The sequence below is a fragment of the Schistocerca serialis genome, chromosome 4 (genome assembly GCF_023864345.2).
Source record: "Schistocerca serialis cubense isolate TAMUIC-IGC-003099 chromosome 4, iqSchSeri2.2, whole genome shotgun sequence".
In the NCBI taxonomy this organism is placed as follows: domain Eukaryota; kingdom Metazoa; phylum Arthropoda; class Insecta; order Orthoptera; family Acrididae; genus Schistocerca; species Schistocerca serialis.
The window spans coordinates 516,631,645-516,703,733 of NC_064641.1; positions in this window are offsets into that span (position 1 = coordinate 516,631,645).

The window sequence follows — 72,089 nt, forward strand, 5'->3', positions numbered from 1 at the left end:
AGCGCATAAAGCTTCACTCAGAACTGCAGAAGTCTCATCTGTTACACCCCCTTTTTTTGCGTAATACTAGTGTCGATCGTCAATTAAAGCTCATGGTGATCACATTTGCCACTTGAAGTAAAAATCTGAAACGCAATGATTTTTCTGTCATATAGTTTTTGAGAAGCCACATCAGCCACTGTAATTTACGACAAGTTAGATAAGTCATTAATGATAATTGAGGGTCGCTGTAGACCATTTTCATAGTTTTCTCTTTTGTGAAACTTAATTGAAACCTAGATTATAGATGTGATATGGCATAGGTCATCCTTCGATCCATTGTAGAACTTGGAAACCCACTTAGGGAATATTCGTTCATATCTTTGTTGAACGCAGTTGGTTTTTATCATCCTGTATTAAAACATTTCCTTTCATCAATAATGCAATTTATAAATAATGTTTTGTGAGTAGAATAAAATTTCCAATGGTAAACTTAACTGCTTTTTCGACGTTATTTTACCAGCTAACTAAAAATAGGAAAGCCTTGAACCCCTTCCACTAAATTTAGTTAGTATTAAGATTCTTTTACAGGGAGTGCAGTGGAGCTGACGCTGAAATCATTAAGTATTTGGTTATATCATCGCTAGTCTCACTGAACTCTTCTGAACTCTACATGTCATGTGAGGTCTGGCGTCTCCTTACCAGCAACAGGTCCCAGGTTCAAACTAGTCAATTCCCTAAAAAACGCGCTCGGAGCGTTGTTGCGCGAAAGTGGTAGGGAGACGTGATATAGAAAAACAGACACCCCGTAGAATGTTAGAAAATGGTGACCCTGCCAGGATGTTAAAATACCATGATTGAAGGTCGACCATATGCCTAACTAGGTCAGAAAAATATCCTGTTAAAAATATTGGTAATAAAAAAAATTATTTTGAAAGGCATAAATAGTTGAAAACAGTAGCTGCAGCGATAGATAGTGAGACATTCTAGCAGAGACAATAGCATAATTAAGTTACGAATTTTAAAAATTGTTAGAATTAAGTTTTCTCCTCAATGCAACAGCAAAGGTGGCGGATACATCCTTGACAAGTTGGTTCTGACCCAACAAGTAAGTGAATGGATTGTCAGTCTTTGGTATAATAAGTGTCAAGTCGTGTGAACAAAAAGTTTATGAAGCGCGTGAGATCGTATGAGGGCATGTTGACTCGAAGCGTGGCGCGTGAATTGCTTTTAAAACAGAAAATAAGGGATTCGGAAAGATTAGCAATGGCAGATCGAGACCTTGACCGAGTTGAGGTAGGGACCCAGGATGAAGATGGACAGAGAATAGAGGACAGTACAACAGACGATGCGGTATCGCGAGAAATAGGACATATAACGCATCATAACGAGGATAATGTACGTCAAGGAGTAGAAAACGTAAGTCAGCATACGACAGAGGAGCAGGATAGTAGAGAGACAGCCGGTGAGGATTTTAACTTGTGTCTTGTATACGTAGAACCTATAGTACAAGTAATCAGAGCTCCCTCACCAGAGAGTACAAGGAATGCGAGCAGAAACGTGTCACAGTACAGTTCAATGCAATCCGTTGCGAACCAACACTTGGGCGAAAACACAGAGCGTAGGACGTCGGAAGAAAACGCAATAGGACCCACCAATCTGGCAGAATTACTACAACAAATTACGGAAACCATGGCAAGTCAAAATAAAGATATTGCGAACCAAATTCAAATTCAGAATGCAGAAACCACGAGACAAATGCGTGAGATTAAAGAACAAAACAAAAAAATTCAGTTACACGTAAGTAATATTGAAGACGAGGCAAAAGAATCTCGAGAAGTGATAGGAAATTTAATAACAGGTCACAATCAATTGAGAACAGACATTGACAAGGTACAAGTGGACGTACAAACATTGCGTAATGACACTCAGGACGAGATCAAAACATTACGCAACAACACCCAGGGAGAAGTCAAGAAACTAGAGAAACAGATAAACGAAATTACTAGACAAGCAGCAGGTACAGCGCGTGAAATTGTTGAAAACAGTGTGTTACACAAACGCATCACAAAAGCATCGCTGAAAAGATATGATCACCGCATATTCAAAATAGATGCGCTAACGAAGCGACAATTTCAGGAATTACGAACCGATTTGTTGCAAACCATTGAAGAGCGTAGTGAACAGGATCGAACAAGCACTGAGTCTGCAACCACATCCGTATCTGTAACAGCACCGGAAAAACAAGCAATTAACGAAGATATCATGCATTTGCGATTCCAATCACAGGCGGAAAGTAACATACGTGGAATCAGACAGCCTGCACAGCAACAAACACGTTTCGAAATTCTTGATGAACAAACGTCATCACAAACACATGCAGTACCACAAATCTATGTTTCAAGGCAGTCTGTATCTCGTAATGAAGCGGCAAGGTTAGCCAGACAAGATTCCGAACCAATACGTGGCAATGGAAAGACCGGTAGCGAAGAGTACACTGCAATGCATTCAGCTACACGTTCACAACCAATGGAAGAAAATTATTGCGTACCACTCCAACGATACTACGCAAGGGTAGGCGAAAGTTACAGTGGACAATATCCAATGGATCTACCACAACCGGAAAGAATGACGGGAGAAATGATCAGAAACGAAAGTGGCGAAGAATCGCTAATTTAGTATGGAACTATGACGAAGTACGACAACGATCATTTCCTCACAGTCAGAAAATTTCGACACTTTCGAGAAGGAAACTCATTACATCCACAAACTTTTATTGATCAATTCCGAGTAGGATTACCGGAACACTGGACGCTAGCACACAAATTAGACTTTATATGTGCACACATTCAGGAACGAGTCGCAGAAACCATGCAGAATGTTGCAGCGACATGCCGATCGTACGAAGATTTCAGAGAGAAGTTTCTCTCACGATATTGGTCCAGCGAAGCACAGAACAGAGTGAAGTACGAATTATTACAGAACCCATATTTTGAAAATTCAGGAAAGAAGAGTCCCGTGAAATTTTTCGAATTAATGGCAAAGAAAAATCATTGCTTAGATGTACCATACAGTGACGGAGAGGTGATAAAATTATGCGCGATGAACCTACCATTGAAATACCAGCAATCATTAGTAGGTCGCGGGGGCAATGACGTCGAAGCATTTAAAGGTATTCTAAGGGAACTAGAGTTCATATTTTCGGAAGATGACGCAAGAAAACGATCGAAGCGCACGTGAAAACGAAAGCAAAAAGCAGTGGAATCCACAAGACACAGTACGATGAAACAATAATTACGAACCATGTGATAACTTCGCACCAAGAAACGACAATAGATTTCAACAAAGAACCGGTTATGGATTTAGAAGAGGATATGGCAATAACTATCATTCACCCAGGAACGGCAACAACTATTACAGAGGGAATAACGACAACCGGAACGGGTACTGGAGAACCAATAGACCGACAAATTATCAACAAAGAAACCACTATCAACAAGCTGAACAAGAAAAGAGAATACAGATAGAAGAGGTGGAGGTAAGACCACCAAACCCCGATAAACGTTCTAATTGACAGCTAAGCGCCCATGCCAAAGAGAATGACGCCCCGACCCAGGACAATTGCAGCACCTTGAACAGAGAAGAAAAATCTTATCACGAGAAGAGAAGAAGGAAGAAACAAATACGCAGGGAACAGATGAAAACGAAGACAAGCAAATAACAATATCGTGTTGGGACGAAATTAATTGGGAGAATATTGACGAGGAAGATGAATTACCAGAGGCATGCACAACGAATGTAGGAGGAAAGGACGAAGTAATGAGTATTGCAGAGCTATTTGAGATGGAAACCAGGGAAAGCGAATTCAATGAGGATAATGCGCAGTCGACAGAAGTTGAAAATAAATTACGAGTGGGCACACAACCCAACGTATTTGATGAAGGAAGTTATGAAGCGATACTTAGAGCATTTAGATGCGATTATGTGGAAGTAGCGACGAAGAAGGAGAAGATAGACGAGGATGAGGAAAAAGTAGAGGATGTTGAAGAAAGCGTAAATGAAGGAAGAAATAGAGAAGAGGAAACAAGAGAGAGAGAAGTAGCAGTCGAAGCTTATCCTACAGAAAGTTCGAATTCACAAGGGTAATTCCTAAAAAGACTCATGTATGATTCAGTGGAGGATTCGTTGATGCAAAAAGAAGAAGAACAGAACCAACCCTTTCAAATTCAACCAATTGTGAAGGCCATGGTAAAGCATATCCCAGTCAATATTGCAATTGATAGCGGAAGTGAACTGACTGCGATCTCAGAAAATTTATTCATGCAGTGTAATGCCAATGAGGAATGGCCAGTTCTGAAAACACGTAAGATTGAAGTAAGAGGTCCTATTAGAAACAATGCTGCGGAAGTTACGAGACAAACAAGGTTAACTCATTCGTGTCAAGGTCAAAAGATGGAAGCCAACTTCATGATTATACCTAAACTAACTGTAGATATGATATGGGGAAAGGTAGCGTAACATTCGGGAATGTCACACTTCACTTTGAGCAAAAGCTAAAATTAGAAGAAATACCAGTTATAAACAAACAATTAAGAATGACGCGAGATAAAGAGGATGAAGAATTAGAATGGTATGCACAAAAGGGGGAATCGCCTCAACTCATGTTAGAAGTCCATAAAGAAATCGACGAAAAATTGCAAGAAGTTCAAGGTATTTCGGAACACAGTAAAAGAGAATTAGAGGGTATTTTACGAGATAAAGCAGAGGTATTTTTACCGAAGACTGGCAGTATTAAACACTTTCAGTACAAGTTTGAAGTAAAACAGCACAAACCATTTAGAGTGCCACCCTATACAATCCCATTAAGCTACAGGAATAAAGCATTCCAGGAGATATCTAAAATATTAGATGACGATATTATTGAACCAGCTACCTCCACATATAATAGCCCGCTCCATATTGTACAAAAACGAGATGGGAGCATCAGGTTAATGCTTGATTCCAGACAGATCAACACAATCATAATCACTGAGACAGATCGCCCAGAAAAATTAGAGGAATTGATACAAAACTTCCACGGTGCTAAGATATTTTCATCAATTGATTTATGGAGTAGTTTCTGGCAAATAGAATTGGCCCCGGAATGTAGAAAATTTACAGCATTTATCGTATTCGGTAGATGTTACCAGTTTAAACGATTGCCATTTGGTTTAAACATATCATCAGCAGCGTTTATTAGGGGATTTAATACTATACTCAGTCCTGAAATTTTACAAAAAATTACTTGTTATGTTGATGACGTGATTATAGCAGAACCCTCTTGGGAACATCACAACGACACTTAAATCAATTTTTACAGATCATGAAAGAGCATGGGGTCAAAGTAAATATAACAAAATCCAAATTTGGAAGGCGAGAGGTCAAATTTCTAGGGCACATAATTTCAGAGAAAGGGGTAATGCCCGACCCAGAAAATCTAACGGCAATCAAAGAATTCTGTACTCCCATAATAAGAAAAGTCTCAGAGGATTTCCAGGTCTCACCGGATTCTATAAAAAATTTATTTCGATCGACTCTCTCGCAACACCATTCCTATGTGCATTGACTGGGTATGGGATCAACAAGCCAATGAAGAATTTTCAAAAGTGAAAAACGCACTAACAACAGCACCGAATTTAGCACATCCTGATATAACACAAAATTTTTGTATGGCAACTGATAGCGCGAAAACAGGTTTAGGAGTTGTTTTATTCCAAGAATACGAACAGGCAGTGCTAAGATCATATAGAACAATTGCATTTGCCAGTCGGGTACTCACAAAAAGCGAAATAAACTATTCAGTCTCGGAACCGGAAGCATTGGCCATTGTATGGGGCTTCCAACGTTTTCGACACTTCCTATTCGGAAGAAAAACAAAAGTATACACTGACCACAAAGCATTAGAAATTCTGTTATCTGCCAAATTAACTCATGGGAGGTTAGCCAGATGGATGTTAATACTACAAGAATTTTACTTCACTATTACACATATACCAGTACCAGCGAATGTATTAGCAGATGCTTTATCGCGATGTCCACAGGGTGCATCCTATAACATAGGTTTGGAAGCAGCAGAAGACCAGTTTACAATGTACTATATGAAACAAGTACCTTTCGAAAATTACATTAAGACAGCATTGAAAAACCTAGGCAAAGAACAGGACAAGGATCCCGAAATACTAGGAATCAAACACAAGTGGAGAAGTAAGGATTTTCCAGACATTCGATAGCACTATCTCGTAAAAAACGATGTTGTATTTTTTAGACGAAATGCTGCAACGAATGAGTGGTTAATTTATATCCCAGATGAACTAATTAAGAAGTACATATGGTATACACATTTAAGTAATGGCCACTTTGGACCAAAGAAATCCTTTTTTATAAATAAAACAAACAAGCCATTTTCCTAATATGGAAAGACGAATTAGAACAGCATTAGTCAAATGCAAAAAAATTTTTAGAGCTAAACACGTCACTTTGCAAACCAAGCCACCTATGTTTCCAATAATCCCTAAAAGATTAAAACAAGTAGCTGCAGCAGATTTGATGGGGCCCCTCCCACGCACAAAAATGGATATATTTTCATATTTGTCGTTTTGGAACTTACTTCTAAATATGTTACCTTGACACCATTAAAACGGGCAACTGGTCTTACTATAAGTAAAGCATTTAGACAAGATTTTCTCAGACAAGTAGGTCGAGTGGAACGAATAATTTCGGATAATGGCCCACAATAAAATTCTGTGCAATGGCAGAACACGTTAAAACAACACAAAATAAAACCCATCTACATGTCTAAGTACAAACTTAGCATAAATCCAGCAGAACGATCTATGAAGGACATAGGCACTTTATGCCAATTACATGCAGGCAAAAGACACAACACTTGGAATATATACCTTAAAGATTTTCAAGAAGAAATAAATGAAATGCCACATAGCACTACACTACTACCTCCAGTTACTGTAATTAAAAATATTGAACCCCCAAACATAACCAGAGAAAATGTTAGATTTCCTATTGTACCACGTAGACAGCACAAATAAGTCACAGCAACAGCACTCTCCAACATCAGAAAGGCAGCCATTAAAAGAAAAGAAAGAGGAGATAGAACAGCAATTAAAAGAACATTCTCAGTAGGCCAGAAAGTATTTGTAAAAACACACCATATCTCCAGCAAACAGAAACACAAAATACATAAGTTTTACGCTGCATACAAAGGACCTGTCATAATTAGCCGAATTGCTCATGATAATGCTGTGGAACTAATGAACCCAAAAACAGGCAAAACCTTAGGACTTGACCATGTGAGCTATATCAAAAAGTTTGAAGATTAATTTTATTACTGGTAAATAATCAGCACAATATTTCAAGATTATGTTGCAGATAAGATCGTCAGCAGAAAGAAGAATGAAGAGAGAGGAAGGTGGGAAAAAGAAATTAGTTTCAATAAAAACAAAAGCCAAAATAACACCAATAGTACCATAGATTAAGGTGAAGGGATAAAGCATAGATAGTCTAACAGCATGAAATACTAAAATGCTATACACCACAACACTACACAGAAATAAAAAACGAATTTAAGGATTCTTGTACATGTTAAGACTCAAAATATCTTAGAATTTTATCATGGAAAGGGCGCCAAAATTTGTAAAGCTTTTAAGAAGGTGTAATACAATGTAGGTACTAGACATATGTTAGATGATTGTAAGTAAAACTTTTTGTAAGAATCATTGTAAAAACACCAGCAAGGATGACATGCAATGACCCACAAGTTGCAATGCCAGAAGTATCAAGAAAGGAAAGGACGTAATTAGCAAGACATGATTCCTACAAGGCAGGAGCGTCGAGAGTAGAGAAAGGACAGCGAGACCAACAGAAGGCCCTTGTAGCCGAAGTGGGCAGTAAATAAATCTGCTGCCGAGCTGATCCACAGGGTGGCGGAACCCTGCTGGGATAGAACAGGGAACCACACAGTGGCGGAACCCTATAGAGACACAACAGGACAGTTAATGCCAGAAAGGTCTCCGAATGCCCCGACTCAGCGGAGTGAGCAGAAAACGGCCCGACGTGAAGACTGCTTGGGCAAGCCACCACTAGCAAAAAAATATGTGTAAAAGTCACACTACTGCTATTAAACAGCACACTGATGCAAGAAACTGAAGAAAACTTCCACAAAGTAAAAATGGCATGCCCAAATTATTTATCAAACTGTTACTAAGAGGAGAACTTCAAAGCAACAAGTTATCAATAAATATTTCCATATCCTGCCCAGAGAAGAACCAAGAAGCAAGTAAGAAGCAGAGAAAAAGCAGGAAGAACTGAAGTTGAAGATTCGCAAGTTTGAGACCAAGAAAGAAGATGGGTGAAGAATAGACGACATACCTTCCCAAATCCCTATACTATTGTAAACTAGTCATCTGCAAAGTATTACAATGAAAAACGACCGCTTTCAGCGACACGTAATGATGTCTTTCACGCATACAAAGCCAGTAAACCACGAGATTCTGCACTCACAGCTCCATTCCATTATGGGACCTCCACAACAGCAACACACACTTGCAAAGCCAACAAGGAATGACGAACGAAGCTGTACATCAAATACTTGCCCACATCCATCACGCTCAAGTCCATCACCTTCGTGCAAAAAACATTTGCCAACCTTATGCTTAAGCATTCACAGCATTGTGTGAATGTGTGAAATCAAATTATGTGATTTAGGAATTTTGCAAAAGAAATGTGTAAAAAACTAAAGAAGTTAAGCACACCAGACAGCTAATAAACTACAAAATAACAGTCACTGACTATGGACTTAAGTAAAAAGTAGACTATCGGTAAAAATGAGTCATTAGTTCTTAAATGGACAGTATATAAAGAACAAAAGTAAGGTATAATAAACACCTCATAAAAAACAAAAGAATAACTATATTTTACTTATTTTCTCCTTATAAAAACAAAGAATAAAAAATTATCTTGTTTGATGTTTTCCCTTTTTTTTAACATTTGTGCCATTTTTTAGGATAATATCTCAATACTTTCTCTCTCAAAGTCAATTCTTGGAATTAATTCTTGTTTGTTAGTGTAGCAATGTTGAAATGAGTGTCTAGAAACAAAAATATTTTACTTGTACATGCTATTTAGAAAATGTGTTAGGAATAGATTTTACTTAATTACTACATTTATAAAAACAATATTTCTAAGAAAATCGATGTGAAAGACTCCTCACTTTCGATAACAAACTTCTTAAAAGACAAACTTCACAATTAAATAAAGAAAGAAAATAATTAAAAAACAATAAGTATAATAGACCAAAAATATTCTTCCCTGGTCAATATAAACATATTTTTGATAATAATGTGGATGAATATAAAAATATAAATTAGTAATACAAACTAGCATAGAACAGAATAACGTGGCTGAACAGTGGGCAACAAAATTTAGATAACTGACTTAGACAACGATTCAATCATTGTCTAACTTCGGTACAAAAGTTAAGTTCGAAGGGTGGTGATATGTAAGGTGTCAGGCAAATCCAACACCTTCCATGAAAACCCTGACATGATAAGCAAATCAAGTAGTATGTCACATAGCTCCGAATAAATCGTGACATTAAATTAACCAAAGTAATACGAGTAACGAGTGAGCAAATGGAATACCAAAGACTAACACAAGAATGCCTAAATGCTTGTCATACCTTCCCACCGTGAGACAGACGCAGTTCCGAGGGGAGAAACGAGAACAAAAGCCGAGAGCAGAACCGTGTTAAGCTAGAAGGCCCTACGATAAGGGACGGACACCCACGTTGCCAGCTAACCGCTAGGACCAACCCCAAGCCCATGTTCAAAGCTAGAGCCCTCCAGAAGAACAGTATAGATCTTACGATAACACTAAAAGGGTCACCCCAGCCGCAAGTTTTATCATGAGACTTTTTCGCGTCTCTGTTACGTCAGGACCACCCCCCAGCCCATGTTAAAAGATAGAGTCCTCCAGAAGAACAGTATAGATCTTACGATAACACTAAAAGGATCACACCAGCTGCAAGTTTTAGCGTGAGACTTTTTAGTATCTCTGTTACGTTGCAAACTTTAAAAACATTGCCTCACCACGAAAAGTATAACGTTTCTCATTGGATAGACAGAATTTTTGTAGGCGGAGCTTAAGGTTAACATTGAGACCCTGATTGGTCAGATGAAAACACAGCCAGATAGGTTTTTTAAACCAACTTCGGTAAATTGTAGGAAGAAGGAGTTAGGAGAGAGTTGCTTCCGAGACGACGAGGTGAGTGGAGCTGTGCTGCTCGCCGCCCCCCTGACGAACACCGACAATGTAATAAACTCACGCGATGCCGCATAACAGCGCATAAAGCTTCACTCAGAACTGCAGAAGTCTCATCTGTTACACCCCCTTTTTTTGCGTAATACTAGTGTCGATCGTCAATTAAAGCTCATGGTGTTCACATTTGCCACTTGAAGTAAAAATCTGAAACGCGATGATTTTTCTGTTAAATAGTTATTGAGAAGCCACATCAGCCACTGTAATTTACGACAAGTTAGATAAGTCATTAATGATAATTGAGGGTCGCTGTAGACCATTTTCATAGTTTTCTCTTTTGTGGAACTTAATTTAAACCTAGATTATAGATGTGATAAGGTATAGGTCATTCTTCGATCCATTGTAGAACTTGGAAACCCACTCAGGGAATATTCGTTCACATCTTTGTTGAACGCAGTTGGTTTTTATCATCCTGTATTAAAACATTTCCTTTCATCAATAATGCAATTTATAAATAATGTTTTGTGAGTAGAATAAAATTTCCAATGGTAAACTTAACTGCTTTTTCGACGTTATTTTACCAGCTAACTAAAAATAGTAAAGCCTTGAACCCCTTCCACTAAATTTAGTTAGCATTAAGATTCTTTTACAGGGAGTGCAGTGGAGCTGACGCTGAAATCATTAAGTATTTGGTTATATCATCGCTAGTCTCACTGAACTCTTCTGAACTCTACATGTCACGTGTGGTCTGGCGTCTCCTCACCAGCAACAGGTCTCAGGTTCAAACTAGTCAATTCCCTAAAAAACACGCTCAGAGCGTTGTTGCGCGAAATTGGTAGGGAGACACGATATAGAACAAACAGACACCACGCAGAATGTTAGACTCTTCACAAACCCTATCTAGTGAACGTATTCCACTTTTTAAGTCATCTTCATTATCCACCAGCAATTCAATATGTCTTTTGCAAAACTGGAGCTCACGCTGGTCAGTTTGACACTCCATTTGACCAGTTCGCACTCTCCATTGGGATATGAAAATCCCGAAAATTTACATTATGTAATTTATTCAGAATGTTGTTTGCATCTCGCTCAAACATTTAACCAAATGTTGAATATCCTTTTCGAGTAAGATGAATGTTATCTGAATATTATACTGAGTGTATGCTGAAAATTATTCTGATCATGCGAAGCCCTCCTGAAACGTCTTTCAAAACAATAAAAAGAAAGAAGTGTGGCTAACAAAGTGGGGAACAGATATGAACAATAGCTTGTGAGAGAAACACAACTAACAATTCAGCAAGTGTAAGAGTTTACCGTGTCTCTACGATTCGCACATATTAATAGACTGAAGAAAGTCACTAAGCTATTATGTAATTTGCAAATAGTTTGAGACCACAATATAGTCGTTGTGGAACACAGTACATACAAAATTAATAAACAAAAATATGTAAGAAACACAGTGTTCACAGATAACATTAAGAGATGCTAAACTCCAAATTAACTTACAAATAATTGTGTACTAACAGACACGAAGTGTTCTAACTAGGTGTCCATTAATAGCACAAAATGTTCTAAAGTAAAGTCCAGACTCGATCCACAACTTCCGAGTTCAAAACAAATCCACACGCAAAACTACAGATTCTACTGAACTGTCGGCAATTGTAAGACAGAGTCCTCATTATTGCAGAGAAATAATAAGTCCGAAACAAACTAGCATGATACATATTTAAGTGAAGCAACCGATAACGTGAAAAATATCTACCATTGAAGCTGTACACAGCTAGATCACTACTCACCCATAATTTGAAAACAAATAAATCACCAAGTCCGGGTTAATCCCAGTTCGTTTTTACAAAGAGTACTCTACGACGTTGTCCACTTACCTGTCTTGCATTTATGGTGAATATCTCGCGGATCACGAAGTCCAAAGCGACTGGGAAAAAGCGCAGAAGCCTCCAGTACCTAAGAAAGGCAAAAGAAATGAGGCGCAAAATTAGATACTAATATCCGTAACTTCTCTTTGCTGCAGAATCCTTGAACATTTTCTAAGTTTTAATATAATAAACTTTCATGAGACTGAGCAGCTTATGTCCATGAGTAATCATGGTTTTAGAAAGCATCGTTCGTGAGAAATTCAGCCTGCCCTTTTCTCACACGATATATTGAGAACTGTGGATGAAGGGTAACAGCCAGTTTCCATATTTCTAGATTTCCGGAAAGCGTTTGACACGGTGCCCCACTTTAGGTTGTTAGCAAAGTTAAGAGCATATGGAATGAATTCACAGACATGTGAGTGAGTTGAAGACTTTTTCGGATCCAGTCCTCTATGGCGAGTGTTCATGACAGATAATGGTATCGTCAAGATTCCCCCGGAGAAGTGCGACAGGACCGCTGTTGTTCTCTCTATGCAAAAGTGATTTGGCGAACGGGGTGGGCAGCCGTCTGCGGTTGTTTGCTGATGATGCCGTGGTGTACGATAAGTTGTCGAAGTTGAGCGACTGTAGGAAGATACAAGACGATATAGACAACATTTCCAGTTGGTGTGTTGAATGGCACCTAGCCCTAAATGAGGAAAAATATAAGTTAATGCTGATGAGTAGGAAGAACAAACCTGTAATGTTGGGATACAGTATTACTACTGGCCAGGTTGGCCCTATCAAGTCGTTTAAATATATGGGAGTAACGTCGCAAAGTGATATCAGGTGGAAAGAGCATGTGAAAACTGTGGTATGGGAGGCAAACGGTGGACTTAAGTTCATTGAGAGAATTTTAGAAAAGAGTGGCTCACCTGTAAAGGACACCGCATATAGAACACTGGTGCGACCCATTCTTCAGCCCTGCCATATTGTTGGGATCCGTGGGAGGTCGCATCAAAGGAAGACATTGAAGCAATTGAGGGGAGAGCTGTTAGATTTTTTTACCGGTAGGTTGGAATAAAAATTCATTGTTAAGGAGATGTCTTGGGGATTGAAATGGGAATCCCTGGAGGGAAGGCGGCTTTCTTTTCGGGAAACACTACTGAGGAAATTTAGAGAACCGGCATTTGAAGCTGACTCCCGAACGATTCTGCTCCCGGCAACGTAAGTTGCACCTAAGGACCACGAAAATGAGATACGAGAAATTAAGGCTCTTACGGCCGCGTAGATAGTCGTTTCTCCCTCTCTCTATTTGCAAGTGAAAGTGAATGGGAAAAGACAAGCGGTGTTACAGGGTACCCTCTGCCACGCACTTTACAGCGGCTTGCGGAGTATCTATGTAGAAGATCTTGTCGTTTCGATCACTCACTAAACTGTGAATCACTGCAATATAGCCGCCGACTCGAACATCGCATCCACGAAAACATCTTGCATGTACGTCGCTTAATAACACTGTACTCTCACCAGCCAGATTCACTACATTTTATACAAAAATGAGGTATATAAAAAAGTTTTCTTGCAGTGCTAAAACCCAATTGATGGTCTCTACGCCTTCAGTTATTGCAATGGATATATATATATATATATATATATATATATATATATATATATATATATATATATATATATATATATATATATGTCACAACTTTTTATTGAAGCAATCGGATTACTGATTGCTAACGTAGTTTCAAGTTTATAGGTTAAAATACGGATATTTATAAACGGTTAATTAAAAAATATAAGGAAAGTATAAATCTTAATAACTGAATGTTGACTGTGGTGTGTAATTACGTCTCTCCAAGCATATTGCCTTCCTAAATGTATATGTTTCACGTGCCAGAATTTACACTGACTTTTAGTTTAAATTCAGTTACAAGTGTCTCACATCCCAACTAATTATGCTCTAAAACATATTAGTAGTACAATCAATAGGCTTTAGTGAGAGCTAAAATCTGAGTGGTTGATCTGTTTTGAACCATAAATAATGTAAAATTATTGAGGAATTAATGAACATCGTTTACAAGAATCGTCTTGGTAATGTATCTTGTCACGTACTTTAATTACAAATTATATCTGCTTACGGGCAGAATTGTGTTGCTCTTCCCTTTACTTTGACGTATCGTCCCACTGTATCTGTTACGGTTTGCGCTGTAGGTGCGCTGATGTGAACAACATAACGCCTTTCTGTGTCCTAGCGGCGGAACTGACGTCACGTCCACTAGGTTGAATCTGACAGACCCACAACATCCGGCTGCACGTCACCCGCGGCACCACCGCCTGCCGCCGACAAGCCCACCGCAGTCCGTCCTGAGCCACACGCGCCCATCGTGAATGGTGCTGGAGCGTGCGCAAGCTGAGCGCTGCTCACGCCAAAAACACATCACCCATGCACAGTACTTCTGATTACCTTATCTTTAATGCAGTGACCAAGATAAGGGAAGCAGCAGCAAGAATCAAACCAGTTTATCAAATATGCAAAATCATGTTTGTGCCATCGGCTGTAAAATTTTTATGTTTATTGTCTGTCAGTTTCGGTTGTTGCAGTCATGTTCGAGGAGGAAAACATTGTACAACAAGGGATTTACCATACACCTCCGTCGTATATGAACGAAACAAGTACAGAACATATATTAGTGTTATAATAGCCTCTGTTAACAAATTGCATATGAAACCGCTGTGCCTTATCTATATGCTTAGCTTGATAATAACTCCACACTAAATCGTGTTTAAATCAACCGTCGAAATCAACTAAGCAGAGAAGGGCGTAATAAATGTATGCAAGGCGGCAGTAGGCAGAAGTGGGAAAATAGATTTTCTCCCGACTGTGGTGTGCGAAGGCAGGACGTGCTATGAACAGAATAGAACCGGAAGAGAATTTATGCGTTGGTATAATGATATCGTGATAATATCAGAGTTAGAGTGTTCAACGTGGGGCCAGCACTGGGAAGCGAAGAATTGTGTAGAGGGTGGAGGTTGCATGAAAGCAAATTCAGAAAAACACAGAAGCAGATAAATATATCTGCAGATGTTGATTTAAATTTTTCTCTTGATTTTGAATTATGTGGGGAAGATAAGCATGTCGGGTTGAGAGCACTAGGGCTGAACAGACTGTATAAACAATCGGTATCGGCAGCATATGGCGAAGGAAATGTAAATTTTTATGTGTGGACAAGGCTGAAGAGGTGCAGGTGTTTGATGTTTTCGTTACTAGCAAGTTGGAAGGGGAACCTGTCACGACAGAAGTGGTGGTCAGATACGCGAAGAGTGTTGTGTGTATTGACGATTTGTTTGGTGAACAATAGCGTACTGCAGTAAATACTGTTACGGACAACGTAAGAGGCACACTGGGGTCTGACGAGTGTGATCCTAGTAATACTTCAGGCGTTATTGATACCAGGTATGATATTATAATGTTAATCATTGTTGATGATAAAGAGTGGTAGTCTGATTAGCTCAGTGAATTCCGGCTGAAACATTACGTTGTGCAGGTAAGACAGGAAAGTTGGTGGTTACCACAGAGATGGGCAGCTGAAAACTTTAAGGAAGCCAGTAAGCTGAGTAGTAGAAGCGAAAGTCGAGATACTGAGATGCCTACTGGAGGTTAGCGTAGGTCGATCAAATGTGAAGTCCTCTTTGAAGTGAATACCTATCTAGTCAACTATGAACACGGATTTTTTTGTGGTGCGAAGTCTGAGTACGAATATTTTGTTATTTCTGGCCAAAAATGCTGGTGTTACGCCCTCTTCTGCTCGGTTCATTTCCACGGTTGTGGGCATTTGGCTAACTAGTATTGACATCTCGCGGGAAGCCCTCCCGATCAGCATTCTGTACTTCATGCCTATTCTTATATCGTCTGTTGTTTCCACTGTTTCTCGTGTTATTGGTTAATCTGTTTCGGTATAGCATCATCCTTTTCCCCACAAAAGCAAGAGAACTAAATATTGTTTCCGTGGGACTGTGGACCAAATAGCACTACGAATAGTCCGGCAGGCGCCTCAGTCGAAATCTCTGTCAGTGTGATCAATGGTTTATCTAAATACACTAATTTCTGCAGTCTAGACTAGCAAAAAAGCGGCCTAATGCCACCACATTTCGATTCGCCCACTTCCGTGCGCTTCCGTCAAGCTACCGATTAACAAACTTAAGTTTTCCCTCATCGGACATGCCTTCACAGGACTTGCGGGATCCTAATAAACCTACCTAGTGCTGCCTTCTATCGCCACTAAATACTTCCCCATAAGGCTCACCATTAACTGCATAGCCACTGCCCCTCCTTCTTTCACATCAAAGTTATTGAGCATGACCGTGATAGATGCAACCTCCGTTTCTCTCATCTCTGACATTTTAACTATGACAGGGTGCAGACTGCTCGCCTCTGATTTCAGCAAGTGTAGCTATGCTTTAACAGCAGTCTGGCAATGAACTACGGGGTCTTCACCATCAGACATAGATTATAGTGCAGAAACTGTTTTTTTTAATCCTGTTATCGCATATGTCTGTACAGTATGTTCCTTTGTCTGCCATCCTCTACGACGACAGTACTTAAGGTTCAGGCAACCAGTTTTTTCCCTATGTCATAAACTAATCCTCTCCAAAATATTTTGGGATTTTTGGTGTAATCATGGAAATCTATTCTAAGACCCTGATTTTGATTTTTAATTTAATATAATGCTCCCAGTTTCTTTAGATCGAGCAGAATTTGTGCCTGCCAACTTCCTGCACCCAGAAAATGACTTTCTTCTCTCACAGACCAACTTGAACTTCCCATATCGCTACTTAGTGAACTGCTTGATCCTATGAGCCATGGCTAACAAGCTACAGTGACAAAAATAGTTCGACAACAAGTAATGTTCATACTTTTGGCTGCGAACTGTCGTGCTGCTGCTGGTCTGGAGACAGTTGCACCAGCATGCATCGCGTGTCCGGTATGATGGTGCGACGGAAGCCAGACATTCGTTGTCGAGTCCTCTGGTGTGTTTCGATGCAGCACAGTGCGACATAATGGTGACAGACCCTCAGTGCGTGGACCGTGCTGCCCTGGACCGGCGTAGTGACGTGCCACGGCGGCTGCTGGCTGCTCATGTGGAACGGAGAAGCCTGGAGCCTCACAGTGCTGGGCGAGTGAGGGGGCAATGAACGGCGTGGCTGCCACTGCTGCTAGGGCGCTGGAGCAGGCATGGACTGCGTTGCTGTGCAAGGCGCAAGCGACATCCTTTGCGCTCAGTAATCAGTAGTATCTGCCCTATATATGTCCCTGCCCAATTACTGGAAACTAGGCTACACTGTCTCACAAGAGGACGTGTGATTTTCTGTGAGTGGGAATGTAGCGGCGTGCAGGAGAAAGCAGAATGGATGAGAGTTGCAGGCAGCTGTATGGAGAGTTGGTGGTCGTGTGAGTTTTCCATTGGGTTGAGGGTAGCTGGAAGCCAGCGGTCTAGTGTGGGAAGTGTTATTGGCGCCATCATGGTGACTGGAGTTTAAGTCACATTTTTGACCAATGCAAGAAGTGAACCTACTTGGGGAACCGTTGCGTTCCTATTTATGTGGCACTGTGATCAGTCCTCTTCCATATCAGTCAGTAATTTGATCTTAAGTGACATGTGACAGCCGGCCGCGGTGGTCCAGCTGTTCTTCGCTCTTCAGTCCGGAACCGCGCGACTGCTACGGTCACAGGTTCGAATCCAGCCTCGGGCACGGATGTGTGTGATGCCCTTAGTTTAGTTAGGTTTAAGTAGTTCTAAGTTCTAGGGGACTAATGACCTCAGATGCTAAGTCCCATAGTGCTCACAGCCATTTGAACCATTTTGTCATGTGACAGGGTAGTGTTATGGACGCCATCATGGTGATTGGAGATGTAATGGATATGTAATCGCGATTTGTGGTGAATTTGGATTGTAATTTGGATTTGGATTCCAACTTACCTCGTTATAGGGCAGCATGGTTTGGTTGACTGTGTACGAAAGTTCACGTTTACTGTCAAAAATCTTCAGTAAGCTACTCGTCTGGCGCATTACCTATCCAGTGATACCCAGCCGTGCTTTTATTTATTGACATTTTGTTTAATTGAATAATATTTCAATCTGCTTAGGATATATGTGTTACAGGACAGTTTGGCCCTTTTTTAAAACAATGTTTATTGAATTCAAGAACGAACAGAGAAAAGTGCTTCACTGTGTTATTTAGAAGAAGTTAGGGCTGTCATCAAATTATTTTTAGTAATGGAATTTCCTTGTACGTCTGAGGAAAAGATACGTATTTTGTAAGCGGGTCGACTGATACTAGTAATCCTCATTACTTGTTATTTGTTATTTGCCGAACCAGCAACATGTTTAATAATTATGTTTTGATTTCTTTGTTCGTCATTTTTCCCTGTGGGGTTTAGCTACTTCTTTCTCTATATGTTATTGACTACTGCCTTTGTTTGTTTTCCTAAAAACCCCTGAGATATTTTGCCTTGCCTGCGTGTGCTACACCTGAATTGTAGAAGATACTGGACAGGGGGACTTAATGTTTATAGCTGTTTGCCCTTATGATTTTCTACATTTGATTGCTTCTCAATTCCGCTTAAGTACATCTACACAACACCCTCTTGAAGAGGCTTCTATTTTAAGTTTGGTTCAGCCGCTCGTGGCATCCTGTATGTTCTAGGCAATTTTCCGTGAAGGTTTCACTAACGACACGCCTTGTACCTCGTGTTTTTGAGCTGCCAGTGCGCACGCGCAGAGATATTTGAACAGAAGTTGAAGTTCACATGAAATAATTTCTAATGCGCTTCTAGTATTCAGAACCAAATTTCGTGGAAACCTTAAAGCATCTTTGCCATTGTAAAACTATTTTTCATAGGCGCTGGCCGTTGCTTCTGTTATCTTGTAACGGTCATTAATGCTATTAAAGTCTTTTGAGCAGTGAAATTTTCCTCTTTTAAGATTGGTCAGTGTTGCCGTAAGCTGACCTTTAGGGGCAAGACTCCCTGTTCATTAATGAAATTTGTGTGTAACATTTATTAATTTGTAGGGGCTTCAATATGGTAGGCATTTAACATTGCGCCTTCAACCCTTTGTGCTGTCACTAAATGTAGTTATTTGTTTGATCAAAAGAAGTTCTTGGCCTGTAATTGTCTGGTAATGAGCAATACCGTATGGCAGTTAACATTTCTTGCTATAAGTGAATAGTTATTTAAATTACTTTGATAAGAAAAGAAATTCGAATTTATTTTGGGTCCACCAACATGTAGCAGTCTTTCTTGTCTTTAAATTATCACCTGATGGAAATTTCGATACTACCAAAACCACGTTAACGTGAATATTTTATGAAAAATTAGACACCATGGTAAATTCTGGTTGGACAACCAAATATTTAAGATAGATTTTTCTCTTGGAGACAAAGTGCTATTAAATTCTCGCACACGTTACAAGAAGGATAAGTACATATGTACAATATTTTCAGTATTTGCTGTGGAGCTCGTCCTGTTTGGAGAATTATACATTACAGTATCACGGAGATTGAGACAACCAGGAGCAGCAGATGAGGGGATCAGAAACACATCTCAAGAAATTTAAGAATAACGTTGTTGCCAATTTCCGGAGTAGTAACAACCTGCCCTACTTTCTGGTGAGACAAACGATATATTTTATGCCAATTTGTATACCTAATTTCTTATTTATTGATATACACGCTTTGATATTCTGTTTAACAAATATTCCATGGAGAAGACTATCGTTATGGTTAGATTTGATTTACTGATGCAGAATGGTCGATGCATGAAATGGTTAAGTGGCACAGTAGCCATTGTATGATGACACTGGGAGTAAATAAACGTGCCTACCGTGCTGCTGGATGTACGTTGTGAGGGTTAAGAGATTTTATGAAACGCAGGTGCCACGTTGAGCCGTGTGAAGAGAGGGTTGATCTGGCCACCTACTGGGGATGCGCTGTGCCCATCGCAAGACAGATTGATTTTATTAAGCAGAGGAGTAAATCTGCTTTATGTGAATTGGGAGCTTGACAATTTTTGAATTCAGGGCAAAGTGTTATTTTTTGTTGAAGGTGTTTTGATTATTTCGTTGATAGAAGTAGAAACAATTTGGCGAAGAAACTCTGGTCAGCAATGAATGATGAAAAGGTCATGCAAGAAGGAGTTATCGATGCTGATAAATGAGGACCAACATTATATACACAGGTTAAAGAAGGAATCACAGCCAGCACCACATAGAGGAACTACCTAGAAAGACATACGTGAAGGTTAGGAAAAATGCAATGATGAATAGTCTAACCTCCAGCTTCAGAGGTCGGTAAGAATACAATGCGCAGTAGGAAGTCTTATTTGTTAATTTTGGAAAACAATCTTGTGGTAAAGTTACGTCGACTGACGTTATGTGATCTTTATTATCTTGGTGATAGACACTGAGCCTGATTTATAGATTTGATGGTGATGTTATTAGGATGGAGATTTTGCTGATGAGATGTATACGAGCCCCTTAGAAGTTTCTCAAAGAAAGATGTCAGTGAGTTGCGACGACAATGACAAGACAGATTATATTTGTTTTTGGTGTAGGACTTTTTTGCTCATCAGAGACAGAAGGAGTCTCACATTAACAGAAATGGGATTCCTGGGTCTGTGACGGTGGGCATCTTATAAAGGGTAATTACATGCATAATTCTGATAGTAGAACTAAAGGAGTAGCTGGTAGCAGACTTTGAAATCTTCTCTCTCTTCATAATACTCACCTGTTCCTCAATGAATAAAGTGTATACAGCCACATTTTGGTTTGTTTTTCGTTGAACTGTACCCACATTACATTTCTGTAATGGTGTTCTCTGTGGGGGAACTAGGTATAAGTAGATGTCATTGTATACGATGCAGACTACTTGTAAATAATTTGGTGTCCATACCAAATAACTATCGAAGCCATGCGCTAAATTTTGTAAAATCAGTCACATATATCTTGTACTTAACTTTGATACCTTTCTGCTGGGCGAATTAGTTGTAAAAATCACCCATAATTCTGGTAAAACCATAATCAAGCGTCAGAACTGGAGATACAGTGGTACATGTAGTTTGTTTCCTTGTCAAATCAGATTATATCTGTTTTGTAACACCTCTTTGAGGAAACCCATAAGAGAGACAATGCATGTCTGAGGGCTGCACATCCATTGAATTCTCTCCTCAGACCACCACTGTCATCTCCAGGGACCTGTAGTAGCGATAGGCTGCCACCGAGGACGGGGAGACAATGGGGCGACCACTTTGACTCCTCGTGTTCCAGCCAGTTGCTTTCACGTACTACATATCAGTCTATAAAACCACAAAGGTATTGTGGCTGATTGAATTGTCCTTAAGGGTCATGATAATGAAAACCCTGTCAAGCGATATTCTTGCTTATGGACTCATTCATAATAACTGTTAGTACTGTTTCAATTAAATGCTTGGGTAATTGTGGTAACTACATTGAATAAAATAAAAATTCTATTTTTCGCAGTACTTACGGGAATGCAAAGTCTTCCGAAAATTAACATCTGCTAACCCGTTATTTGACACTAATCCTTGTTCTACGAATTTTCTGTATGAATAAACGGTATTAGATTGTTTCCTTAGTTCTTTTCTGGCAGTGGCATCATGCGGATGTAAATTTCTTCTCTGTGTCATTTGGCTTATAATAATCGGATCGTTAAGTTTTAAATTAGGCCTTATTTTTTAAGACAACCAACCTCTCAGTTCTTATGTTTCAATGTTTTTATTTGGTCATCAGTCTTCGGACTGGTTTGAAGCGCCCCGCCACGAATTCCTCTCCTATGCTAACCTCTTTATCTCAGAGTAGCACTTGCAACCTACGTCCTCAATTACTTGCTGGATGTATTCCAATCTCTGTCTTCCTTTACAGATTTTTCCACTAAAGCTCCCTCTAGTGCCATGGAGGTCATTCCATCACGTCTTAACAGATGTCCTGTCATCCAGTTCCTTCTCCTTATCAGTGTTGTCACGTATTCCTTTCCGATTCTGCACAGAACCTCCTCTTCCTTACCTTATTGGTACCTAATTCTCTACATTCGTCTTTAGCACCACATCTTAAATGCTTCTGTTCTCTTCAGATTCCTGATTTACAACAATCCATGTTTCACTACCATACAATACTGTACTCCAGACGTACAGTCTCAGAAATTTCTTCCTCAAATGAAGGTTCAAAAAAATGGTTCAAATGGCTCTGAGCACTATGGGACTCAACTGCTGAGGTCATTAGTCCCCTAGAACTTAGAACTAGTTAAACCTAACTAACCTAAGGACATCACAAACATCCATGCCCGAGGCAGGATTCGAACCTGCGACCGTAGCGGTCTTGCGGTTCCAGACTGCAGCGCCTTTAACTGCACGGCCACTTCGGCCGGCTCAAATTAAGGCCGATATTTGATATAAGTAGACTTCTCATGGTCAGGAATATCTTTTTTGCTATTAATAGTCTGCTTTTGATGTCCTCCTTGCTCCGTCCGTCGTTGGTTATTTTACTGCCTAGGTAGCAGAATTCCTTAACTTCATTTACTTACTTAAGTTTTTCGCTGTTCTCATTTCTAATACTTCTCATTACCTTCGTCTTCCTTCGATTTACTCTCAATCCATACTCTGTACTCATTAGACTGTTCATTCCATTAGGCAGATCATGTAATTCTTCTTCACTTTCATTCAGGATTGCGATGTCATCAGCGAATCGTATCATTGATATTCTTCCGCCTTGAGTTTCTTTCTTTAATATCCATCATTGCTTCCTCGATGTACGGATTGAACAGTACGGGTGAAGTGCTATATTCTTGTCTTGTGCCCTTTTTAATAAGAGCACTTCGTTCTTGGTCGTTCTCTCTTATTATTGCCTCTTGGCTGTTGTACATGTTGTATATGATCCGTCTCTCCCCATAGCTTACCCCTACTTTTTTCAAACATTCGTACATCTTGCAACCTTTTGCATTGTCGAACGCTTTTTCCAGTTCGACAAATCCTAAGAACGTTTCTTGATATTTCATTAGTCTTGCTTCCATTATTAACCACACCGTCAGAATTACCTCTACTGTGCGGTTCAAAAAGTGGTTCAAATGGTTCTGAGCACTATGGGACTTGATTTGTAAAGTCATCAGTACCCTGGAACTTAGAACTACTTAAATCTAACTAACCTAAGGACATCGCACACATCCATGCGCGGCGCAGGATTCGAACCTGCGACCGCAGGGGTCGCGCGGTTCCTGAATAGTGTAACTGAAGCGGAATAGGGGGAACCAGCCCGCATTCGCCGAGGCCGATCGAAAACCGCCTAAAAACCATCCACAGACTGGCCGGTTCACCGACTTCGATACAAATCCGCCGGGCGGGTTCGTGCCGGGGACCAGGCGCTCCTTCCCGCCCGGAGAGCCGTGCGTTAGACCGCACGGCCAACTGCTTCCCGTTTGTGCCCATCGGCACTTTTAACTGCCGTCTGGTTTCTGAACAAATTGTAAATAGCCTTTCGCTCCCTGTATTGTACCCCTGCTACCTTTAGAAGTTGAAGAAAGAGAGTGTTCCACTCACCATTGTCAATTCTTGCAATCATTAAATTGGTCATACCTCGTAAACGGCTAAAGATATCGAAACGAGGTTTTTGCAAATGATAGCACTCGCTGAGGTACATTTGCTGTATGATAAATGCTTGAAACCTTTTTATTCACCGATATATGGAAGTAATCATACGGAAGTAACTCGTCTATTGCAGTGAGAACTCGGCACCTCCAGAATGCATTTAGATGTCCATATCACTGTGGAAAAATCCAAGTGGGGCGCGTATAGGCGTCCACAGCATCTTGCGAACGGCGTCGCAGGGCTTGTATATGTGCCCACAGCTGTGAAGGGGTTAAGCAAGCAGGGCTACGGGGTCAGTGGCGGCATTGGCGTTGAGGAAGACTCTCAACTGCAACAGCATGCACGCCTGCTGGCGGCCAACCTCTTCCTTTCACTTTCTATCAAGAGCACCAGTGGTCTAACGCTTTTCGGTCAGAGGGCTGGCTGTCAACGAAAAACTTGAAAGAATGTTATGTCAGGTCTGCCCAGACGAAATGCCGAGAACAACGATAAACAAAATGAGAGAAAGGGGGTAGCGTCTACGACTAGTAATCAGAAACGTCCTCCATCAAAGGGTTCATACACCATCACTGCTTAAGTCTGGTGGTTCTAGGCGCGCAGTCCGGAACCGCGGGACTGCTACGGGCGCAGGCTCGAATCCTGCCTCGGGCGTGGATGTGTGTGATGTCTTTAGGTTAGTTAGGTTTAAGTAGTTCTAAGTTCTAGGGGACTGATGACCACAGAAGTTAAGTCCCATAGTTCTCAGAGCCCTTTGAACCATCACTGCTTAAGTTTCGAATAAAAAACATCATTAAAGACGGCCCAAGACGTTTGGCATAAGAACTCACCTTCATAACCCAACGACCTTTTCAAAGAGGGCGAAGGAGCGGATAAAGACTGAGAGCTCTCGTTTCCCCTTTGAGTGTCCCTAGAGAATGAAGAATCAGCAATGATCAACGACGTAAGGCCTATGTATCCACAGGACATGTGGCCTATAACTGAAAAAGTGACATGATGATCTCTCCATTAGCTAAGGACTCTATTCGGACTTCCAGGAGTGGACTGCTAAGGGTGAGGTGACCATGAGGAAAATATGGAATAACCAACGAAAGGATAACGTTCTACGAGTCAGAGGTGGAATGTCAGGAGCCTGGAAGTGGAAGGGAAGCTAAGGCTCAGTCTAAATGTAGCGAGGTTCAGCGAAGTGGCCGGGAGAGCGGTGTGCTGACCACGTGACCCTCCATATCCGAATCCAGTGACGTCTATGAGCTGAGTATGACACGGCGGCCGGTCATTACCGTAGGGCCTTCGTGGCCTGTTGTGTAGAAGTCTACTTTTAGTTCTTTTAATTCATTACGTAAATGGGAAAGGAAATCTAACACTCATGAGGGAGTAGTATGCGGTCGTATGGGAAGGAGTAAAGAAAGGTGTACGGGAGGCTGTGGGCTTTGTAGTAGAAAAGAGATAGGAGAAATACAATTTGAATTCTGCAATAGACGTCAGCTATCATTAGCGAATACCCTGTTCAACAAGAGGAAGAGGTATACTTGGGAAAAGCCGGGACATACAGAAAATTGATTACATTATAGTCAAGGAGCGAATTCGGAATCATATATTTTATTGTAAGATGTATCTAGGAGCAGATTTAGACTGATGACAATTTAGTACTGATAAAGAGTACGCTGAAGTTTGAGAGACTAGTAAAGAAGAAACAATGCTCACAGAAGTGCGATACGAAATACTCAATAATGGAGAGATGAGCCTGAAGTTCTCTTTTGCTGTAGATCCTGCATTACTGAATATCTCAGGAGGCATTTCAGTTGAAGAGGAAGGGACAGCTATGTAAAGGTCCCCTGGAAATAAAAAGATAGCTATAAGGAGGGTAACTACTAAGAAACCATGTGTAACAGAAGAAATACTTCAGTTGATCAACAAAAGAAGGAAGTATAAATATGCTCAGGGAAATTTCGAAAATACAAAAATTCAGTACACTTCGAAATGAATTAAATAGGAAGTGCATGGAAGCTAAGGCGTAATGGCTTCAAGAGAAATGTGGAGAAATCGAAAAAGAAATGATTTCTGAAGGACTGAGTCACCATGTAGAAAAACTTTCGGCGAAACCAAAAGCAAGGCTGGTTACATAAAGAGCGCAATGGTAATTCCACTCCTAAATACAGAGGAGAGAGCGAATAAATGAAAAGCGTCCACTTAGGGCCTCTTTGTGGGTGAGGACATGTCTAATGATGTGATAGAAGAAGAATTAAACATCGATAGGGAGAAGATTGGGGGTCTAGTATTAATATCAGAATTTGAAACAACTTTGGAAGTTGAAATAAGGTAGAAGAAATGGATAACATTCCATTGAAATTTTAGAATTATTATTGGAATCGTTACAAAATGACTACTAATGTTGGTGTACAAAATGTGTGAATACTGTCAGAGTTTCAAAAACGGCATCCGTACAGTTTCGAAGATTGCAAGACAGCCGACAAATGCGAGAATTATCACACGATCATTTTGACAGCCCATTCATCCGTACTGCTGACAAGGATAGTATGCAGAAGAAAAAGCACGCAAATTGAGCATATGTTCTAATACCAACAGTTTGGGTTAGGAAAGATAAAGGCACCAGAAAGCAGTTTTCACATTGCGGTTGAGAATAAAAGCAATACTGAAGAAAAAACATCATACGGTCATATGATTCTTTGACCTGGAGAAGGCATTCAACAATTGAAAATGGATTAAGACGCTAGAAATTCTGAGAAAACTTGGGGTAAGCTATAGATCAAGACGGGTAATATAAAATTTGTGCAAGAACCAAGAGGGAAGAGTAAGAGTGGAAAATGAAGAACGAAATTTGAAAAGGGTGCAAGACAGGGATGTAGTCTTTCGCACCTTCTTCAATCTATACATCGAGGAAGTACCGACGAAAATCAAAAAAGGGTTTAATATTGGAACAAATTTGAAGGTGAAAGGATATCAATGACAAAATTCGCAGATGGCATTGCTATCCTCAGTAAAACTGAGGAAGAATTACAAGGCCTGTTGAATGGAATGAACCGGCTAACGAGTACAGAATACGGATTGAGAGAAAATCGAAACGAGACATAAGTAATGAGAAACAGCAAGAAACTACAATACCGAGGAACGTAACGCCAGATTTGGTGGCCACGAAGTAGATGTAGTTAAGGAATTCTTCTACCTAGGCAGTAAAATAACCCATGATGGACGGAGTAAGCAGGACATAGAAAAGTAGAATAGCACTGGCGATAAGGACATTCCTGGGTGAGAGAAGCCTACGAATTTCAACATAGGTCAAAATTAGAGGAATAAACGTCTGAGAATGTATGTAAGGTTTACAGCATTGTATGGCAGCGAAACGTGCACCGTTGGAAGGTCGAAACACAAGAGAATCAAAGCGTCTGGGATGTGGAGCTACAGACGAATGTTGAAAATTAGGTGGACTGATGAAGTGAGGAATGAGGAAAAGAATATATGGGAAACACTGACAAACACAATGGACAGGATTACGGAACAGCTGCTGAGACTTCAGGGAATAACGTCCATGCTACTAGATGGAGCTGTGGTGGGTAAGAACTTTAGAGAAAGACAAAGATTGGAATGTATACAGCAAATAATTAAGGACATAGGTTGCAAATGCTACTCTGAGATGAAGGATGACTAAAAAAAATGAAAAGAAAAAAGATGTCTTGGACTGAGGAATAGGGCACAAGTTGGAATCGCCATCGCGATAGCCGGTATGTAGCCCATGAAATCTGACCAAGTGCTCGCCCCCCCCCCCCCCCCCTCCCTACATCCCCACCCCACCACTCGCTAATCGCCAGTCTTTTTGTAGCCGCCTCCGCCAGTATCAGCGGCAAACCGTCACCCAAGCCTCGGTGAACTTCCGCCCCTCCAGCGGAGACAGATGCATTATGTTGCCTCCTTCGTTGGTCGATCTACTGCTCGAGATTCTCTCACCCTCGCCAGTTTTGTGAGGGCGGTCGCAGCAGAAGGAAGGTCATTTTCGGCCCTACGTGAATTCTTCATGGAGGAAGGATTTATTATCCCTGTCAGTGGACAACGAAATGGATGCAGATGATCTGGTGCGGTTATCGAAGTGAAATAGTACAGAACCCTAACACGGAGAGTGCACGCAAAACATGGCCTGGGGAGAGCCACTGGCTCAGGTGTTTACCTGCTAACAGTGATAGGCCCGCTCCGGCAGTCTTTATGTTTATTTTAACTATTGCGGTCAAGTCCCTCGCCCCACGACGAGTTCTCTTTTCCGCCTCCTAGTGATAATTCGTCCCGTTGGTTGAGTATATCGTTATCTCCGTGCTTCGTTTCTACGGGTTGTTCGGATTCCCTGCTGCCCCTAGATTGCTTCACACGTCGGAGTTTCGTTTCCTTTTCCGGGGTCCAGCTCCAGTTTTGTTGTCGAGCCACCGTCGGCTTGTGTAGTTTACATTCGTACCGACAGTGATGATTTGCGGCCATATAACGCATAGTATGCATGTGAAAAAAATATTTTAATATGTTTCTATTATTTCCCTTACACTGATGGTTGAAAGTGATTGTCTACTGTAGGGCACCTTTCGAGGTGTGACTGATAAGTTATTCCTCTGATATTCTTGTAAAATTCAGATGATCTTCGTCTGATAACTGAAAATTTTCATCGAAACGAATGACTTTTCCTTAAAATATTTGCCATTCGTTATGAAAAGTGTGAAGCTATGTAAGGCACAGTGTGTAGAATTTGTATAACGATTCCTCCATACTGGCATTGTTTTGAACAGGGTGGATCCAGTAGTGGGGCTGCAATGCTGCTCGATCAGTGTGGCTGACAGTGACAAATTCTTAGTCACAGCTACTCATCAGCTCCACTGTAAGTATCTCGACCAACGAGATGAAAATCAAGGCATTTAGAACATCAGAGCGTGTCACATGTGAGATGAAAATAGAAAATAAACAAATAAAAATATAATTTCATTCGCGTATGTGGGTTATAAATTATCTTCGAACAATGAGCATTACGGATTAAATAAAATGATACATCATTCATTGAAGGCACACTTGAAAGAATGTTAAAGAAAAGTACTGTAAGACGAAAGAGTATGTTGACACATTGGTACGCTAACGAAAGGAGTCACATTCTGATTTCAACGAAATTACAGGTTACATATTTGAAGTTTCAACGACGTAGTGCAAAACACAAATAATTATACAAATAAGAAGAGACAACATACATACGTAAAAATAGATCAATTCCTTAGACACAACGGACGACACCTTTGTATCCAGAATGAGATATATACAACAGTTGAACTGAAAATGTTTAATTCACCAGCAACACTCAACCGCACGAAGAATATTCCATAGCCTCCAGTAAACACTGGACGCATTTCCTCGATAAATACCTATAGGAATACATTTGAAAGCTAGTAGTCTTGTAAGTTACAACAATATTCGCAGTATCGATAACCTCTGCCACCAGACAATAATATACTTTCTATTTTATCCGTCTTCACCAACTGCATTTAAGTTTGTTGAAATAATCAACAATCAGTAGAAAAATACAACTTTTATTCCATTACCGGTTTCAGGCAGCTAGTACTCTTCTCCATAACATTATAATTATCGCATCATCTGCGAGCGGCAAAAATAAGATGCAAAATTATGCAGAATACTTCTTATTTTACACGCTCGCAAAATAGTGTCATAGTTACAACCTACTGAAGAAGAGCTCTAGGTGCCTCAAACCGGTAAAGTAATTCTTTTCCTTTGCCACTGGCTGCTGAGTATTTCGACTACGAATTACGTACTCTTGGCCACTAAATCATGCATGATTATCTAAAGGAGTCATTTGCATTGAAAAGAGCTCGTGGGCATACTTAAACGCACCTAGAGAGTTTCAAAATATTCCTGAGCATGTTAACAGCAAGGGAAAATATAGGGCAGTCTTCAAAAAATTGGGGCACAGAGTGAGTGAGTGGGTGAGTGAGTGAGAGAGCCAGAGAGAGAGGAAGACCGAAGGAGGGAGAGAGAAAGATACTGAAACAATTATCCATATCTACTGACGGCGCATATAGAGACTTCACCCGTCCGTCTAATTGTGGGGGAAAATGGTGACTCGTTAGCAAGAGGAAGTGAGAGTAGGAGGCTACAGAGCTTTGCATGCACTCAGACTGAAAGTGGAGTCTAGTTTCTTTCATTAATGTATAGTATCTTTTAGGCCTTATCAGTCTTCTAGTCCATTCGGTCTAATCGGTCTTCACCTCTAATTAGTTCCATAGACACCTCGAGAGCACTTAAGTCAGGATATTAAACTCTGCTACTCAGAACTCAGATGCGAGACTTGCGTTAGGCAATGAAGACGGTTCATTGTCTTCAGTGGTTGTACATTGCCTAAAGTTTTCCGTGAGACACCACAGTCTCGTCCAAGCGCAGTCAAGAATTCCCGGCTCCTGTTATCTCACTGTCAAATGCACACCATAATGAGAATGTCTGTTAAATAAAAATAAAGAAAACTCGAAACCTATGAAAAGTATTTCTTGATTAAACTTCCATAGAAGTATGTATTAGTTTTAAATGATTCATTTGTAGCTTCTTGGTGAAACAGTGTCTATTGCATTAAATAAACGCAACAATTAATTAGCCTTGTATGACAAACGATCTAGGGTTTGGGTTATAAGCCCATAATGTAGTTCACAGCAGATCCCAAAGGTGGCAATCATGCAATGAGAAGCAAGTCAACTTCTTAATCTATCGATTCATGACTTAATTACATTTGTATCCTACAACATTCATTAGTACCGCATTTACAGTAGCTATAATACACACATTAGCGGAGCAGTGTGCACAGGAATTTATGTCACAAACATTTTATGAATGAAGGCAGCATATTCAACAAACGCAACAGAAGCGACCCTAACAACTATAGAGCAATTAGCCTCGTTAATGCGTTAACATAGCCTATAAAATCTACAGTTCTGTCTTAAATGATACACAGCTCCCCACCTATTTTATGTTATTAGAAGAACAAACGGGTTTAGGAAAAACTGATCGTGCACTGCTGGTATCTTTAGTATAAAAGAAGTGGTAAGGAACAGGAATGAATTTAACGTAAGAGACGCCCATAGCTTTTGTAGATTATGAAAAAGTGTTTGACGAAGTCAATAGATGGCTGCTGTGGCAGATTATGGGAGAAGGTGGCTTTGCAGGGCATCTACTATGGCAAGCTGAAATGTAATACCTCCGAATTTTTAATGCGTGAGCTCTTAAAGTTTTTAAAGAAAGCAAACATTATTAACATTCAACACCTCTATTCTTCATGACTGCATATTGTCAGCGCTCTGCCATTAGAACGGTATCGAGTAACATTTCAGTGTGTAACCTAACTATGCAGGAGCAGGAGAAACAGCCTGCTGTAATAGAGTTTCGAATTCGAAGCGCTCACCACACATGGAGCACCGTATCCTTCAGCATTCAATGCTAGACCACACACCAGAGCTGCGATATGTGCAACAATCCGACGCTTTGTGTTCGCTGTCATCGATTATCCTCCATACAGTCCCACTTCGCCCCATCCGATTTTCATGTTCGAGGTTTCTCTTTCATAGCGGTGACATTGTGGCTATATCCGAGGCGCTTGGATTATCGCTGTGTTAAGACCCGAACGAAGAGACTCTAAAGTGGTCTCTGGTAAGTGACGGCGAGAAGTGCTACTCGAGCAGTGAGAGAAGAGACGAGCAGAGGGTCAGCAGGTGAGGCGGAGATAATAGTATCTGGACTCATGGAGGGTGTCGAGAGTGGTTCCGTGGTTTGCCAAGAGAGATACATGAACTGAGCGTCGTCATCGTGGGTTAAGAAGAAGGGAAGTGATAGTCGACTGTGGTGGACAGATGAATGGTATGTCGACCTTAAAAACCCTGGAGGATCTATGGACGTTCGAACTGAATGTTCAAGGCTTAAGTCCAGTCAAAGGATGTAGCCATGTAGAAGATCACGACAGAACAGTCTTACGAACGCTTTTCCATTATAATCGTGGGAGCATATTCACAATACCATTGATCAAAGAACTTTGGAGAAAAGACGTTTCAAGGAACTTTTCCTTCTTCTTTTGTTTTGCGTCATCAGCTTTCTGAATTGTTTGATGCGGCCCGCCATGAATTTGTGTCCTGCGCCAACCTTTTCATCTCGAGCAGCACTTCCAACCTACAAATCAATTACTTGTTTGATGCATTCCAATCTAGGTATTCCTCTACAGTTTTCCCCCTCTACATCTCTTTGCAGTAGCATGGAAGTGATTCCCTAATATGTCGTAACTGAAGTCTCACCATACTGTCGCTTGTTCTTGTCAATGTTTCCCATTTATTCCTTTTCTCAACGATTCTGCGGAGAACCTCCCCATTCCTTACGTTGACAGTCTACCTAATTTTCAACATTCTTCTGTAGCATCACATATCAAATTGTTCGATTTTCTTCTATTCCAAATTTTCCACAGCCCATCTATCCCTCTCATACATTGCTGTGATCCGAACAAAGATTCTCAGAAATTTCTTCCTCAAATTAAGACCTTTGTTTGGTAATAGCAGACTGCTCTGTGCCTGGAATACCCTTGTTGCCAGTGCCAGTTTGCTTTTTATGTCCTCCCTGGTCTGTTCTTCATGGTTTATTGTGCTGCCTATGTACCCCAATTGCTTAACATCGTTTGCTTCGTGATCTCTACTTACGATGTTGTGTTCCTCGCTGTTATCGTTGTGGTGGTTGTTTACGTATTGAAATTTGTGTATTATGAAAAGTTGGAGTTAGTGTTATTCTCGCTGCTTCACAACTGGAAAAATATTTACGTCAGTGACTCAGTTGTGGGAAATTCTCGCAGTTAGTTTGCCCGAAGTGACATTTTTATCGAAAAGAAAAATAAAAAAAAACACAATTTGGACTCAAAATTCTGAGTATGTAACTGTATCTTACTCAATTAAATTATATTTATTTACTATTATGGAAATGCTATGTTAAGGAGATTTTCATGATATCGGTAAGTGGGGATCGTTAAAGGTAGCTGAATTCACGTTACTCAAATATGTTTCAACACTGGAAAAACTGATTACTTTTACTGTTTGAAAGGAAGAAACGCTAAGTACATTTAGTTTTACTTATCAAAATTAGTGAATCTTAAGATATTTATCACGACTCTGGGCCGTTATCATTTAGAACCATGGCGCTGACCTCTGCACCAATGTTCCCCTATAAAATTTGCGTAAGATTTTTAAAAGTGTCACTTCATGAATGAAGGAGCTGGTACAGAAAAACATTAGAAACACTTTTAAGTTATATTTGTTTATACTTAGGCTAAATATTACATGAAACCCACACGTTTTCGTGCCTCATCACAAAATGGCTTCTTACACTACGAAGAAACAAAAGGGAAGCGATCTTTTAGCAAAAGAACAGATATTGCAATTACATTCTCAAGCCTTATTAAGTGACTGCTGAGTCTTTGTTATTTTTCTGCGATAATATTTATTTCGTTACGACGTCAGTTTTGGTATTTTTGCGAAGTTATTCAATATCATTTTTATCACGTTATGTTGCGTACCGCCACATCGTTACTGTTACTTCCGTGTTTCTCGGATTTACTAAAATCCTTATTCTGTAGTCATTCCATTCAACAGATACTGTAATTTTTCCTCACTTTCACTGAGAATAGTAATGCAATCAACCAATCTTATCATTCGTATCATTTCACACGGAATTAGAATCCAACACTTGAACCTTTCTTTTACATCCGTTATTACTTCGTCATTGTTTACACTGAACAGTAGGGGTGAAAGAATATATCCGTGTTTTACTTCCTTTTTAATCCGCGAACACTGTTCTTGATTTTCAATTCTTATTGTTCCCTTTTGGTTCCGCACGTATTGTATACTGCCCGTCTTTCCTTATAACTTACCCCTGTCTTTCTCTGAATTCCAAATAACTGGCACCAGTTTACATTGTCGAACGCTTTTTCTAAGTAGGCACATCCAACGATCGTGTCCCGATTTTTCGTTAGTCTTGTTTCGTTTATAAACCGCAACGTCAGAACTGCCTCTCTTGTGACTTTACCTTCCCTAAAGCCAAACTATCATCTAACAGATCGTTAATTTTCTTTTCCATTCATATGTGTATTATTCTTATCAGCTACTAGGATTCAAGAGCAATTAAGCTGATTGTACGGTAATTCTCGCACTCGTCGGTTCTTGCCATCTTTGAAATTGTGTGGATGATGCTCCTGCGAAAGTCTGATGGTATATCGCCAGTCTGGTGCATTCTACAATGCCAGTGTGAATAGTCGTTTTGTTGCCACTCCCCACAAACGTTTTAAGAATTCCATTGGAACATTAACTATCCATTCTGGCCTTACTTTATCTTATGGCGTCCAAAACTATTTTAGTTCTGTTCTTAATGCTGGATCCCCTATCTTTTCCCCGTCCACTCCTGTTCCTTCTTCCGCCACGTGACTTGACAAATTCTCCCCTTCACAGAGGCCATGAATGTACTGTTTCCACTTACCCGCCTTGCACCTCAGGGACAAGTAGTTGGATTCGCATTGCACCCTTAATGTTACCACCCTTTCTTTTAATTTAGCCGAAGGTTGTGACTTTTCTGTACGCTAAGTCAATTGTTCGCACATCAACTCTATTCAGTTTCCTTACGTTTCTCATGCAGCCGTTTGGCCTTAGTTTTCCCGCATTTTATTTCGTCCACTCTGTCTTGTATTTCTGTATTCGCAAATTGCCTCGAACATTTTTAACGATGTCCATTCCTCTTCAGCTGAACTGCCCACTGAGCAGTTCATTATCGCAACAGAGAACTTCAAGCCCTGGATCTTCATTCTTCAGTGCTTCCGCATCTTATTTCTTTTCGCATTGATTCTTCCTAAGTAGTCTCTTAAACCTCAATCTACTGTTCAGCATTATTAAAATGTGGTCTGAGTCTATATCAGCTCCTGCGCACTCCTTATAATCCAGCATCCGATTTCGGAATCTCAGCCAAGACCAAATGTAATCTAACCGAAATCCTCCCGTATCTCCCGGCCTTTACCTGGTGAGCTACCGAGCTAGCATCAACCCAGGACAATGTAGCAGTTGCGCCCCATCCCCTCCCCTGACCTGCACCAACGAGTACCCACCGGCGTCACTGGCTGTTCTCTTGCTGAGAGGCCGCGAAGTACTTGTACACGTCTACGGCCAACTTGTGTAGGGTTGTTGGGTGCTTCATCCTCACGACTGCACTAAGCTCCATGCATTCACGGAAATTGTAGAGGCCACATCACTTGCACTCTATAATATCTTATTATACGCAAATGACCAAATAACAATTCAAGAAAATGAAGGCAATCTTCAAAGAGCTGTTTATCATTTTAATCTGTTGGCTTCCAAACGTAAAAAGAAAATCTACACCAATAAATCAAAGTGATGGCATTCGAGGGAAAATTACCTATAAGATCTAAAACTGTAACAAATAATGTAATTTTGCAAAAAGTAACCCACTTTCAGTATCTTGTCTGAGACGAAGTTTCGCCGATGAAATTGATAACTAGATTCTAAAGTTTAACATCATTTGTAGAATAATTACAAATACGCTACAAAAGGAAGTCATGAAAGAGACAATGATGAAGTTTTACAAATTCGTGGCACTGCCTACAACAGTCTATGGTTCTGAAAACTTGGATCCCACACAGGAGGATATTGGCTGGATCCATGCTGCAGAAATGAGGATTTTCGGTAGCGTAAAACGGTGCGCCAGAGAAGATCGCTTCAGAAATTAAGATATTAGGAAGGAATTACATATTGATTCAATGCACAAGAAGGAGATCTAAATACAAACAGGTGGTTTGAACATACAGATTGAATTTCTCAAAATAGTTTAAGCAGTAGTTTAAGCAATGTTCGGTAAAGAGTGAATCTGACTCCATTAATCTACAGCTTCTATGGTGTTGTTTGAGCTTAGTACAGTTTTATCTCCCAGTCTGTCCAATATAAATATCAAAAGGCCACAAATATACCTCAGGCGTGATACCGAAATTACAAGTGTTATACCCTGTAAGGGAATGTCTAGAATTAACCCTACAGAATGAAATAACTACGAAATTGCTGTGTGCAGAAGAAATTAAGCAGATTCAGCAACAACAACTACAACTTCAATATAGGAAGAGCAACGAGTTCTTAGTCATGAAAAATCTTAAAACAAGGACTGAAATTGGTAACGTGATTCTGACTGTAGCGCTGTTAAATAAAACACGTTCTACAAACGAAACGGAAAAATTGTAGGAAGATCCATCACTTAAATATAATGATCAAGCTAAGCGGTTAGTAAACAAGAGATCCAGTTTGGCTATGGCTCTGAGCACTATGGGACTTAACTGCTGTGGTCATCAGTCCCCTAGAACTTAGAACTACTTAAACGTAACTAACCTAAGGACATCACACACATCCATGCCCGAGGCAGGATTCGAACCTGCGACCGTAGCGGTCGCGTGGTTCCAGTCTGTAGCGCCTAGAACCGCTCGGCCAACTCGGCCGGCCAGATCCAGTATGGGTCAGAATACGTTGGTAATAGTATTCTTAAAGTAAATCATAGGGCTCCACAGCCGTATAGCTTACCCGAACTCCAAAAACGAAAACTGCCAATCCGACGGGTGTTATATGCAATAATGGCTTGAGTGCACAATATTGCTAGGAGAATCGACATCACCATGAAGAAAAAAACTGTTACCTTGTTTACTAAATCCAATTCTTCTTAATCCTACATTTCCCTTTGAAGTTTTTTTTTTTCGTAATAATGATGTATATCTTCCGGACAGTATTGTGAAGTGTTGCCCATTTTGCATATGCAGATAATCGGATTGTGTAGTGGGACGAAATTGAAGCGTCAACCATCCACCAGTGTCAGCCCTGTTTGCAGATGAATGTAAGTTTAATTTAGTTTTGTTTATGTATTTTTGTAATATTTGTAATGGTTGTGAAGTGTCAAAAGTTTTGTATTTTTTTTTTTAATGTTCCATGTACGGGGAGGGCGGCGCAAAGAACGGAGACAGCATCTTCGTTGCCGGGACCGGAGAGAAAATTGCTGGCCACTATACGTCGCGGGTCGACAGCCAAAGAGCGACAGAAGATTCTGAAACCGATTTGTTGCGTCGTGCTTCTAAAAATTGAAAATGAATTATTTGTGATGTTTTGTACAACAATGACGTCGTAGAGAGTTTAATCTTATTGATACTGTTAGTTTTGTCTTGTCAAGGCTCAGGTTCACGTCTGTATGTAGGAAGATAATAAACTAGTGGATGCTACTAAAGTTGGAATACGTGTTCCGAGGATTTATTTATGAAGAATTATGTGAATGAATTAATAATATATTTGACAAGATTATTGGATTCTGACAGCGTTCATCGCGACTTTGAATCTCAAGAAGTTTATTCAATGTGGTTCTATTATCGATTAAATCTGATAACGTGTATCAATATAAATTCAGAGGAGAAACAAACGACGTCTAAAAATTGAAAAAGTTTACGCAAACCAATTGGCTCGAGTGACGTAATTCTGTGCATACGACTCAAATGATGTTTTACAATTTCGTTCAAGAACCATTCTGAGACTATTTAAAAGGGATATAAATAATTTTGAAGTGGGTTGTAACTGACGTAGGTGACGAAGTCTGCACATGGTCATATGTCAAAAGAAAATCGTTTATAGGAAACTTACGTCGTTACACTACAATTGACACTTTTGGTCTGTCTCTCAAGAAATGCAAAATTAGCCTTTTTCGAGGTACACACCGTAATCTCAACCTTTCCTGTGAAAGATTGTATAAATATTATGTAGAGCCTAACAATCATTGTATTTCCGTACCGTTAGTCCAGAGAAACAGTGAAGCGTAAGTTAGTACAGTAGAATGTACCTTTGATCGAAATTATTTTACATCTGCATCATACTCTGAAGCCAGCTAACAGTGGTGTGGCGGAAGGTACTTTTGCTACCAGTAGTTGATCCCCTCTTCCCTTCTCGCCTCGTGAATGGGGCGTGGGATTAATGGTTGTCGGTAAGCCCCTCTACTAGCTCTAATTTCTGGAATTTTCTCGTCGATGTCGTTTCGTGAGTTTTATGTTCACCGACGTAAAATGTAGTCTATTTCTTCCTGAAAAGTGTTCTCGCGAAATTTCAATAGTAAACATTTATGTGACGTACAAGACATCTCTTGTAGCATCTTCCACTGGATTTTGTCGAGCATTTCTTTCACTCTCTCGCACCGATTAAATGATCCTGTGTCGAAATTTTGTCTATCAGCCCTACCAGCTAAGGATCCCATGTTTCTGAGCAGTACTCAAAAATCAGTCGAACAGGCGCCTTGTAAGTCACTTACTTCGTGTATGAGTTGCATTTCCTTGAGATTCTTCCTTTGAATCTCAGTCCAGCATCTGCTTATCGTACTAATTGTTTTATGTGGTCAGTCTACTTAAAGGCCGAGCGGTTCTAGGCGTTTCAGTCCGGAACCGCGCGACTGCTACGGTCGCAGGTTCGAATCCTGCCCCGGACATAGATGTGTGTGGTGTACTTAGGTTAGTTAGGTTTAAGTAGTTCTATGTTCTAGGGGACTGATGACGTATGTTAAGTCCCATTAGCGCTCAGAGCGATCTGAACCATCTATTTAAAGTCGCTCTGCATTTTTTCTCCTTGATATTTTACGGTAAGTACACTTTTCCAGCACTTTGTCGTCAACAGTATAGCGGTACAATAATGGATTTCGTATCCTATGTAGGGATAAATGTTACATTTATTCATGTTCAGGGTTAACTACCAGAGTCTGCAACGCTCATCAAACCTCAGCATGTCATTCTGCAAATCGATGCTGGTTTCTGGCGTTGCTACTTTCCTATAGACAGCCCCATAACAGTCTTAAAGAGCTTCAGACATTTTCTTATAGAAAATTTATTACACTGTAAACAGTATCGGTCCTGTCACACTTCCTTCGTGTACAATGGATATCTTCCTGTGACACGACAGTCATCTGTTGTTATTAGGAGAGAGAAATTTGATCGCGAGTCGCGCTTAAAGGGCAACCTCACGGCAACCGGCGAGCCGCCTCAGCCAGGCAGCGGGAGAGAGCGGGATGGAAGACGGCGGCGAGCGTGTGGTGAGCAGCAAGGCGCTCCACCTGGACCCGTCAGATTCAAACGGATGGCGGTTACGTGACGTCACGTGACATTATCCCGTTCCAGCGCATGGCTATAAGACAATGCTTTATGTTCCAGCGTAAAAGTCAAGCACCGGCCCGACGGTCACGAACGGTGGAGGAGAGGGGGCTGTGAAGATGACGTCAGCCAATAGTACACTGGCCGTCCCGTCTCTAGGACGACATGGAGACAGCAGCGGCCTCTACGCGAAGAGAAAAAATGCGCCACGCCGCCTGGCCACAGCCCAATTGAAGACTATTGAAGACTAGCCGTTCTGTGAGCTCTACAGCAGCAACTTAAGAACTATATTGTTTCAGTTGTATAAGGAGTTGTGTATACTGAAGAGATTTTATTATTTTGTCCGTCACCCATTGCTTGAGACACAACATTCTAAATTCTCAAAGTTAAGCAATGTTATTTATCTTAATGTAATAAAAATTCATTAATAGGATTTGCGTGAAGTGTTGTCTAGCGATCCGAGAAAGTAGGTTTCCTAGGCACCCATATTTGACGAGAAGCGGGACACAACACTTTATCCACGTTTGCGTTGATTACACGCAACCAAAAATTAGTATGACGAAGTAAGATACGGCAAACGTTGAGTTTGAGAGGAATCAACCAAGGTGCTGATACGATTTGTGCGGCTCTCATATCAAAAGATATTAAACAAGCAAACCTGCAAAATGTGCAATTTACTGAGTGATTTATAACTTTGAACAAATGTACGTGCAGAGTACAGAGAGTGCTTATTTTAAAGGTCACGTCGAAACACAACGACCGACATTCTTTTATCAATTACAGCACTAATATTTCACTCATAAAACACCAATTTTTTTAATTTCTTGCTAATAATGAAAAATAATACGAGACAGATACGCGAAGAGCAAGGCAGTATATGATTGTGGCTATCGCTACACACATTTGAACACCATTAGTTTGTGATATTTATGATTATTATGATACATAGTCTCTAATTATTAATAATTTTGCATAGTTTAGCCCATAATTGCTTATCCTTTGAATGTATGTAAATTCTGCACCGCAGCAGAAAGAGCTCTTGAAAACTGTATGGAAAGTGGTGCCTTACTAAGAGCTGCAATGTTATTTAGTGCTAAAAATGGACAAAAACTATTTTCGCACTCAGCAATGGTAATTGTGAAACGTTAAAACATTAATTGTAGGAAAACTATTGCAGCTACAAATTTATGTGATATATGTTTTTCGATGAGAATTTTAAACGTGCATATAACGGCGCAAACAGAATTAAGACTGCTCTTCTATGTAAAAAGTTATCCAAAAAAGTGGTGATCAATGGGAAGCAGTTACTTCACATAGCTTGGAGAATTTCGGATCGAGGGTATTTAAGCGGAGCTGACACAAATCTCCATGTCAGAGATCTGTGCGCCGACACCAGACCTGTGTTGTTCGACGCGACACTTTTGTGATAGATTTTGTGGTTCCAGAAGTGTTCAACTTAGCCTAATGTCGCGTGTGTGCACAAATGGAATTTTTCGTGATGAATCCCGACTCATATTTTCGGTGTAAAAAGCAGTAGAAACTTGTGGCTTTCACGTGATGTGTATTTTGGTGTTTTTGCAAGCAAAGGGGAAATTCGTGCAAAATCGTAGCTACGGGATTCTGTTTCCATTCGAGTTCGCCACACTTAGACGCTGTTCACTTTCGAGCATTCCGAACTGTGTTTTGGGATACCTACAGAACTTAGAATTTAACACGGTCACGTTGGACTCTAATTATTTTCAATTTTAAACGTGCGTATAACGGCGCAAACAGAATTAAGACTGCTCTTCTATGTAAAAAGTTATCCAAAAAAGTGGTGATCAATGGGAAGCAGTTACTTCACATAGCTTGGAGAATTTCGGATCGAGGGTATTTAAGCGGAGCTGACACAAATCTCCATGTCAGAGATCTGTGCGCCGACACCAGACCTGTGTTATTCGACGCGACACTTTTGTGATAGATTTTGTGGTTCCAGAAGTGTTCAACTTAGCCTAATGTCGCGTGTGTGCACAAATGGAATTTTTCGTGATGAATCCCGACTCATATTTTCGGTGTAAAAAACAGTAGAAACTTGTGGCTTTCACGTGATGTGTATTTTGGTGTTTTTGCAAGCAAAGGGGAAATTCGTGCAAAATCGTAGCTACGGGATTCTGTTTCCATTCGAGTTCGCCACACTTAGACGCTGTTCACTTTCGAGCATTCCGAACTGTGTTTTGGGATACCTACAGAACTTAGAATTTAACACGGTCACGTTGGACTCTAATTATTTTCAATACGTTTAGGTGATTGATTATAAAACAGTGCGTCTGGGCTTTAACTGTGTTTAATACAGTCGGGACTTTGAATACTTCGTGGCATCTGACACCTAGGAATTCGCGCCACTGCCGAGTTAACTGTAGATTGTCAGGATTAAGCCGTGTTTTAGCGAACTGATCGATTTACAATATATCAATCGACGTTCTTCAGCATTCAACGACTTTCATTAAAATTTACAGCGTGTTCAGCATCCTTATTGTGGGTGAACAATAATTAAAACGACACGTAAATGTTTGGAAGATACCACCAATGAACTGTTTTAATTATGATTAAAAACATCAGAATTTTAAGGAACTTAACACACGCTTTCGATTCGCCATTCGATATGAGCCTCCTACATCGTACCCTTGTTAACATTTGTACATGACAATCAGCAGCATCAAGAGTACTTTATTTACGCCCTTTAACAGGTGTTAAGCGTACGTCTGTTGCGGTGGAAAGTGTAGGAGTCCTGGACGACCAAAGCCAGCGAGAGGCGCGTTTGCAGCTCCATTCCATTCCGCCGACCGTCGCAACCTTTACATCTGAAGTTTTGTTCCTGTAAGTCCAACGTGTTGAGTTCCATCCCTAAAGAAATCCTGAATCCAGCCACACTTATGGTTCGATACTCGACAAAATCGTATCTTTTTCGCTAACGGGCAGTGCAGAACAGTGTCAAATGCCTTCCTGAAATCAGTAAACAGGGCATCAATTTGAGCCCCATTGCCTACAGCGCTATGGATCTCATGGAGGAACAGAGCAAGCTGAGTTTCGCAAGATCTTGCGGAATTTATGTTTATTTTTATAGGTGAAATTTTCGTTCTCAAAAAACAGTATAATTCTTTACCACAGAACATGTTTTATTGTTTGCACTTGCAAGGGAGATATTATAGATGAGCTGACGGTCTGATAATGGGCTCACGGGTTTCCTCCTTACTTACAGTACTTTTCAGAGAGAAGTTGGAAGCTGTGTGACAAACTTTCATGAATATTGTATATAGCAAAGGACTCAGAATTGTTTGCATGTCGCCCATCGCTTGCGACACCGTTTTCATTTTAAAGTTAAATATTGTCATTCTTCTTATTTGTCACAGAAACTATTAATGTGATTTTTCTTGAATTTTTGTATAGCATTACGAGAACGCAGCATCATTTAGGAACCCTATAAGCGACGTGTGGGCAGGACCCCACATTTGGCGACGAGTATGCAACGAACCCAGTGCCTGATGGCCACGGAATTTTCGTTCATATTGTGTATTCTGCTGACGCCTTAATTCTCTCTTTGTCTTTTATTTGCAAGGGCGCTGCTTTGCTTTAACAGTTTCTTGTCGTTTTTGCTGATCAGTGTTTTCAAGTGGGCGTTGCAGATAACTGATTTTGGCGTTATTTAGCTTGCTTGCCTTATCTGTTTGTTGCATTTGTGTCTTCCAAAATGCCCACCCCACCCATCCCTCCCCTTGCTCAGGCGCCACAGCCGCATCCATTAGATGCCCCACAGCTAAAGCAGATGTTTCAGTTCCAGACGCAACAGATCTCCACGTTATTCAACACCACGCAGCAGCTACTGGCCAATTCCGCACGCTCGACGGAAAAGCACCCCCTATTATAGCTGCTACACCATCTTTTCGACCGTTTCGTGAACCAGGAGAGGAACGGCACGAATGGCTGTCCCAGGTTGTGGTCTACCTCCTAGCTCACAACGTCACAGGTACTGTCAAACTTCCATATCTGTTACCAACGATAGGAAGTGCAATGTTCCACCTCATTCAGAACCTCTTTCCCAACGCCACTCCGAGTGAACTTAGTTATTAACAGGTGGTAGAGTCGATAACGAACTATTATGAACAATATCTGAATGTGGTAGCAACTGGGCATCAATTCTTTAATTGCTAAAACGGTCAGAACAAACTTATCGCGAGTGGGTAACAGATTTGCAAGGTATGACAAGGAAATGCTAATTCAAATGTGCTTGCAGAGCTTTATATTCAGATGTTGTGTTGCTTGATGCGTTCGTGTACACTGTACCTGACGTCAAACTCAGAGAACTGATTTTGAAACAGTCCAGTCAATCATTTCAGCAGGTAGTGCTAATAGTAGATCAGTACAATTCAGAAGCCTTGTCGGCTCATATATTTGAGCGGCCAGCTATTCTTCAGGTTGAGTCCCTTGTTTGCGATCGCCCCATTCCGCACCGGCGGCTTGCGTTAGTCACGCTGAGTAAACTACGCTACGCGTCGCATAAGGAGTTCGCTAAACAGGTGGCTATACAGGCGAACAGAATTAAGTCTTGCCCTCAGTGATATTCACAGCACAGACGCCAAGACTGCCCCTGCCGACAAGCTCAGTGATACGCTTTTGGTAGGAAAGGAGATGTACAATCGGTATGTTTCCAACGGAACAAGTATAAGAATTTGGCCGTCTCAGATAAATCTAGTCACAAGACCCATGTCAATAACGCAGCATATTCCCAGCCTGAAACATACATTAGCAAACCTAGCAAGTGTGCAGTTTCTTCAGTGATACGCCACTCAAAGAAACTTTGTGTTCATTTACTAATTTATGGGAAACGTGTGAAATTTTAGTTGGACATGGGTGCCTCTGTTACATTGCTCAATCGTCACACACATGAACAGTTAGGCTCCCCACGCCCGTCTAAATCTAGCATGCAACTGTCGTCTTATAATGGACAAGACATTCCCGTTCTCGGAAAATGTACATTTCCTGCCACGTATCGCTCGCATACGTGAACAGCGACTTCTACAGTGCTACAATCACGCGACTGTGAGAAGATATTTGGTGTTGATGCTTTTGATTTGTTTGGCTGTAACATTCAGGACAATGTGTTGACAGTGTTTGCATTCAATGAAAAGACAGCTTGCTAAAAGAATTACCGGAACTCTTTTCTTAAGGTTTGGGCAAAGCTAACAATTTTGTTGCACATATTACTATGAAAGACAGTGCTCTGCTGAAATTTTGCCGGGCCAGAACTGTTCGCATTGCATTACGGGACAAAGTCGCTGCTGAACCTAAAGAATTGCCAGATAGCAGAGTTATTGGACCCGTATCACCTAGTCAATGGGCAAGTCCACTGGTTTTGCTCCCCAAATCCTCAGGTCGCATTCGAATCTATGTTGAGTTTAAGTCTACAGTCAACCCACAAAATGTCATTGATACTTATCTATTGCCACACCCACAGGATCTCATTGACAGATTACGCACTGGACGCCACTTTTCAAAAGTTGATTTGTGCGACCCAAATCTTCAAATACCACTCATTGAAGATATCAAAAGGTGTATGCTGTGAATACTCATTTGGGCTTGTTAAATATTTACGTTTGACTTTTGGCAGTGCTTCCGCACCCGCCATTGTCCAACTGTATTTGGAAGAGCTGACTGCGATGACATTATCGTTGCAGGTCGTACACCTGAAGAACATATTGCAAATTTACGTGCTTGGTTTCGGTGTTATCTGATGCAGGACTAACGTGTAGACCAGATCAGTGTAATTTTTTTTTAACCTGAATTACAGTATCTTGTTCATGTCGTAAACAGTCAAGGTTTACATCTTCTTCAATTGCATTTGTTAGCCATACAAGACTTGCCAGTAGCTCGCAGCATCACAGAATTGCAGTCAGATTTAGGGAAAATTGACTATTATATTCGTTTCATACCGAATGCTGCACAAATACCAGATCCCTTGCATCGCTTGCGTCGCAAGAATGTCCCCTTTGTTTGGAGAGATGAGTGCCAAATAGCTTCTCAAAAACTTAAAGATGCATTGCTTAGTGATCGATGCTTAGTTCACTTTGATCCGGACAAACAGTTGTAGTTCAAGTTGACGCTCCCTCTTACGCACAGAATTGGTGATAAAGACAGGCGTATTGCTTTCGCACCAAAAAGTGCTGTCCAAAGCTCAGTGTAGCTATACACAGATTGAAATAGAAGCATTGGCTATTGTGTGTGGTGTCACCAAATTCCATCACTATGTGTAAGAGAGAAAATTCTATTTAGCAACGGATCACAAGCCTTGCAGTCCTGTACGAACTAGCCAAAAATTGCAAATATGGGCCTTGTTGTTGTCTCAATACGAGTACGAGATTGTGTATCGTCCGACAGCTCAACATGGTAATGCGGACATACTTTCACGCCTACCGATTGGCCCTGACGCAGAGTTTGACGCTTCTCCTGCATCTTGCTGTCACATCGAAGTTCAGGATTTCAAATGCTTCAGTCTTTTCCGCTGAACTATGTGAAAATTTCACTGGCCACGGACGCCGATTCAGATTTGAACATTTATCTAACATACATTCGCACATCTTGGCCTCATTCTTTGAATAGCGTAAAGAACTCTGTAGTGCGACGATACTTTTCACGTCGGCATAGCCTCGCTGTACAGAAAGGTGCAATTGTTGTTCAGGTTTTGTCCTCTATTTTTTGCCTCGTAGCTTTACCTGAAGTAATAGTGTCAGACAACGGCCTTTCACTTCATGTCAAATGAATCTGTAACATTCCGAGAACGCAATGGCATACAGCATCTAACAAGTGCGCCGTTCCATCCTCAGTGAAACAGCGAGGCGGAATGTTTTGTTAGAAACTTTAAGCGGCGGATGGCCAAACATCGCTCCGCACACCAGGGACCAAGCATTCCAACTGTCTGTCTGCTCATATAGTTCGCACCCATGACATCTTCCCCCAGATTCACGGGTCCAGCCGCAAGAAGGTGTCCTCACGATATCGCGGGCGACCCGATGGAGCCTTTGCCTCTTCCACCGTCCCTCGCCCTACCGATGGAGCTGAACCCACGCACACGGCAGCAGTCGCTGCCTTCTTCATCTGGTTCATGACATCAGGATGTGGACGCGTACCCTTCTGGACGTTTTCCGGAGGACGTTTCTGCCAGAGTGCATGCTGGATGGCGGGATTTGGCCTTAAGCTGGACGTCCCTGCAGCCACAGCATCTAGCCCGACTGAGCCGTGGTAAAAATTGCTGTTTTGAAGAGTGAGCCGCAGTGCACAGTGTGAAGCAGTCGCCCACCATTTCTGGCTGTGGCGCCGCTATGGTAATCGCAGCTTTGGTGTCTCCCTCTGGTGGGAAAGGGGAAAGGTGGCCTGTTCACTTGCATTTAAGGGGCGCTATGAACTCGCCAGTGGTTCAGTCTGGGTTATTCTCTCGTCCCCAGCTTGCTAGTCTGTCTCTCGTCGCATTTGTTAGGCAGTCAGTGTCTGTCTGTCGTTCGGATCAATCTTTAAAGCCGGCAAAATGAGAGTCTTTCCACTCCGCCAGTAAGAGAACTCAGCGAGTGGTCACCCCGTCGGGGCTTAGTTCCTGCATCTGAGTCTGCGCATTAGGCCATCAGTCTACACGAGTCTGCCCGGGCAGTGGACATTGGCGGGTGGATCGATGGGTTGAACGGTCGCGCACTGAGACACAAGATGACTTGTCCGTCTTGAGCATCGGCGCATGTGAGGTCGCCAAGTGAGTCCACTGGGCCGCGGCGTATAGTGAGGGGTAGTGACTTCGCGGTCGACACGAGAGCAACAGGGGTCAACCCACGACAACAGTCTGGCCGGTGCGAGCTGCGACGCCGTGAGACGGGAGATCGGCGCGTCTTCCTACGTTCGTTGAAGCGGGTGGCAGCGGACGGTTCGGGAGAGCGATTTGGGGGTGCTACGCTAGGTCTTTTCGAGAAATCGCAGTTTATTAGAAGTTAAATGATTGGTGATATGTTGTCTGATTTACTCTTGTTAAATTCTACTTGTTTTCTTGTCACCAGCTGTTTTACTTAGGGGTCGTCCCACCATTCTTCTCCGTTTGCCCACTCGCGAGAAGGTGGTTGTTTATAAATTGGGTGGTCAGTTTTTTCCTTGTGGAGTAGGGGCGGGTTAGAGCAACCTGCATTTCGGGTTGTTCGGTAATCTCCCTATCAATCTACCTTACGTTAGTAGCTGCCTCTGTCATGTTTGTCAGATTTGGTGTGTTAACGAATTTATCGCTTGGAGTGTAACGGCCTAATACCCTAAATATGTTTTGATCTTTGGAACTTTCATATTATTGCCTACGATCTTGAGAGGCTGTATCTGTGTACTGTAGAGCATCTTAACTATTGTTTGGCCAACCTTGTAGATCTCTTACGTCGATCTCTTGTAGAATTTTAGAACATGTTTTTTGCTCGCGTATCATGTCATTTCTGGAAACCCAGAATCTACTATGTAGGAATCAACACGGATTCCGGAAACAGCGATCGTGTGAGACCCAACTCGCCTTATTTGTTCATGAGACCCAGAAAATATTAGATACAGGCTCCCAGGTAGATGCTATTTTTCTTGACTTCCGGAAGGCGTTCGATACAGTTCCGCACTGTCGCCTGATAAACAAAGTAAGAGCCTACGGAATATCAGACCAGCTGTGTGGCTGGATTGAAGAGTTTTTAGCAAACAGAACACAGCATGTTGTTATCAATGGAGAGACGTCTACAGACGTTAAAGTAACCTCTGGCGTGCCACAGGGGAGTGTTATGGGACCATTGCTTTTCACAATATATATAAATGACTTAGTAGATAGTGTCGGAAGTTCCGTGCGGCTTTTCGCGGATGATGCTGTAGTATACAGAGAAGTTGCTGCATTAGAAAATTGTAGCGAAATACAGGAAGATCTGCAGCGGATAGGCACTTGGTGCAGGGAGTGGCAACTGACCCTTAACATAGACAAATGTAATGTATTGCGAATACATAGAAAGAAGGATCCTTTATTGTATGATTATATGATAGCGGAACAAACACTGGTAGCAGTTACTTCTGTAAAATATCTGGGAGTATGCGTGCGGAACGATTTGAAGTGGAATGATCATATAAAACTAATTGTTGGTAAGGCGGGTACCAGGTTGAGATTCATTGGGAGAGTGCTTAGAAAATGTAGTCCATCAACAAAGGAGGTGGCTTACAAAACACTCGTTCGACCTATACTTGAGTATTGCTCATCAGTGTGGGATCCGTACCAGGTCGGGTTGACGGAGGAGATAGAGAAGATCCAAAGAAGAGCGGCGCGTTTCGTCACTGGGTTATTTGGTAACCGTGATAGCGTTACGGAGATGTTTAATAAACTCAAGTGGCAGACTCTGCAAGAGAGGCGCTCTGCATCGCGGTGTAGCTTGCTCGCCAGGTTTCGAGAGGGTGCGTTTCTGGATGAGGTATCGAATATATTGCTTCCCCCTACTTATACTTCCCGAGGAGATCACGAATGTAAAATTAGAGAGATTAGAGCGCGCACGGAGGCTTTCAGACAGTCGTTCTTCCCGCGAACCATACGCGACTGGAACAGGAAAGGGAGGTAATGACAGTGGCACGTAAAGTGCCCTCCGCCACACACCGTTGGGTGGCTTGCGGAGTATCGATGTAGATGTAGATGTAGATTGCATTTCATGGCCTTTTATTTAAATGATCATTGTAGTATATAAACTTGACAGCCTTTCACTGTAAAACTTTTCTTAGAAGTTAAAATCAAGTTGCACCTTCGGTGGCAAGGTTAATATTTTAATTGTTAGTCTTTTGTACCATTTCCATCTCTCCTGCGGGGGGTGCATAGTTTGTGTGCTTGTGTAAATTGATAAAACTCTCAGTTTAAAGTTATCTGGTGTGTTGCAGATTTGCACCAGTGTGGTCTTTCAGAGGCTGTTGTGAGCGGTCGTAACAACGGCCGTGTCAAAAGGGAGCGGCAAGGTTCTCTGCCCGAAAGCTCATACAGTTAAAACGTGTTTCTTTCTGTCTCTGAATAAATTGTAACTTTGATATTTAGAGGGTGCTTTCTGATTATAATTTGAAATCTGTTTCTTTTAAAAAAATTTTTTTAGGCACTATTAAACTGAATAAAATTCCCATTTGTTAAAAGGAATTTGTTTATGACTTCATCAGTTAATCCCTGACAACTACTTCCATGCTTACATAGTGTGATTAAATGTGTTAAAGTCCTTGATGAATCGCTAGTAAATAAAATAAATTCTCAAGAATATTCTTTGAAAATAAATCACAGTTCACCGACGTTGGACCCACATTCCTGCCTCCCCATAGTCGCACTCCCTACACGACGACAGTCCGTCGTTTGGGGAAGGGAAAGGGGGGGGGGGATGTTCTGGCGTAACCACAAGCGTCGGAACGAAGACGAAGATCGCAAGACCAGACATAGCGGTGAGACGAAGTCAGCCAATAGGCCACTGACAAAGACTGCACCATAACAGGAGCGCCCTCTAACCGAAGAGAATATAAGCGCCGCTCCTGCCAGCCTCCGCTGGACAGTGTTAGGACTGCATTAAGACAGTATTCGACCGGCACTCCAATAACAGTTATGAGTGATCCATAAACTGTGTGACGAACTTCAAACTTGCATGAACATTTTGTATAGCAGAGGACTCTGAATTGTTTGCATGTGGCCCATCGGTTGCAATACGGTTTTCAATTTACAGTTAAGTATTGTCATTCTTCTTATTATTAATAAAAACTATTAAAGTATTTTGCTTGAATGGTTGTATAGAATTCCCAGAACGCAGTATCCCTTAGGCACTCTATAAGCCATGAGTGGGCAGGACCCCACGTATGAACCCATAATTATTATCAATATTCTCAGTAAAAAGACTGAAGAAGCAAGCCAGATGCTTACTGTACTCCGTGAACAACGTAGATAGACAGGAAAGGAAATCGAGCAGTTTATATTTTACAATTAAATTTTGTAATACATTAAGGAACAATAGGTAGCTAGGCTTTACTTCTAAAGATAAACGAACGAGCACGATGAAAAGTGGTGTTTATAAGATCATCGGCAAAGAATATCATTACTCCTGTGTAGGACAGACTGGGAGGTAAATCTATACTAGGCTAAAAGAACACCATAAAATATGAAGATTAAATAAACCAGAATCATCCTTTGCCGAATATTGCGTAAACAAAAACGACAGACGCGTAATAGATGTGAAATCTACGCACAGACGGATATGGTGCAAAGCTAACACAGTTAGGAATATCTAAAAAAAAAAAAAATTAACAGATATGTGTATCTCCGCGTTTGCTACTGAGTGAGCAGACTCAACTCAGTTATTCACCTCATTTAGAGAGTGGTACAACCTCTGACTGATGTCCAGTTAGTCTGTTAATAAAAACGAGCAACACTGATAGAGCATACACTTCCAAATCTTTTGATATTTCAAGAAGCAGTTTCGACAACACACGATGAAAGAAAAGATAAAGTTCATCTACACATAGTTGAAATGAATAACTGAGACACACGAAGGTTCAAAACAGCTGAGTACTCGTAACAATTAAAAACGTATACGTGTTGCAACCGCACTATAAATAAGAACATACAAAGACGGACATTATAAAACCAAGACCATGCAGACTTGGGAAATGAGTGGTACTGTCGTCACGTTAGAATAAAACGCTAGAGGAAAAGTACGAGTATAGCGACATTATGAAAGGAATTCTTCGTTGCGTTGCGCCAGTACCGAGCAATCGACCAGCATGTGGACGTTCCCGTCGTAAATAATCAGTGTGCCGGTACTGGGGATCAGAGCAGGAAGTGGAGTACAGTACTCATCGTTAATTAATGCAGCGGAACCTCTGTTTACTGTCGTGCTATAGGCTTCAAATGGTTCAAGTGGCTCTAAGAGCTATGGAACTTAACATCTGAGGTCATCAGTCCCCTAGCCTTAGAACTGCTTAAACCTAACTAAGGACATCACACACATCCACTCCCGAGGCAGGATTCGAAACTGCGACCGTAGCAGTAGCGCGGGTCCGGACTGAAGCGCATAGAACCGCTCGGACACAGTGGCCGGCGCTTTAGGCTTCGGAAACCCATCCGTATTTGTCGTGTAATGGGTCGTTTTTCACTTCACGCCAGAAAGAAGTGACGAAGTTTCGTATGACATGCAATGTGCAGTATGTAAAGCACTCATCAGTAAAAATATCTTTTGGTATTGTCTTCATTCTGAAGACTTGTCTGAGTCAGCTCTCCATCCCTAATCTATCCTGTGTAGGCCTCTTCATCACCGAGCAACTGCTGCAAACTACATCTTTTTCTATGACCTTACTGTATTCTTGCCTTGGTGTCCCACTACAATGTTCACAGCCCTCGCTCCCCTGTATTACCAAATTGAAAATTTCCTGATGCGTTAAGAAGTGTCGAATCAACTAATCTCTTCCTTTAGTCAAGTACCACAGTTTTCCCCCAATTCCATTCAGTATCTTATCATTGCATATTAGATGTAACCAGCTAATGTTCACCATACTTCTGCAGCACCACATTTCTGAAGTTTCTATTGTCTTCTTGTCCGAATTACTTATAGCCCATTTTTCAGTTTCACACAATCTTACATTACCGGAAACACTTCCTAACCCTTAACTTCAATTAAATGTTAACAAATTCATCTTTTTCAGAAATAGTATCGTTACTTCAGCAAGAAGGCATTTTACATCCTCTTCACTTCCGCCACCACCTGTAGTTTTACAGACCAAACAGCAGAAAGCTTCAACCACATTTAATCTCTCACATCTTAGTCTATTTCACTTCACTTGGTATTGCCTGATTTAATGCTGCTACATTTCATTACTCTTTTTCTACTTTTTATGTTGGTCTTATAACTACTTTTCAATAGTAGCCATTTCTTTCAAATACTTTACCTAGTCGTTTGCCATCGCTGTCACAACTGCGATGTCATTAGCAAACCCCAAAATTTTCATTCCTTCTCTCTGAACGTCAATAACCTTACGAAATTGTTGGTTGCTTCGTTTTGTTCCTCACTCAATAAAGAGATTGGATAAGAGTTGCGATGGGCTACAGCCTGGTCTCACTCCCTTCTCAACCACTGCTCCCCTTTAATGTCCTTCGACTCTCACAAATGCTGTCTGGTTTCTATACAAGCTGTAAATAGCCTTTTGCTTCCTGTATTTTATAACTCCCTGCTTCATAATTTCAAAGAGTGCTTTCAGCTTTCTTTAAATGTACAATCGCTATAAACGTCCATTTGCCTTTCTGTACCCTGTATTTTAAGATAAGTAATAGGGTTGATTTTGCCTCTCGTACTTCTACATTTCTCCACAATCCAATCCATCTTTCCCATGATCAGCTTCTACTAGTTTTTTTTTCATTCTTCTGTAAATATTAGGCTGGTTAATAAATTCCTAGTGTGTTTGTTTTGCATGCTGGTATTCTGTTGGCTATGGGTTCATATTTCACTTGTTATTTTTCATTTGTGGTTCAGGTTGCTATTTGGATCTACATATTCTCGTTTTGTTGTCTGGAGATAGTGAGTGACACTGTGGACGCTAGAAAATTGAGTGCCAAATCGAGAAATCGGAATATTGTCAACATATTCCTCAGCCATTTGCACCGTGTAGAGATAATGCCACTGGACAGAGCTCGACAAGAAAATGGATTTCTCGTTTTAAGGAGAATCATTTTCACATTAGAGACTCTAGAGGTTCAGGAAGACCGTTGGGTTTGAAGAAGATCGGTTAAACGCTCTAGTCCACAACGATCCAAGTCAGTGCACTCGAAAACTGGCGTGTGTCAGCCGAGATCATTCCACCACCGTGCGATATTTGCACGCAGTTGGGAAGCTTCTAGAATCGAGCGAATGGTTACCGCATGCTCTAATCCAAAATCACAAAAGCCGGTGGGTGGCCACGTATGTATTTGTCCTTGCTCGTTATCAGTTGGCTAGTGAACAACACCGACCGTTCTTAACCTGTAACGTTACTGTTGACGAGCAGTCGTGTCTTTACGCTAACAGAGGGGAAAGAAGGGACTGGTTGAGCCAAAACAAAGCAGCAACTTGTAGTGGAAAGACATGCACACATCCACAGGAGATAATTCATCTGGTGGAACAGCGAAGGTGTGGTGTACTACGAATTGATTCCCCGAGATGTTACGATCGATGCTGACAGTTACTGTCGACAACTGAGACGTCTTGCAGACGCAGTCCGATAGTAACTACCAGGAAGACAGCGTGAAGTGAGGATACTCCACGATAATGCCCGTCCACGATCTTCTAGAATGACAAAAAACACTAACAATGGGAAGTTATTCCGCGTATGCCTCACACGCCTGACCTTGCCCCCTCAGATTTTCACCTTTTGCACGTGAATTCTGCACTCGCGGAATCGAAAAATTATGCCAGCATTCGCACGCTGTTGTAAATATATAGGAGAATATGATACTGATGCGTAAAATCTCTGCTATATGTGTCTGTTGTGTTCATTAAATTAATGGGAAACGATACGAACTTACGCACCAACTCCATAGTTCGTATCAGCATTTTGCGACAATTCGTGTTAAGCTGATGGTTCCGTGATATTCTCACATGATAAACCAAATGCATTCCAAATCAGAAAGAAGAGTCGTAAATAAAGTACAACACTTTGCACTGAAAGCATGTTTATTACGAATACCAGAGTACAACCACAACAGAACAGAGCTGAACTGAGCTCCAGGACGAAGAGATCTGCTGTTTATATCAATATGCAGTATTCCAAAATAGACACCCATAGTAACTTCGCAGAACTTTACAGATCCGATAAATACTGCATATGAAATAACTGCCGAACACCGGGCTGAATTTGACGACCCGTAGGCACCAGCCAACGACGCTAGCCGCTACACCACATTGCAGGCAGCACAGGACGGCGTATTGCTTCCTCTCCTGGACAAACAGCAACCCACTGTTTATGAAGTCTCATCCTAACTGAAAACCTCCTTCAAGAATGAGGAACCATCGAAAAGACAATTCCAGTTTATAAACAGAACATTGTATAAGGAGACCTATGATCTGATGAGTTGCATGGATGCAAACTCTACGTTGAAAGCGAAAACGAGATGGCGCATATTCAAATAAAGATAAGAAATTACCTTTTGATGGACGATACGGAACAACAGCCAGCTACATAAGTAGACTGTTTAGGTTTTTATGTTGGTAACGCCACGTAGCGCTCTATATGAAAATCACTGTGCTGTGTGAAGTCCGTAGCTGGTTTGCATTATTGGAATATTCGCTATTGTAGTGTTGGGCAGTTGGATGTGAACAGCGCGTAGCGCTGCGCAGTTGGAGGTGAGCCACCAGCAGTGGTGGATGTGGGGAGAGAGATTGCAGAATTTTGAGAGTGGACGATCTGGACGTGTGTCCATCAGAATGAGTAAATTTGTAATACTCTATATCACGAACTGATATATATACGATGACTTTTGAATATTATTAAGGTAAATACACTGTTTGTTCTCTATCAAAATCTTTCATTAGCTACCTAAGCCTATCAGTAATTAATGCCTTCAGTAGTTACAATCTTTCATTTAGCTGGCAGTATTGGCGCTCGCTGTACTGCAGTAGTTCGAGTAACGAAGATTTTTGTGAGGTAAGTGACTCATGAAAGGTATAGGTTATTGTTAGTCAGGGCCATTCTTTTGTAGGGATTATTGAAAGTCAGATTGCGTTGCGCTAAAGATATTGTGTGACAGTTTAGTGTTGATCACAATAAGTAAAGAGCGAAATGTCTGAGTACGTTCAGTTCTGCTCAGCTGTTTGAAAATCAAATAACGTAGAGGTTTTCCAGCACAGAAGAATATAAATTTTCCTAAGGGGATGTTTCACTATCTACAACTTCAAGAACAATGCAGGGTTAACATCATGTAAAGGCCCAGTTTCGGATAAAATCTAGGAGTTAAATGGGCATGCCAAATCTAGCACCAGTCCGAGCTGATTAACAAGGGTCCATGCCAAGATATCAATATCAGCGTGTCATTAATGCGGAACTTAATTAGGTACAAAACAGTGAGACGTTTACGGGATTATTCTGTAGCCGCATTTACTGTGGCTACGAAATAGCTGACATGCGTGGAATCGCCGCTCTCTTGACTTGGGATGCACAATCTACAGTGGACTGGGAATACCATAAGCTTCTCACAGGAGAATAGTATTGTCTGAATACTTTAACGCCATTGCTCATAGTCTGAGCACTTTTCGAGGCAGAGAAGCTAAGTGCGGAAGACTGAAGTCAACCCGAATATTTCACAGATCCTGGATGCCTGATTAGCCTGAATTTTACTACCGAGTTCTTGGTTCTAGCCAGAACGGACACTCGGAGAAAATGAGGGAACGTAGTTGGTCGAAGATGTCGAGATAATATCTCATAACATACTATCTTTTCTTAGGTTATGAGCTGAGGATATCAGATTCAGGGCATGGGTACTGTCCACTGAACGGATAGTTGGTATTTCGTAACAATATTCGAATCGTATTACAACCGCTTCAGCTTTCCTAGAAGAATACCAGAGTTTTCTGACGTTTGTCCTTTAGAATTATGGGGGATAATATAGAATCTTATACTGTGAAACAAAAGTGTTATGAGTCACCCATTTTGAATCATAAAATACATTAAAAATAGTAATCTGTAAATTATGGAAAGTGACTGTTGATGTGAATGCAGCAGTTGTTTGTTTTCTCCACTGTTTTCTTAGTTAATTTCCTCGATATTTGAAAGAGTTAAGGTATACTCTATTTGCAGACGCTCTTCCGGGTATGTGTGTGCGTGGGTGCAAGCGAGCGCAAGTGCGCATGTGTGTGTGTGTGTTTGTGTGTGTGTGTGTGTGTGTGCGTCCTACGGATTGACGTGAAATAACTTTCAGTAAATCAAAAATGGAGCTCAATTAATCAACTAGTAATGTATCTCGCTTCGAATAGTTAAGTGAAATTAGGAATAACCTGTTCCGCTTATAGCACGGAAACTAGTTCGACAACTTGGCGTGCGTTTTTAATAAGTATTATGTCAATAAGTTTGCAGTTAGGATAAGTTGATGGACTAGAGGACGATGGTTCCCATTGCTGACAGCCGTATCGAGGTGGTTGCACTGCAAGGACTCGATAAGCTACAGTACACACAGTGAGTGCAAAAGTTTAAATTTATGTAGATGAAAACAGCGTCTTCTTTTCTTTTACGTATGCGTGCAGAGGAACTCTATGTTAATATAGCGACCCTATCCTAGACTGTTAATGGTTAATCGTTAGAGGCTATGTGTCAGTTCCTTCACAAATGATATAAAACCAACCAAAGAATAAATACCAATGTTAATTTTCTCGTGCACCTAAGGAAACTGAAAAAGCTGAGCATATGACAACGCAGAATTTCAGGAAACAGCGGAAACGAGCCACCTTATTCCATTCATTGTTTTGTCGGTACATTTACTTTTCCTTATGTAAAAATTCCTTCAAATTACATCTTACTTTTGAACCGTGGTCGATTTATTGAAAGCTTTAGAATCATTTTATGTTCTACTTTGATTACATTACTCAAATTGCTTACTTACTTCAGTTAATCACAAGCACAACAAAAGTACTTAATGCAAAGAGCAAAGACATAAATAGAGTCACAAAATTAAAAAGAAAAGGACCATAGAAATCAACGCTTAGACTCAGTAGTGTAAGGTACTTAAACAGGACACCCAGATGAAACGAAGTTTGAATTCAAAAATTTATTACATAGAACATTTATATAATTAATCAAGAACTGAAACTCATGAAATTAAATAATTATAATATTGCATTCAACCAATAATTCAGTTACCGAAGCAACCAGCTACAAACCCTCGCTGAACACCAGCGCTGGCAGCTGAGATCAGTTTGCAACAGCATAGACAGGAATTTCTATAACACACACAAAATAAAACAATTATCACACATAAAAAATTTCAGTAGCCCTCCGAGTTTTGAAATCCACTCGGGCTTGAAACTACCCTGCTGGAAAAAAGACGTTGATTTTGATCCGATGGTGATGCTACCAGAGCGACATCTGTGTCCACCCTCGAACAGTGAATGCTAACAGACGAAAATGTGTGAAGTAAGCAGGCAACTATGTCACGGAGACGCACTCGTGCTTCCTACACCCAACTGGGAGAGTTTTAAAGGGGTCGAACTGTAACCTTCCTGGTGGCAGGTTTGTCCTTTTGTAGAACTACCGTACAAGTTGCACGAGCTGCGTCAGTTGTGCAACAACGCTGGTACCAATGCTCACGTGAACATTCTCACACCGATAGACGAGGTGTTGGAAGTCTACGAAGCACAAACACCCGCCAGGATCATCGTATTACAGGGCAACAATGGAAGATCGTACAGATGCCATAGCACAGATAAGAGGGCTTATGAGCCGAGACGTGTCAACACGAGCTATTGCGTACCGGTTATTAGCAGTGGAACTACAGGAACTCTCACCTCTAGCCCGTCTTCTATGCACGCCATAGCATCGACGTGCACGGCTCGACTGGTGCCGTCAGACGATCACCTGGAAGTGGGAAAGGCGTGCTGTGGTCTTCATCAATGAGAGCAGATTCTGCACACGCACAAGTGATGGCCGCTTGTGTGTACGACATAGACCTGGACAGGGTTGTCTTGCAGAGTGTATTTTTCCGAGACACACTGGTTCCATCCCAGGCCGGGGGTGCGGTAACCTACAACTCCCGTTCACCTTTGGTGTTTCTGGAGGGGATGCTAACTAACACCGGGTACGTACAGAACGTCACTAGGCTTGTTTCTTCCGTCCTTACAACAGAAAGACAGTGTGTTTTTCCAACGGGCTAATGCTTGCCCCCACAATGCCCGTGAACCTCAACGTGCTCTGCAAGATGTGCAGTAAATTCCCTGGCCAGCAGATCTCCGCTTTGTCTCCAATGGAGCATGTGTGGTATATGATGGAGCGACACGTGATTCGTGCGACTCGTCAACCAACAATTCTTACAGAATTACGTGAGCAGGAGAAGCAGGTGTGGCATAAAGTTTCCCATGGCAGTATTCGCCACCCGTACAATCGACTGGATGCCACTCAGCGCCTGCATTGCTGCCCGTGGGGTCTACACCACATACTAACGTGGGAGTTTAAGCTCGGGTCGATACCTGGAACCTCAGAGCCGCCTGTGCTATTGCTCTGTAAATGTAATCATTTCGTGTACTTCGTATGAACTGTTGCTAAAATAAATCATGAGTTAATTCGAAACCTCTAAAAGGATGTAATAATTTTTTTCCGGAGTTGTATATGGGACTTTAAAACCACAAACGCATAAATAACTCCATACCTCACTCCTGATAAAACACATATATTGCCCATACGTGCAGAGATTATCACCAGCTTAAAAAGTTATCTATAAACAAATAAACTTTAAACCCTCGCTGCTGAGAGCAGCACTTAAAATTAACAGATGGGCTGTAAAATTTTAAGTAGCTACACAAACTCCTTGTGGCTCTGTTCTGAAACAGATTACGAGTAAGCACAGACTTGAATTAAGTAAGGCAGAATACGCTTTAAATTAACGACAGATAAATAAAACTGCACACGGTTTAGCACAGCTACTTTATGATTTCATCAGGAAATCAGTAATGCTGCAGAAGCAGCACAACATGGTGCCGTAATATTACACAAGGGGAAGTTGCTCACATCTCTTTACAGCTGAAGCGTAACACTGACGACGTTAAGGGAAAGTACCACTTTCAGTCTCACGGTGAAGGAAAGAAATCATTTACATGTAAAATGGTCGATGCCCACCGTTTTCAAACGCAGCACTCCACAAATAGAATCCATGATGAAACTATTCACATTGCGACTGCCCGACAACCGTGAAGACAGGATGTAGCAGACGCCTCCATTTACCCAAACTAAATCCACCAAACTCCTTCCACATGGGACAGTGAACGCCTTCGCACACTGCAGCTATACAGGCCAGCCCCATCTAAAGTTCAATGAATACACAGGACACTGTTCGGCAGTACAGGTCCCACACCACAATGGGTCTGATGAGACTTCATCAACTTCAACGAAAGCTTCCAAGGCTGGCTAACATTTCAGCCAAGAGTGGTCGTCGACGAATCATCTTTACAGATGTACCTGCATTTGCTCCTGTACTCTTTATTTTGTGGTATGGATATTTCTTTAGCAAGTTTTATAACTTTGAAGAATTATTGTGGAACTGTATTATTATAATTGGAGCATGTTCTCAATATGTCGACGAGACTGATGTGTAATTATATTTCAGGCAGACCTGCGAATCTGAGAATGACAGGCAGTTACTGTCGAAATTAGTATTGAAATAAGCTATTTCACATCAAGGGACATTGGCTTCTAATGTTACAAACTACTCAGATCGCCCCAACAAAATATGCCAAGCTGCACTGTGCTCGAAATGATGGATGCTCTCTGATGAAGTCACGCTGCTGCTGTTATGATAACTGCTAGTCCATGGCGAAATGGCGACTCCTATGTTGCCAATCGGAACATCAATTCACAAAATGGAAATGCATTTCCAGAGCTGCTCGTGGCTGAACACACGGTAAAATTTTTAAACTATTCCGAGTGGGATAGGACTGGATTATGTCTGGTGAACGTAGACACATTATTAATTTTAACAATGAACGATTGCGTAACTAAGTATTTCATGGCAAGTCGTCTTATTTTATTTGTTTCGCCTTAAAATATAGCTAACTGTCATCATTACAATGTTTCAGCTCATTTATTAAATAGTTTTGCAACACATGTAACAGCATATGTCAGTCTCCACTCGTAGTAGAGTCTACACGACGGGCAAAAGCACAGTCTCTTGTTCTCTCCGAAATCACACAGAAAACAGTTCCGTATATTACCTCAAGAACTCAGTGGCTTTTTCATTGTCTTGAAGTGATACTTCATGTTTTCAGCTCGTCAACGCAATACTATCTTCAGCGATGTCTTATGCTTTGGATCTTCAAACAATTCTTCCCTATTTATACTCAGGGCTCTTCTCTTGTTTTCTTCAATATTCTTTAACACTTACGAAATCCTCAGTGTCAATTTTCGAAATTAGTTTTCTTCGAAATATCAATGAAATTTGTAGTAATACCGAAGCAATAACGTTACAGGAAGTTCTGAGTTCTTCTCGTCTTTGTATGTAACTACTGCGTACTCATTCTCCATAAAGTGTTTCTACGGTCTTCATTACCTAGTTCACTAATCACCGTTCCCAAAACTGCCTTCCTCAAAATAATTCATTTTTACAGTGACTAACTCCCCATTAATGACCGTTAGTTAACGCATATCTCCTGACCAAGAGTGACTCAATAGTTTCAATTCGCTTCTCTAAATTTTGCTATCAGATCGTTAATGTGAAGGAAACATCTCCTCCTTACAAAATACAACAGATTTTCCACTAATAATCAGGCATATCACCTCTGTCCATCGTAACATTTGTGAGTATCACCTTAGATTGACTCTACTCCATTTGCCACGTCTGCACTTACAATACGTTATTGTTGTTGTGATCTTCAGTCCGAAGACTGGTTTGCTGCAGCATTCCATGCTACTCTATCCTGTGCAAGCCTCTTAGTCTCCGAGTAACTACTGTTACCTACATCTTTCTGAATCTTCTTACTGCATTCATCTCTTGGTCTCCGTTTACGGTTTTGACCCCCACATTTCCCTCCAGTACTAAATTAGTGATTCCTTGATATCTCAACGTTGTACTACCAACCGATCTCTTCCTCCAGTGAGGTTGTGCCGTAATTTCCTTCCTTCGCTGATCTATTCATTACCACCTCATTAGTGACATGATCTGCCCATCTAATCACATTTCAAAAGCTTCTATTCGCTTCTTGCATAACCCGTTTATCGTTCCTATTTCCTTCCATAAGTGGCTACACTCCATATCATACTTCCAGGGAATGCTTCCCGGCAGTGATGTATAAAATGTAGACTGGTAATGGCAAGGAAAGCATTTCTGAGGAAGAGAAATTTGTTGAAGTACTTTGGCTGTCATCATTTCCTTTGCATCCCAAATATCAAAACTCATCTACTACTTTAAGTTTTTCTTTTTCTAATCTAGTTCCCTCAGCGTCACCTGATTTAGTTCGACTGCATTCCATTATCCTTGTTTTGCTTCTGTTGATGTTCATCTTATATCATCACTTCAAGATACTGTTCATTCCGTTCAGTAAAAGATACTTTGGAGATAGCATGCTCCTCAATGCACCTAAACTCTGCATATCACAACGAAAGAAAGACAAAACAATTTTTGTGCTTATCGCATTGTAGTTACTGCAGTGATGATGTGATGTCTGAACGTCGAAGATACAGAATATTCTCTCCGAATTCCAGGCATTGGCGGCGAATACATCCGATGTCAAATCCTCTGATGACGGCGTCCTAGAACGCACTTCTGGCACCAATTTAGAGAAGGGCAAAGTGGAGACACTTCTGTGTCAAGTCAGGGTAGCTGTTGGTAATCTGTGAAACGCCATCAGTGCTTGTAAAACAATGATGCATTCACAATATTTACAAGTCGTCTTTCCCCCACAACAGCCTCGGACATCACCCATTCTGCTGAGTGTTGGAATCCAGATAATGTCTGTCCCAACGCCCAGGAGAAAATGTTGTATACCCGGGCGCGGCGGTTTGCTTGCGAACAGGGGCGGCCTTTGGCTAGCGCAAATTGATGTCTCCAGGCTGCTTAAGTGTCCTCGGTGCCACTTCATACCGTGTGATTGTATCTGTGTTGGTAGATACGTGGTCGGTTGGATTCCTCCCTACCATCCGGTAAGTTTCAACAGCCGGGACACGTGAATGTTGAAAAGGGAGAAGCCCTGTGGTTGGCTTCCACGCTGAAGTTTAGTGCTTGCAGCACCCTGTCGAGTTATGTTGTTAGATGACAATCAGTTTCTCTATCAACTGATGACAGGCGTGAGTAGCATGAAATTCACCAGGTGAACACAATCATCTCGAGTACAATGTTGGCTAATTCAACTACTGCGTTGGAACATTTAGGACAGCATGAGACCTCCTTATACTGCTACATTCACTTAACAAGCTGTTACAGTGCGCGCAGAATGCCGTGGCCCTAGATGTGCAGACGCCAGGGGACACATGAGTGAGAGTGGTAGTGGTTACTGACAGGCGTTGTAGGCGAAATGCTGAGCGCTGGAGGGAAAGTGCTGTTTTAAACTGGAGCCTACACTCATATTTTCTATGAATATTAAGTGGGGGCCCTCCACGCCCACTCACGCATGATGGCCATTCTGAAAGATCTACCGCCACCTCTACTTTGGATAGTATCTACAAGGAATTTCGCCAGAAATGCAGCGATTTATTTTCGTCTTGCTTGTTAACCATCTGTAACTTTTAGAGAAGCATCATACGAGACAAACTTTGAGTATATCCTACAAATTTCTTAAAATTTGCTTCTTTTGCTGAAACACAGCGGAGATTACACATTCTCACCCTACTAACACATTGTGCAGATGCAGTTGCAAAAAATTGTGAAAAAGCGGTTTGTTAAATTTATTAATTGAGGAACTGAGGAAAAGTAAGGCCAGTAGCTTATGAAAAAGCACATTATCAGTACAAAATTAACGTATAATGTCTTTACTTATGTTGTTCCAAAACCCGTAACATTTATCATTTCATCTGCTATCGATGGTCCTTAAAAACAGCATTCTTTCATCGAAAATGTCTATGGTTAGTCGAATAACAAGCTAGAAAATGAATTTTTGCATAGTAACCATAGCGTAAAATAGTCTCCTCTTTGCGTGCTATTATTTGTTATTTATGAAATACGAGGAATGTTGTGGATATATCACTCTCCCTGTCGCTGGCGTGGCACGATTGCAAGTGAGTATGAGACGTCAGACCAGTTTTCTCGAGATCAGTGACAGATAGAGAACTCCACTCAATTCTAAAAATTGCAGGGTGTGCACCTCGATTTTGTCATCGTTGACCGACCGAAAACTTTTAGGCACTGTGTAATGTACCTACAACATGTAACTTACCTACAACAAAAATGTCACTTACCTACAACAAATGTAGCCTGTGTTCGTCTGTGAAAGTTTACTCCATAAGAAACCTGATTTGTAAGTAATCGGAATCTAGCGTGCATAACACTGTGTGTGTGCTGTATGAGTGTCAGTTTCACTGTCATTTACAACAATTCGTTACATGAAAGACTTAAAACTAACATTTGGATAAGCTATCTGACTATATATTTGAATATGATAAACTACAGGAACAAATGAACCTGTAACAATGAATACCTAACCAATCTGACTGCGCTTTTGAACAAGAATTTACAAGTCATACAGAATCTGGCTTGTGCAACGGAATTTACTGGTTTAGAGTACATGACATATGTGGTGTGTCAGTGTCTCCGATTTGGCCCTAAGTTTGCACTCACCTCTTTAGATGACTGCCTTTTTCCATGTGGTTTTCAGCAATTGGCAACAGCATGCAGCAGTAGCGGCTAAAGCTTATGGTTACTAAGAATGAATTTAATAAAAAGGAGTTTGATTGGGTCCTGTTAACTACTAAATAACAAGTGAGAAGGGATTTCATGAATTAAGTCTATTTAAAAACTTCAATAATAGTTTGACAAGTTAGTTTGACAAGTGGTGAAATGCCTGACAATGGCTTTATTATTATCGATAGTGGCTGGGTGGTAGATTAACAAATTCTTTCAATGTTTAATTAACATTTAGTAACCACAGCATTTTTCTTATTTAGATGTGGAGAATAATTATTGTTATTTTAAGGATAAGAAGGATCCATTAACTGACAAGGAAAACATGACATTATTGCAAACACGGACTAACAATCACGAGCCTAACTCTGCAACAGCACTTTACACTACGATTGCGAGAATTTTACCTTGAATTCCATCTTCAAGCGTAGTCAAGTCGTCTAAATCTCTCCTGGCCACATGAAAGCATTCAGACTTTGAGTGTGGTAAGATCTACCATTACCGACGTGAGGGCAGCGTGACATATCTTCTTTCTTGAAGGCTTTGACCAACACTACTGACTCATCCCATAACAACGCTTAGAATCGCGCTCCCATATTTCGGCCTCAGATTCTTACTGTCAATATCTAAGTGCTTATTTATTTCCAGTCTTGCACAATGCAAAGAACAGCCTTAAGTTGGCTACATTTTTTACGATACTCAATTTAATAGTTAATCAATGTAGTTGAGAGTTCTGACACATTCCTTACAGTTGTCAGCCTCCACTTCCAAACAAACGAATGAACTCAACCTGCGCTTTGGGCGAAAATTGGTCACTGTGCATCGGCCACACTATCCTACAAGGGCTATTACAACTGTGTTGGTTCCTTGCTACATGTTCTTGTGTAAGAGATAGAGTTTGTTGCACCATGTCTTACAAACTATCTAGCTCTGAGACCGCAAACAGACGCAATGTAAGGACCTGGGGCTCTGAGAATCCCGTTTTAGCGTAGAAATTGTGTGCTACAGTCCAGTAGTAAACTTGTGATGCGGCCTGGTTTTTGACTTTTTGGAGCATCATTCTTGTTTGCAGAGGCATCAGGAATCTTGACTGTTTATGTGGACTTTTTGGAACTGTCTGTATTTCCACAGGTTGAAGAAATGCAACCTAACATCACGCTACAGTAAGATGGCGTTACTCCTCATTCGTCCACGATCGTTGGAACGGCTTTGGAAGTCACATTTGCAGGTCGATGGATTATCAGAGGGGCCCAACTTTAATACCCTTGAGCTATACTTGCATAATCGAACTGGAGTTTCTTTTTAGTCTTTGTAAAGGGTGCTTTCTCCAGCACCTCTGTGAGGCACCTGGAGGAACTACGATTTCACATCGCAGCAGCAACTGCACACATTGATGAGGACGTGCTAAGCTGGAGATGGAAATAAATGGAAGAAAAACTCAGATATCCTGCACACAAACTTAATGCCTAATAGAACTTTAGATGTTTATCAACATTGTGCCGCAAAACCACGCCTTCCTACCTATCCTCATTTCTCAATTATAGGTGTACTATTGTATTTCTAAAACACATTCGTCACATTCGTCAACGTCTGAAACATGGTCCGTGCCGTGTTTACTGGAATGTAGATAATATATTCCCTGTTGATATTAGTTGCCTGACGAGCAAGAAGGAACTAATAATGGATGTCTTTTGTTCCAGCTGGGAAAAGACTCGATTTGTTTCAGATGTCTGGAAAAGAGAAAACATATCGTACTTGCCCCTTCCCCCCTCCCCCCTCCCGAGAATTAAAATCAGCAGATGAAACGCCTGCTGTAGGACTACGAATTTTTCCGTTCAGCGAAGACGATTTCTCACCCTAAATATGTATGGCAAACTGCTGTGAATCACCATCAGCTCCTATGATAGGTGAATGTGAAACCGTTACACATTCTGTAGATGAGGAAGTATCGTATAGTGAACAGCACCAGCAGGCATCTTGTTAGCTTTTAGGACTCTGGCCTTCTAGGTACTGGGTTCGTGAAAACTGAGTTAGTGACACTCAACAACTGCTTATGAGTTCAACCAACTACCTACGACTCTTACCAATATGTGGTGGACACGAAATGTACACCATTAACAGAAGGGGCTCGAGAGACAGAAATATGACTTCACATCAAATAGGTAGATTTGTATTAACGTAACAGTATACAAGAGTGTTTATAAAACAAGGGTGTTCACTAAAGCTTATAAAATGTCTTATATGTTTAGCTACCACTCTTTTTTCACACTATTTAACCCCCTATAATTAAAAAACACAAACTCCTCCGATTTGTTCACAAGCTCAAACGACGCTGACATGCGCAAGGGGCGTTATCCATGGGTGTGAGTTACACCAATGCTTTTAAATCCACCCATTGCTGGAACACTGGGGGGTTAATATTACGTGAAAGTAGGGTGATGTTGTTGAGATTCCTCTACCACTCCATTGCACATTTAAGGTTCGTTATCTGTACTGTCGTAGGAGGAGTGAAAAACTGTACTATAACCCGCCTATGTAAAAAAAATAAAGCTATCTGGTTCGTAGGGTTAACGGTCTCATATAACGAGCATAATCTGTTATGCAGAAATCGATGGTAAACAAGACCTGTTAGCTTGTTTAGTAAAGTGAGTGGCATTGGGTGTCGATCAGCAATGATTATTGCACGCAATAAAGCGAACTTAATGCCTTGCTTCACACGTGATTACCGTGCTCGTAACGTATTCAAACTGTTTTGTTATGATGTTGCCGGAGAACATTCATGAGCTCATTGAATTTCAGTGTAAAGTTGTCATCCAATGCTCACAGAATGCAAGGTTTTACTCTAGACGTCCCTAGTACAAGTTCCATTGCAACTTTACTCCATCATATCACCCCCTTTCTCGATGGTGAATAAAAAGAAGACATTTGGTCCCTGAGATCAATGCCATTTTTTTTTTATTTTGGCGTACTCCAGTCGCTGAGGAATGAAATAAATAGGAAGTGCAGGGAAGCTAAGACGAAATGGCTGCAGGAGAAACGTGAAGATATCGAAAGAGAATTGGTTGTCGTAAGGACAGAATCAATAAACAGGGAAGTCAAAACAACTTTCGGTGACATTAAAAGCAGAGTTGATGAAAATTCCACTGTTAAATTTAGAGGAGATAGTGGAGAGGTGGAAAGAATACATTGAAAGCCTCTTTGAGGGGGAAGATATGTCTGATGTGATAGCAGAAGAAACAAAACTCGATTTAGGAGAGATAGGGAATCCAGTACTAGAATCAGAATTTAAAAAAGAACTTGGAGGACTTAAGATCAAATAAGGCAGAGGGGGTAGATAACATTGCATCAGAATTTCTAAAATCATTTGGGGAAGTGGCAACAAAGCGAGTATTCACGTTGGTGTGTAGCATATATGAGAGCTTTAGGGAGAGACGTGTAATATACAGTATGTACAAGAGCCAAGAGGGAATAATAAAAGTAGATGACCATGAACGAAATGCCCGTACTAAAAAATGTGTAAGACAAGGATGTAGCCTTTCGCCCCTAATGTTCAATCTGTACATCGAGGAAGCAATGATGGAAGTAAAAGAAAGGTTCAGAGGTGAAATTAAAATTCAAGGTGAAAGGATATTAATGATACGATTCGCTGATGGCATTGCTATCCTGAGTGAACGTGAAGAAGAATTGCATGATCTGCTGAACGGAACGAACAGTCTAACGAATACAGAGTTTGGATTGAGAGTAAATCGAAGAAAGACGAAGGTAATGAGAAGTAGCACAAATGAGAACAGCGAAAAACTTAATGGTCACTTTATGGTCACGAAGTAAATGAAGTTAAGGAATTCAGCTATCTAGGCAGTAAAATAACCAATGAAGGACTGAGCAAGGAGGACATCAAAAGGAGAGCAGCAATGGCAAAAAGGCCATTCCTGACCAGGAGAAGTCTACTAACATCAAATATCGAATTTAATTTGAGGAAGAAATTTCTGAGAATGTACTTTGAATGTACGTCAGGAGTACAGCATTTTATAGTAGTGAAACATAAACTGTGGTAAAATCGGAACCGAACCGAAGCATTTGACATGTGGTGCTACAGACGAATGTTGAAAATTAGGTGGACTGATAAGGTAAGGAATGAGGAAGTTCTGCGCAGAATCGGAGAGGAAAGAAATATGTGGAAAACACTGATAACGTGAAGGGACAAGATGATAGGACATCTGTTAAGTCAGGAGGGAATGACTTCCAGGGAGGAGGACAGAGATTGGAATACATTTAGCAAATAGTTGAGGACGTAAGTTGGAAATGCTACTCTGAGAAGAAGAGTTAGGTATAGGAGAGGAAGAGGGTTAGCACAGGACAAGATTTCGTGGCGGGCCGAAAAAGGAAAAAAAAGAAAAAAAACTACAGCACACAGCCTTTCGATTTTTTTAACTTTTCCTTTCTGTTCTTTTCACAGTGTCCTCCAAAACATTACTATGTCCAAGAACCGTTGAAATCATGAGAACTCTGTTTTTATCCACAAGTCAAAAATTTTGACACCGTTATCGTTTTCTCCTCCAGATATTTCCCTCTTCTTCACAATATTCTTTAGAAGTTCTGCTTTGTTTGGACGATTTGTTCCACAGAGAAGCATATTTTTATCTAACAACTTGGGCGCTAGAAAAATGCTTGTACAGAATTTGTCGGTATACAGAATGCAACCTTTTTCAAAAGAAGCTCACACATTTTCATAGTAATAGCCTCATCGCGACCTGCACCTTGTAGCTCGTCGTCTTTCCCTTGATAGATACGCAAGGCAAGAGCGAAACCTGCCTCCCTACAAATTTGGTACAGTTTTACAACATGCTTATGAGATGCGGATATACCGCCTAAAAATCAGTCTTTCTTTCCATGGAACCATAGATTTGTCAGTTGCCACATCTCTTCCAGACCTTAGAGCTATTTAAAAGTTGCTCTGTAGTTATTCAACTAAAACCTGTACTTTGTAAGTACTGTCGTTTACTTTTCTAGAGACTTTATTACCAACAAAATACCAGCAAGCAACTCTAGAAATCGGTTACAAGGCATAGTGGCTTCTATTACTTTATTTTCGTACAGTGGATTCTTTGACCAATAAAGTAAGTTTCTGGGACCTCATTTAACTCCATAATTAGTATTATGCCAAAAAACATGTCTATTTTTACGACAGACGTCAACCCAATTGGATAGTAGCGATACTGCTTTGCCTGACATTTTGACAGTTTCTATGGTACATGTTTGATTGTTTGCAAAACCATAATGTTTAAAGTGTCTTGTGTCTTGAACTTTTTGTAAACGTCGGAATGAATGTCAAAATTGATGGAAATATTAACTTTTGAATTCCAGTTAAATGTCACTCTTGTTACATATTGTTCATCAGGTTTCCAAATTGGGGTACCACTTTCATCAAAGCCATTTTTATAATCAGAATTACGTACAGCACCACGAACTTCATCAGAATACGAGTTATTATCACTTACATTTGAATCCGAAGAGACTCTTTAATCTTGGGTCTTGAAAGCTGGATCATCGTCAGATGCAGGGGGGATGTCATTGTGTCTGGAGTCACTTTTACTTAGGTACTAGTAGAGATAGAAGCGCAGTCCCTTATCATCTAATGAAGTACTACATTTTCGTTTCCCAGTTCCTGGCAGCCCAGAAGTAGATGGATCTATTTTTTTTTAGCTAAACATACAATGAAACGTGACTACAGCTTGTGCCAGCCATAGCTACTGTAGAAGATAAACGATCATCTCATAACCGTAAATAATATTTTGTTACATACCTTAAAGCAACTATTCTTATCTCCTAGCACTAAAAAATGTCAGTGTTGGTATTATAAAGCAGCTATTCTTCCCTGCTGACACGAACACGTGACGGTGTGTTTATTTTGATCTTCAGCGAACATGGTTCAAATGACTCTAAACGCTATGGGACTTAACATCTGAGGTCATCAGTCCCCTACTCTTAAAACTACGAAACGTAACTAACCTAAGGACATAACACACATTCAAGCCCGAGGCAGGATTCGAACCTGCGACCGTAGCGGTCACGCGGTTCCAGACTGAAGCGTCTAGAACCGCTCGGCCACACCGGCCGGCTGTTATTATCAAGATAAAAATAATACATATTGTGACCAAATAGGCATTTTAAACTTCAACTTAAAGTCTGTGAATGACGAAAAACTCTCTAAATTTTTCGTTTCAAATCACATATTACGCATTTTCTAAACCTTAGACTGCAATTTGTACCATCTGAGGAAGAACTACTATTTTTTCGTTTCAAAGCACAATTTGCACATTTTTCGTGCACATTCAAAACATATTGCACGTCTACCCTGCTGGAAAGGATCTTTAATCTTCTCTTCTGTTTCACAGGCGAAAAACTACAGGTTTTTCCAATTTCAAAACTCTCATCAGGAGCCTGTAGTTGAGGATGTTCTACATCTGGTATATGCAGCATGCGTCTGGTTAAAACAATAAGTTCCCTTGGCGGACTTTTTTGTCTACAGTCTGAGTGTCATAAGAGGATATGTTAGCGGCTTTGCGAACAATTTCATAAGTAAAGGCGTGTTATGCCTGGAAACTTCTTGAAGGACTGGTATAGGGTATAAGCGTTTACTACGCAGGCAATGTCTACCAGAGCGAAAAAAATCACTACAGGCGATCGTGTTATACTTCGACTGACGTATAAGAACCACATCTTTGATACAGGGAATCCACACTGCCTTTTGTTACAATGTGGAAAGAGATAATCTCTGGTTTACCACTCTCTGGATTCGTACCGGAGATCACGATTACAGCTTTGCTCTTCTTCGGAACGTAACAGAACACTGACTTCTCTTCCGTGAAGCCGGAGACAGCAGTCCTCGCGCGTCACCCCCTTTGAGGAGGAAAGTTATTGGAAATTTCTGGTTTGTTCTTTTTTGGGTGCTCATAAAAATCAGTCGCTTCTTAAGAAGATGATGAACCAGTTATACGGACCAAACTCATATCTGCTGTCACATTTCTATGAGTTTCTTCTATTTGTCTCACCAGTCTTATCACAGCTTCAGTTGGTATTTTCAGCCATTTACCTTCATTTGATAAATTGAAACTCTCACTCTATCTTCCACAGAAGATGTATACTTTATCAATGTACTGAATTTTTCCGCCTGTCAGAGACATTGTTTTTATGTCATATTTCGCCTATTTCTCGTGCATGTACAAAATGGAAGCTGCAACGCCATCTGAACGGTACCAGCATCTCATACACACTCACTGTAGCTCCCAAGGTAATAAATTGTAGACTGTTTCCAAAAAAAAAAAAAAAAAAAAAAAAAATGGCTATAAATCTTTGAAACTACTGCAGCTGGATCTACTTTCTTCTTTCAAAGAGCAGCTAAAAGAAACAACGTCTTATTTATTATCATGGTACATCTAAAAATATCACGTCCTGTGCTATCAATTGCAAAGAGACACACTAGAGACTCATTTTCTGATTTGGAAATCGCTGTATACGTAAGAAGACAGATGAATGCTTTCAGCTCGGTTATGTCAAGATCATGAATATAAGTCAGTCCCTCATGGTGTTCATAATGTGTTCTCATTTTAGATATTTCTGTTTTTGTCCATGTGATTACTTCTGACGGGATATTTTCAGAAACCAAAAGTTCCCATACGGTTTCTATTTCTGAATTTTTTCCAAACTACTACCCAGTAATTGAAGTTCTTACATTCAACGTAAGTTGTTCCTTCCTCCACTTGAGACACTTATTTTTTCTGGAAAAGTATGTGTGAGAGTCATTATTCCTACAAATACAGTATTTTCATTATCGCTGACATTACCACTACCATTAGCAGTCCTTTATGTTCCAACTCTTGCTCATAATCTAAACTATGACTGCTTTCAAATTAAAACGGTTCCTCCACGTCACTCTTATTGTTTAGACACTCAGCAAGCCAAGCCTAAAGACAGACATCAAAATTTGCATCATTTCCCTTAAAATTCTTCATTTACATGGTCTTGCTACCACTATTTCTGTAATGGATATACCTGAAGATAAATTTCCTTATTACACCATATTTGAAGCTAAAGAAATAAAAATTGATTTCAATATACAGAAAACAAACTACCTAAGGGAAGTTACGTAACTGCGGTGCCACGGTCTCACAGACTGTTTCACACAACCTCGTGGAAACTAACAATGGTAGACACACAAGGTCTTAACTGCACGATCTCCACATTCAGGTTGAAAGGTAGGTGGAGGGTGGAGGTTGTAGCTAAGTACTTCAACAAAGGGAAGCGATAAGAAGTGAGTGTCGGTCTACGAGACTGCTGCATGTCAGTTAAGGGTTAATGTCCAACAATAAGTGACCTGTTTTCTGTAGCGGCTACCGTTAAAAGAGCGCAGCAGAACCATTGGGACACAGGGTGACCTGAGAAATTGAAAACGAGCATGAAAAACTGTAATCAGGTCACAGATAGGCCAACGGAAGTAAT